At 39.8% G+C, this 72,089-nt stretch overlaps 2 protein-coding genes across 5 annotated transcripts; one reads left to right on the top strand and one right to left on the bottom strand.

The window, feature by feature from the left end:
* Positions 1-12,089: 12,089 nt before the first annotated feature.
* On the top strand, positions 12,090-21,672 carry eno4 (enolase 4). 4 transcript variants are annotated; one of them, XM_052146063.1, is made up of 13 exons: positions 12,090-12,308; positions 12,496-12,624; positions 13,905-14,101; positions 14,300-14,475; positions 14,819-14,988; positions 15,769-15,897; positions 16,100-16,171; positions 18,478-18,636; positions 19,738-19,863; positions 19,990-20,182; positions 20,915-20,970; positions 21,296-21,413; positions 21,545-21,672. In XM_052146063.1, exons 1-13 carry the CDS (start codon positions 12,126-12,128, stop codon positions 21,625-21,627), a joined length of 1,791 nt encoding a protein of 596 aa, XP_052002023.1. In that variant the 5' UTR covers positions 12,090-12,125; the 3' UTR covers positions 21,628-21,672. The 4 variants fall into 4 exon arrangements, with proteins under 4 accessions (XP_052002023.1, XP_052002024.1, XP_052002027.1 ...); XM_052146064.1 differs by lacking the exon at positions 18,478-18,636; XM_052146067.1 differs by lacking the exon at positions 20,915-20,970.
* A 1,291-nt stretch (positions 21,673-22,963) lies between these two features.
* On the bottom strand, positions 22,964-70,224 carry LOC127657331 (shootin-1-like). Its single transcript, XM_052146068.1, has 18 exons — positions 70,127-70,224; positions 66,744-66,796; positions 66,445-66,505; positions 59,299-59,393; positions 54,077-54,242; positions 53,303-53,400; positions 52,339-52,420; positions 49,130-49,224; positions 36,748-36,901; positions 36,009-36,126; positions 35,687-35,772; positions 31,533-31,629; positions 31,324-31,374; positions 30,822-30,891; positions 30,533-30,698; positions 30,276-30,402; positions 30,049-30,192; positions 22,964-23,098 (listed from the first exon to the last, which is right to left on the bottom strand). The coding sequence occupies exons 1-14, from the start codon at positions 70,182-70,184 to the stop codon at positions 30,867-30,869; spliced, it is 1,239 nt and encodes a 412-aa protein (XP_052002028.1). The 5' UTR covers positions 70,185-70,224; the 3' UTR covers positions 22,964-23,098; positions 30,049-30,192; positions 30,276-30,402; positions 30,533-30,698; positions 30,822-30,866.
* Between the last annotated feature and the right edge of the window lie 1,865 nt (positions 70,225-72,089).

The raw sequence follows: 72,089 nt of genomic DNA, 5'->3' as shown, positions 1-72,089 counted from the left end.
CTATTTCTTAAATAATCTCATTAAACTCTTAAATCTAAACATTTGTGTATAGCAATCCGCGTAACTTCACCTTTTACTAAAATAAATAACAGCTTAATTAATTTAATAAATAATAATTCACTCAATTTGTATTATTGGAAAACAATAATAATTACAATAAAGGAATGGAAAGTCAGTAATAAATGTCATGTAGAATTTGTAGAATGCAAGATTAAAAATGTAAATTCATAAAGAACCCCAAAGAGAATGTATGAAAATGAAATGAAATACAAATTAGTATGTTTTAATATAGCAAATCACATTTGCTATAGAGTTTGTTGTAGAGGATTTAGTTTGGTTGTCAAATGTTTGAATATTTTTTCTTTAGTTTAATTTCGTTTAAATTATCTAAAGCACAGAGACACATTTCAGCCTTCTCTTTACTAGTGTGAAATATTGCACTAAAAATATTCCTACATAACTTTAAAAATAAAATTAATTTAACTCAAGTTTCAGTTCTGCCATTTATATGCGCGGTGACAATTTACACATATGCTATTTAAAGGTTTATAATAAATAATTAAGCAAAACAACCAAGCATTAATGCCTGCTTTAACATATCACAAGCAATCCATACAAAAATATCCAAGACTCTGTTATATCAAATTAAACCCTTGGTTAACATTAAAGTGGTAATTAACGCGCGGCTAAAGGCCTATTCATTGCATTCTTGGGATTAACTAACAAATAATAAATATATTAAAATGTGAATAATTCTTGCATTTGGTAGAATAATTTACGCGGACTGATGAAACTGATCATTTTCTGTGCACATCTAATAGCCTGCAGTGGGTTACTGTGCTGCAGACGGAAAGCCGCAAGCGCGACAGAGTCACCCTTAATTACAGTAGTATAAACATTTAGACGACCAGTAATAATAATAATAATAATATCATAAGTAGTAGTAGTTTAATGTATTTAAAAAAAATATATATATTTTTTTTATTCTGCAGTCAATCGTTTTCTTTACCTACCTACATTTTCAATCAGATCGAAAATTGGAATCTATTGTATTTAAATCCCAAAGTCATTCCTAAATGCATTTTGTGTTTTGGTTGATTTATTTTTACCGCCTTCTACTGAGGGTTAATTAGGTCTACTATTTTATTTTTTGACATGTAGAACAATCTAATTCATGGTTTTCCACTGCAGTAAAATATGAAACTAACAGATCCATTTAATATAAACAGAAAAGGTGAAACAAAACGCCAAATACGTTTCACTGAATTCGAGTGGCAAATATTGTTACGTTGAAGTAACAAAGTGTTTCTTTGAAAACCATGTTAAATAAATAAATCTATAATGGCTATTTTTAATGTGACGAATAATAACGAATGGCTATACAGAGCCGGCCCGTGGGTTTGAGTGACGTTGTTAAATATTGTCATCCACAACATCCATAGAACCGTTGCAAACCTGATGAGTGTATACAAATAATAATAAATGAGAGAGAGAGAGAGAGAGAGAGAGAGAGAGAACACTGAAAAAATAAGCAATCTGAGATAACTATAACATGTCCAAAAACTTTTATTCCTCAACCTGAAGATGCTATGTTAAAATGTATAATGTATAAGTCAAAGTGTGTATCTGCGGTGCTGTGACCATTCAGCATTCCTTCACCATTTTAATCACCTGTTAAATTTTCAAGAAGTACAAATAAAATAGTGTCTCAATTGAAATGAGGTCATGGAAACTGCAAGTATAACTGTGAAACACATTACTCTAAGGTATTATTTGTAAACATTAGTTAATGCAGTATATAAAATGTATACAAAATATAATTTTACAGCATTTATTAATCTTGGTTAATGTAATTTAACTATAAAAATACAACTGTTAATTGTTTGGTTGGATCATATTGCATTTATTAATGTTAACTAACATATACAACTTTGTATGTTAAAAATGTATTCATTTTGAAATTTACATAGGCTAAGATTATTAAGTAAGTAATGTTCATTGTTAGTTCATGCTAATGGAGTTCATGTTAACAAATACAACTTTAAAGGGTTATCCATTACAATACAAAAAAAAAAAAAAAAAAAAATGCTGTTTAAAATAGTTTAAGGTGAAGAAAGAATGTCACCGCAGGACACTGCTGACCATGCTTGAAATATCATATCAACTACCCACAAAACTATGCGTAAATGTTTAATTAGTGCAACAAAATCAATGAAAAGAAAAAGTTGGCCAAAATTTGTGCAAAAGGGAATACAAGTTAAAACATCAGTAAAAAAACTAAAGCACTGTGGAGAAAAAATAATATATATGCCTACATAAAAAAAAAACATATCGAAAAAAATCTAAAAAATAAACTAATATAAATATATGTAAATTATAAACATATCTTTAGCGAGCAGATTTCGCTGATAGTTTTGTTATTTAGCAGATTAATTGCTCATATTTTCACTCTGTGTGGTTTTTGTGTCTTTATGTCAGCAGTGTTTTTACTTATTATTTTTGCTATCTGTTTGGTTCCTATCCCTAAAGCCCACCCCATTTTAGATTGTTATTGCTATCCCTAAAGGCCACACCCACACCTACCCTAACCGTGTCCCAAACTAGTGTATCAAAAATCGGCACGAGAATTTCAATGTGTTACAATTATCACATACATTTAAACAGGCTGTGTTCCTTCCCAAAAGCTCCGTTAGCGAACTATGGTCGCAAGTTTCATCATTACCAACACATTTCAACGCTTTGAGGTTTCCCGAAACCGTAGTTCCAACGAACATTCGCAAACATCGTCACAAAATTGTATAGTTAGAAGTTGTCGACCTGGGGTTAGAAGCATAGTTCCTTGTTAGTTTGTGTTGTCGACGTCATCGCCGCAGCTGGGGGGTGTTCTAATCAGACCATTTTTTTATTCTTGTAGCAAAATTTTATTTGCACAAGCACTGGTATCTTAGAAAGATACCTGGCTCACTGAGTTCTTGAAGTGGAGCACTTAGTTAAGTCTTTAATTTTGCTCACGAATAAGAAATATTCTTCTTCTTTTTTTTTTTTTAGATATTATGATTATTATTATTTTTGTGCCGTGAACCAGGACAATTTCATTAATTTTTTTAATCTATTATCAATGCCTTTTATGTATATATGCACTTACATTTATACAATTGTTAACCTTTTTTGCATTCCCAATAAAAAAGGAAAGGGAAAGAAAAGGTGTGGTGCTCAAAGTTATTTTAATTGGAAATTCAGTTTTAAAAGTCTTCCAGCATGACTAGCACAAATGTTCTCCGAAGGCATTATTTATGACGTTTGGAAGGAATGCAGGGTTGGCTTCATTTTCGTGTAGAAAGGTGTTATTTTATTATTTACAAGCAAATATCTTTGTTACAACATTCTCCAAAGAGAAATGTCACATATGGCTAAATAAAATACAATATGCACGTTAATGTTTTTTACTGATTTAAGAAGTAATTTGTACTCCAGAGTACATACAGTTTTGCCTATGCAACATATCTGCAGTAGGGTACTTTGAGTATAGTGTCAGAAAAGCACTATTTACGTGTCAAATTTACTTATTTGAAAATATTACTGTGACAGCGCGGAGGGCGTGGCCGGGTCCCGGCCCTTAATCAGGCTAATCAAGCCTCAGAGAGGGAGAGAGGGATAAAGGCCTACTGGAGACTGCAGTGGGACAGAGAGAGAGATTTACAGGCAGCTGTCTGACACCTTTGTGTGTTTGTGTCTTTTCGTTTAAGTTCTTTATTAAATATCATTTATATTGTCAAGCCGGTTCTCGCCCCCTCCTTTCCATAACTCCCTTTACACTGGTGCCGATACCCGGGAAGGAGGAGGGATGCGCTGTTGTAGAGTCCTCGCCACTACCATTCACCCCAATGGAGCAGCCGCGGCCATCTGCCAGAGGATGGAGGAGCCCAGCCACCTGAGAGCGGACGAATGGCTGCCGACCACAAAGGGAGAAGGGGCTCCTAACCGACCACCTGGAGTCAGTGCCGCTACCAGGGGCGGAGGAGTCCCCTACCAGCCGTTGAAACGTGGTGGGGTATGAGACCGCCGACCACGAGCGGGGAGGGGCTCCTGGCCGACCGCCTGGAGTGGGAGAAACGCTTTCAGGGGCGGGGAAGACACTTTCGGTTTCCTAAGAACGTGGCGGGGCGCTCCGATCCGTCCGGGGAGGCGTGTCTGTCATCCGTTGGAGGAGTGGCCGAGGTTCTCGCCCCCTCCTTTCCATAACTCCCTTTACAATTACACTTTCATATATGTAAAACATCCATCCATCCATCCATCCATCCATCCATCTTCAACCGCTTATCCGAAGTCGGGTCGCGGGGGCAGCTGCTCCAGCAGGGGGCCCCAAACTTCCCTATCCCGAGCCACATTAACCAACTCTGACTGGGGGACCCCGAGGCGTTCCCAGGCCAGTGTGGAGATGTAATCTCTCCACCTAGTCCTTGGTCTTCCCCGAGGCCTCCTCCCAGCTGGACGTGCCTGAAACACCTCCCTAGGGAGGCGGCCAGGGGGCATCCTTACCAGATGCCCAAACCACCTCAACTGACTCCTTTCAACGCAAAGGAGCAGCGGCTCTACTCCGAGCTCCTCACGGATGACTGAGCTCCTCACCCTATCTCTAAGGGAGAAGCCCGCCACCCTTCTGAGGAAGCCCATTTCGGCCGCTTGTACTCGCGAACCTAGTTCTTTCGGTCATGACCCAACCTTCATGACCATAGGTGAGGGTAGGAACAAAAATTGACCGGTAGATCGAGAGCTTTGCCTTTCGGCTCAGCTCTCTTTTCGTGACAACGGTGCTTTAGAGCGAGTGCAATACCGCCCCCGCTGCCCCGATTCTCCGGCCAACCTCCCGCTCCATTGTCCCCTCACTCGAGAACAAGACCCCGAGGTACTTGAACTCCTTCACTTGGGGCGAAACTTCATTCCCTACCTGGAGTACGCACTCCATCGGTTTCCTGCTGAGAACCATGGCCTCAGATTTAGAGGTGCTAATCCTCATCCCAGCTGCTTCACACTCGACTGCCAAGGGATCCAGTGAGAGCTGAAGGTCACGGACCGATGATGACATGAAGACAACATCATCTGCAAAAAGCAGCGATGAGATCCCCAGCCCACCGAACCGCACGCCTTCCCCACCCCGACTACGCCTCGATATCCTGTCCATGAATATCACAAACAGGATTGGTGACAAAGCGCAGCCTTGGCGGAGACCAACCCCCACATGGAATGAACTCGACTTCGTGCCGAGGACCCGGACACAGCTCTCGCTTTGGACGTACAGGGATTGGATCGCCCTAAGAAGGGACCCCCCCACCCCGTACTCCCGCAGCACCTCCCACAGTCTCTCCCGGGGGACCCGGTCATACGCCTTCTCCAGATCCACAAAACACATGTAGACCGGATGGGCATACTCCCAGGCCCCCTCCAGGATCCTTGCAAGAGTAAAGATCTGGTCCATCGTTCCACGGCCAGGACGAAAACCACATTGTTCCTCTTCAATCCGAGGTTCGACAATCGGCCGAACCCTCCTCTCCAGCACCTTGGAGTAAACTTTACCAGGGAGGCTGAGAAGTGTGATACCCCTGTAGTTGGCACACACTCTCTGATCCCCCTTTTTGAAGAGGGGAACCACCACCCCGTTCTGCCACTCCTTAGGCACTGTCCCAGATTTCCACGCAATGTTGAAGAGGCGTGTCATCCATGACACCCCTCCACATCCAAAGCTTTCAGCATTTCTGGTCGGATCTCATCAATCCCCGGGGCTTTGCCACTGCGGAGTTGTTTGACTACCTCAGTGACCTCCCCAGGGAAATAGAATCTGATCCCCCATCATCCTCCGGCTCTGCCTCTACCATAGAGGGCGTGTTTGGATTTAGGAGTTCTTCAAAGTGTTCCTTCCACCGCCCAATAACCTCCTCAGTTGAGGTCAACAGCGTCCCATCTTTGCTGTATACAGCTTGAATGGTTCCCCGTTTCCCCCTCCTAAGGTGGCGGACGGTTTTCCAGAAGCACTTTGGTGCGGACCGAAAGTCCTTCTCCATGGCTTCTCCGAACTTTTCCCACACCCACTGCTTTGCCTCCCTCACGGCCGAGGCCGCAGCCCTTCGGGCCTGTCGGTACCTTGCAACTGCCTCTGGAGACCTCCGGGACAACAAATCCCGGAAGGCCTCTTTCTTCAGTCGGACGGCTTCCCTGACCACCAGTGTCCACCACGGTGTTCGAGGGTTACCACCCCTTGCGGCACCTAAAACCTTGAGGCCGCAGCTCTCCACCGCGGCTTCGGCAATGGAAGCTTTGAACGTCGCCCACTCCGGTTCAATGTCCCCAACCTCCGCAGGGATGCCTGAAAAACTCCGCCGGAGGTGTGATTTGAAGATCTCGCGGACAGGGACCTCCTCCAAACGTTCCCAGTTCACCCGCACTACTCGCTTGGGCTTCCCAGGTCTGTCCAGAGTCTTTCCCCACCCCCTGACCCAGCTCACCACCAGATGGTGATCGGTTGACAGCTCTGCCCCTCTCTTTACCCGAGTGTCCAAAACATATGGCCTCAGATCCGATGACAAAATCGATCATCGACCTTCGGCCTAGGGTGCTCTGGTACCACGTACACTTATGAGCATCCTTATGTTCGAACATGGTGTTTGTTATAGATAATCCATGACTAGCACAGAAGTCTAATAACAAACATCCACTTGAGTTCAGATCAGGGAGGCCGTTCCTCCCAATCACGCCTTTCCAGGTGTCCCTGTCATTTCCCACGTGTGCGTTGAAGTCACCCAGCATCACTATGGAGTCCCCCAATGGGGCCCTATTCAGGACTCCATTCAGGGTCTCCAAGAAGGCCGAATACTCTGAACTGCTGTTCGGTGCATATGCACAGACAACAGTCAGAGTTTTCCCCCCCACAACCTGTAGGCGTAGGGAGGCGACCCTCTCGTCCACCGGGGTAAACTCCAACGTAGTGGCGCTCAGCCGGGGACTCGTGAGTATCCCCACACCCGCCCGTCGCCTCACACCCTGGGAAACTCCAGAGAAGAATAGAGTCCATCCCCTATCCAGGAGTACGGATCCAGAGCCAAAACTGTGCGTCGATGTAAGCCCCACCAGATCCAACTGGTAACGCTCCACCTCCCTCACTAGTTCCGGCTCCTTCCCCCCCAGTGAGGTGACATTCCACGTCCCCAGAGCAAGCCTTTGCTGCCCGGGTCTGGTCGGTCGAGGCCCACGGCCTTCACTGCCGCCCATATGGCAGCGCACCCAACTCCTGCGGTTCCTCCAATGGGTGGTGGGCCCAAGGGATGTAGAGGGGGGTTCCACGTCGCTTCTTCGGGCTGTGCCCGGCCGGGCTCCGTGACAAGCCCGGCCACCAGGCGCTTGCCGACGAGCCCTCCATCTGGGCCTGGCTCCAGACGGGGGCCCGGGCTTCCTCCGGGCAGGGTAACTCCTCCTCTTGCCGTTTTATTCATGAGTCATTGTGAACCATTCTTAGTCTGGCCCCTCACCTGAGACCACTTTGCCTTGGGAGACCCTACCAGGAGCACATGGCTCCAGACAACACAACCCTCAGGATCATAAGGGCACACAAACCTCTCCACCACGATAAGGTGCTGGTTCCCGGAGAGGTTTGTATATGTAAAACATAATTTCCCAAATCACAGTGTAATTTTATATAGCCAATATGCCCAAATAAATTAACAATAATTGTAGAAATATACATGTATGACCATATATCTGATTTCTGTTTGAAAGAACATGTCTGTGTTTATTGTGAGGTGTTCACAGACGTGGAATATAATGGAATATTGAATATTCTCATAAGGCTTTGTTATAGAAAACAAATGTATACCTCTTGTTTGCCAAAGTCTTTCGATTAATGTTTAATTTTCTGAATTAAATGCTCTCTGACTTCTGCTCCTGCAGGATGCATTCTGCCTTGATATGGGTTCAATGGATCATAATCAGTAGCTGCAGCCTCTTCATCATCATCAGCACCAGCATGAACCCCTCTTCCTCCTCAAGAAGTTGAACAATTTTCTATGACTGCAATGTATTGACTGGATTTTTTTAGGAGTTTTGGGGAAAGTCAACGTGGTGTTCATAAGCTACAACAGCAAAGGTGTTACTGCTTTCACAGCCTTGCTGACCTAAGACTTGCTGAGCTACTTGTCATCACCAACCACCACCATAAAACTTTCCACAGCACAATAATGCAGTGCAGCTAAGAACTGCACTGCTGAACGTAAGGCATAGTTTCTTCTTTTGGCCCTTTGAAGGTGTGGTTTCACAACCTGTAGCATTTCAAGGATCTTGGTCCTCGGAATCCAGAATTTTCTTATGATGTCTTCATCAGATAGAGAGTCAAGTGGGGAAAAATGTGTCCTTATGTAGGCATTTATATACACTACCTGGCTTCTGAGTCACCTTCTGTGCTCAAGCTGGATTCTTTGTAAAGCCGCCATTGTTGAGTGAATCCATATACACATAAATACTGTATTTGTAAGGAGAGTCCACCTGCTACTGATGCACCTGTCGAATGGATAGAAACACCTTGGTGGCTAATAATCATCTAAATTTATTAAACTAATTCATAAATTGTTTCATCACTGATTTGTGACAGTACTAGGGCACATCTTAATTTGATTACCAAATTATTGTATTCATCTATTAATGGGTTTTTGCTTATAAAATAGGCTGATTCCATGCTGGTTTTTTCAATTGTTTTCATGCTGTGGCTTGGGAAAAATGAGAAAGAAGGACCCTCTTTTGAATTGTCTTGGGATTTAAATAAAGGATGTGTTTTGTGTCATGTTTGGCCTATATTATCATGGCTATTATCTTGTGTATTGTGAAAATCTTTACATAGCCAGCTTTTGTTACTTGACTGTTGTAGTGTATGTGATGGTCTGTAACCACTGCAAAACAATAACAGTTTGTATTTCATTCCATACATAGGATTCTTAATCACACTTACAATATATAATTTATTAATGACATTATTCTGGTAGTTGAAAATTAAGTGTTGACATTGCGTGACATGATTCACACAATAATTGGAATTCCAAGGCTACTGTGATGCACCAAGTCACAAGTATCACCTATTATGTGCTCATTTCGACATGTTAAACTACTGGATGAATTCCCAGTGTATTAGTAAAGTAGTAACTCAAAACACATGTTAAAAAAATGACAGAGTATTTTTGGTTATCAAATTGGATATTCTATTTTGTATTTAAATTTAGATTTTGAAGAGTTTTGGCTTCTCTGTCACTGAGACACAAGTTGAAAATCGTATATGTTTATTGCCATACAGCACAACACAGCTTCACCAGAGCCCCATTTGACAGACCCAGTCTGTATCTTTCACTCCATATATATTTCATTCTTTATCTTTCATTGAGCAAAGAATAAAATTGCCGTTCTTACTGGTTTTTGAAGAGTGTGCATATGTTTTGTGCTCAAGTTTGGTAAGAGGGAAACCCCACTATTGCAGCTCAATGCTGTGAGAGGTCACGATGAAAACAAACACACGAGCAACAGAGGGGCATGTGAAAAAGCTAAACAATGGAGAACAGAAAATAACAGTAGTCCTCAGATGCCATGTTTGTTATTAACAGCAGCGTCACAGAGAAAGTACGCTGCTGGGGAGCTGGTTACTGATCAAACCACTTACTGTAGTAAAGAGTACGCCACAATTGCATATAAACGTAAATGTCTATTTTGTGTCTTAAGCTGTTTTTTCACAATAAACTACTTTCTGTCCATGTAAATGAGCTGTTATAGGTTGATATCCATTCGATCTCTGCAGAAGTTATAACTCCACCCCCTGAGTAACTTCATTAATGACAGCTCCACTTTATTGAACCAACGTTTTTTGAACGAGGGATTAGTTAGGTTTTCGGAAAAAACTCATGACTAGCTAGTTAGCTTATGGTAGTTCAGCAACAAGTTACATTGTGCGGAAAATGCAACGGTTGACAGGCAGAAAGCGTCATTGACAGAAGCCCGCTGACACATATTGTTTGCTGTTTATACAGTCTAGAGCTGTCACAGGGACAGGTGAGATGTCTTACGACACTTATTTCATAAATACCATTCAGGGAGTTTTAATTTTTTTCACATACATTTCCATGAAAGAACCTTGTGCTATAAGTGTCAATACTACATAAGTATTGTAGTTGCAGCAAATTATTGAGGCATAATGCCATTTTTATGCCATGTTGCTCATAACAGTTGTCAGTTGAGGGTGCTATTTGCTGTTGTTTTTGAAAACTGTTTCTGCTCTGTTGGTCTCAATAAACTCATTTGGTATCTTTGGAGTGCCACGTTTTGGAAATGGGGTGTGGCAAATCAAACAGCTCATCTTGTGGAAATTCTAGGATAGTTAAAATCACTTACAGCACCTTATGCATGTTGAGGTTAGGTACAAGAGTCAACATATTATTGTCAAGGTACTATTTATGACTATATTTATAGCAATAGGGTCCTGTAAGATTGGAGACTACATTTAATCATAAAAGAAAATAGATAAAATTAGGATTAGTTTTCAGTCAAAATGTAACTGAACTTGTTACAGTGAAATGCATTGTAGATCTCAAATGGTGTGTCTCAATCGGTTAGTTTAGTAGTCAGGGCACTGATCAGGGAGTCGGACATTTTAAGGGTTGTCTCATTCACAAAATCGTTCCAGGTCACTGAAACATTCACTCCCTAAAAAATTCCACAATGCAACATTAAATCCAGGGAGCATCATTACTCACTATGAATGTGTCTCGTTTTGAATGCTAGGTAGGAAAAGTCATTTGAAGGCTGCAATATACCGAGTGTCCTCCTTTAAACAAGCCTGGTTTAAACAAGACAGCCTTCGTAGGACAAACAACGGAACGTAACATGGTTGCTATGACAGCACGCCAAGTCCCTCTGGAAAGGAATGCATAAGATACATTTTAGGAGAGTTATAATGATGTAACGATAAAATAAAATTAATTTTACAGGTGTACTTTTAGTCTAATACTTTATTTTAATTATATATTAATATAATTATACTTATTATATACTCTGCACCCATGTAGGCTACTGAGGTACTTCAAATTGGAAATAAACATTCCTTGCGTCTGAACATCATATTTACGGGCAAATTGGCGTTATTTATTTTAGACACACCAGAGTTCCCTTACCGGAAATGTCGATCAATCTTCTAAAGGCTCTCAAGTCTCATGTCGTCTGTGATGACGCATTTCCGCCTTATTTAACAGCGTAAATCTTTTTATAACATAATTTGCTTATTTGCATAATTATGCTTATTGTTATATTAACCTGGAATTAGTAAAAAAAATAAAAAATTATTACGAATTACTACTGCGAGGGGATTTGTTCCAGAGTCACAGACAGTAGCCTACATTTGTGTATTAATTTTAATACTGTATTAATCCACCGATCTCTATTTTTTCCCCCATATTCTGGAAAGTTATTCAAATGTAATAGTGGATTTTTTGCATTTGGTCTTGGAGAAAATAATATTGGCTGTGATCTCTCATTCACAGCAGTCGAAGTTTACCCTGCAAAAGTTTGAAAGTGTGAAAAAGGTCTAGTGTATATATGTCAAAGCCTTATTTTCTCTTTAAAAGAGTTGTTTGTAATGTATTTCATTTATAATTACCATGACATCTTTTACATATTTGAGTTGTTAAAGGAAGGTTTAAAATACACTCCAATATATTTTAATTTCTTTATGCCATTTATCTGTTATAATAACACTGTACATTTGAATATGTTCAACGAAAATTAACAATATTGTCACTTATACACCGCAGAATTTGCTCATCTCGAACGAGCCTATTTATACAGCGACGGTGCTGATTAATGACAGCTGCGCTGGAATCTGCGAGCTCGTTTAGGTGTTGCAAGTGACTGTGTCATAAGTATCCCAGTGTTCAGTGGACCAGTGCCCGAATTCGTGTTGTTCACGATATACTGATTCACGATGTAGGGAGCTGACTGAAACACAGGGCAACTCTCGCGGTGTTACATTTGACGTTGCTAAGCAACAACGGTTCATCAACATAGGACGCGGACATACTGTAAACAAATGAAATACTGTGACACATCAAATGACCATGTCTTATAAAGGTTTCTTAAGCTGCCATAGCAGAGAATCGAAAGAGGACAAGGAGTTTTACGACTTAAAAAACAAAGCAGCTGAGTATTACAGGTCTAACGGAGTCCCGCAGAGGATCGAGGACGCCTTGAACGAAATGTTTTTTCAGAAGCCGGATGATATCTATGGTTATTTGGTAAGACCTGTAGACAGACTTATGCTTTCACACTTTAATTTTAGAGTTAATTAAGCTATGAGTTCCCACCAGTTTGCATTATAATGCCAGACTGAAGTATTGATGTAGTTTAGATATGAATCTGATCCCCATAATTACACACCAATATGATGAACTGAAATCAATAACACTCATTGATCTTTTTCAGGCAAACTATTTTTCTCGGTTCTCGTATACTCCTGTGATAAGCAGGATCACCGGAAAGGAAGTGTTTGATGGAAGAGGATTGCCAGCAGTTCAGATAGACGTGCACTGCATCATCAGAAATGAGGAAAAGGTATTCTGGCATCATCCAGACATTCTTTTGAAGGTTTGAATATTCAGGTAACTACGTTTTATTTTCAGGGCAGCTACCAATTTTTCATTTTGGGCTTAAAGTCTATCACACTGAGTAAGTTATGCCTATTTATAATGAAATTAACTCCAATGTTTTGTTAAGTGGTTTATGTGGAGAATAAAAGTTCTATGTGTGTCTGTTTTGATTGTTATAAAGAACTAAAAGCTGGTCGGTCTGTGACCCTTCACCTTGTGCCAATCGCACCATGCTGTAGAGTCAACAGGGAAATTTATAATGACACAATGATGAATTTAGGTCACAGCGTGGCAATTCACACATGCATGCACATACAGAACAATTAGAGTAGGAGTGTGTCTCCATTTGTTCTGTGGTGCTACTTGCCTCACTATCCAACCACTATGTGTGACTATCAGATCATTCTCCGTCTCTCTTTCTCTGTCTGTTTAGTTTTCTCTCTCTCTCTGTATTGGTTTGTGTAAGCACCATGCCTTCTGGCACAGTGGCCATATTTCTGTGAAGAGTGCTGCTGTTTTGGCATGTTTAGTGCTTGTAACGGTAATGCAGAAGGACAGGGGACAGCCCAGTTGTAAGCAGAAGCTGGGGTGAGGAGGGGCGGAGAGGTGAGTGGGGTTATGGATCAGAGTGGAAAGTAATGGGAACAGGAATAGACTGAGGATAAAGAAAGAGGTAAGGAAAACAGTACAGAAGGACAGGCATTCCTCTCCACTGCACACATTATGATCAATAAGAGTGTTTTGGGAGAGCTGGGAATGTGATGTGTTCTCTTTTGTTTAAACAACTTTCAGACCTCTGGTCTTGGGTCACTATCTTTTGGGTGAACTAACCCTTTAAAATCAACTAAACCCAAACACACTCATCTTTAGCTGATTGATGGCAGTGAACCCCTCCATTCCACAGAATGGGTAACATTACTCAGTCTAAACATTTTATGGGCATTTTATTTTCTTTACAAGGGCACGTTGTATGTAATCTGTTTGTCAAATACCCCTACTTTATTAAATGTATTACATTTAAATAGTTACAATAGTTATCTAGTCCTAGAATATAATTCGTGTATAATATATATATATATATATATATATATATATATATATATATATATATATATATATATATATACTATAGCTAAAATAAAAAACAGAAAAAATAATTACATGGAAATTTTGTGCTCTCACATTTTGAATTTTGGTGGCATTCTTGCCCCGAGCATTAATATCTGACTCTGGTGCTAATTGTAGATGGTGTGCAGTGCAGTGATGGGTGGCCCTTATGATGGCCTGACTGGGGGTGTAGCAGAGTCAGGGGAGACCATTTCTAACAGTGACCAACTAAAACTCTGTGTAACAACAGCTTTAAAATGGATCAGAGAGCATATCGGTCCAATGTTGCAAGGAATCAGCCCCAAAGAACAAACCAATATAGACAAACTGCTCAGGTGAGCAAGCATGCAACACAAAAAAAAATACACATTGCACCAGGCATAGATCATTCTGAAAGGTTCCACAGATCCTCCTAATTTAAAAATTTTTGTTATAGAAATGTCTATCAAAGTATGTTTTATTAGACAAATACATACTTCCTTAAACTCAAGGATTTACAGGACTGAGGGTGTGTTTGTGTGTATGTTTTGCAGTGATTTCTTAATGGCACGTTACTTGGAGGACAAGGACAGTCGTAACAGTGAGGAGGAGGAGGAGGAGGAGGAGGAGGAGGAGAAGAACAAGAACAAGACTGAAACTGTTTCTGATCCTCCACCCCAGGCTACACCGCCTTCTGCCTCCACCAAAGACAAGAAGGGAAGTGATAAAGGTAGTCTAATTTGATTTCTGTAGTTAGGGGCAACATCATTGTGTGTTGAAAACAGAACAAGCAAACACTCATTCAAATGCACTTTCACATATCTTGTCATATTAACAGGGCATTTGGTTACGTTGCTTAGAACAGCTATGATGCTACATCTTACTTTTGGTCAAAGAGTAAATATATTATAATTGTAGAGGGATGTCAGGGCCATGGCCTCGCGTTTAGTTCACATGCTCCTTTAAGATTCAGGTTATTTAATACTATAGAAGTGTGAACCCCCTAAACTTTAAACAGCTCATCCTTATGACTTCTAACAATTTCTCTTTGTCACTATGTTTTGTCACTCCAGGTAAAAAAGGAAATGGCACGGAGAAGCCCCTCCCTCCTGCTGAACCCCCAGTGCCCAGACTGACAGGGGCGATGGCAGTGGGTGTGGTTTCATTGGCTGTGGCTAAAACCGCTGCTAGACTTGGAGGATTACCCTTATACAAACATATACAATCAGTGAGAGATCAGCAGGTAAACAAGCACCAAAAAATAATGTACACAAACACACATACACATCATCAGAAGTCATCAACATGTTCGTACACAGACAAATGTGTCCATGGCAAAAATTTATTAGGATTAAGAGAAAACAATAAACAAATTTGTATAGGAAAATGTATATACATTTAAAATGATAATAACTGATAAAGTGCTTTCTGTCTGAATAATCACATTTAATGTTATCTGCAAAAGAGAATTTTAAGGTTTTACGATTTTGCATGCATTCTCAAGATATATAGACGAAGCTCTAATCAGCTGAGACATACATGTCCATTAAGCTGATCTAGCTAGCTAGGTGATACTCTCCAAAAAATTGACTTAAAATCTTCTGCTTTCAAGAGACGTTATTAAATAACACACTTTCATTTCCCACTTCCGTTCCGGTAATATCATTGAGAACATAAATTTAAGTGTCCATGATAAAAATTGCATTTTAACCCAAATGTCTATGCTGCCATGGTGGTGACCCCTGCACATCATAGTAGTTAAATCCATCATGCATCCATCAGACACACACACCGATACACACGAACATGTGGATGTGGGAGATTACAAGGGTGTGTATTCGAGAAGATGAATTCTGGAAGTAGACCATGCTTGTCCTGACACATTACATAGAAATATTCTGAACACAGATACAAACTCAAAAGGTCACACAGAGAATGGTGCATTCAAAGGAAGGCCATCATGAGGACAAGGATACTGATGTTAACCTTACCTCCTTTATATTCTTTTCCCTTCTCTCTTTAGGCTCAGAATGAGATTCACTTGCCTGTGTCCATGATAACAATACTTAGCTGTGGAAAAACTTCTGCGGGAAAACTCAACCTACTGGAGGAGGTCATCTTACTGCCCAGCTCGCCACAAAGAGCCAGACAAGTATGCGTGGGCTCAAGAATCTAACATTTTCACTCCAAAACACAAACAAACACAGTCTCTTAGCAAAGTAGGACTCTGTAATCCTGTTCTTTCCACCGTGTTCAGCACAGAGGTGTTAATGCTGTTCTGATTCTTTGACTAGAGCTTGCAATGTACATACTGCTCATCTTAAGTGTGTCTGTGTGTGTGTTTGGCCTTGCAGGTCATTGGAATGGGCCTTGAGCTGCAGTGTGAAATGCGTAGAGTTCTGAATGGATTGGCGTGTAAAGCTGGGGTAAGGATGCTCTCATAGGGCTTGACTCCTTGACAAAAGCATATAATGCTCCATACTCAGGCTCACACAAAAGCATCAAGCAGTACACAAATTACATGTGGATATTTTCATGCTTTGATGGGGTAATTATCTACACATCAGCATCTGAATGAAATAAACAGGCCACGTGCAGGGCTTGCAAAAAGCCGATTGCACCACTTAACAGCATGTCACACTATAAATATATATTTATGTTTGGATGGGAGGCTATTACGGGTGCACTGTGCATTGTGGGAACCTCACTGCACTAATGCTATAGTTTCTATTGCCTGTAAATACTTTAATTGCATTATTGGTAGGGGTGCTGAAATGTTTGGAATAGCATGCTACCATACTAGTCTAGTTTTTCTGCACTGTGTACTTACAGTAAATTACCTACTAAATTTGCCAAAATGTGCAGTATACAACAAAGCACACTACGTGGAATACCTTTTCACACCCATAATGGAATATGCTCAACCTGACCTTTCATTTCCATTGTGACGAACAGTGTTGGGTAAGTTATTCTAAAAAAGTAATTAATTACTAACTACTAATTACATCTTCTACAGTGCGACTAATGACTTTTTCTGAAAAGGAATTGCATTATTTATAACTAATTACTTTATAAAACCCTTATCAACATCGACCAGATGAAAAATACAAGGATAGACATGAAATTGTTCTTTTAATTCTTTCAAATAAATCATATAAAATTAAATAAATTATTCATGAACTTGACAAATAATTTAAGGGTGAAGCGTTAAATTACAAAACAAATATTTTAACATTAGATGTTAAATTTTGATTTTAAATTAACTAATGTTATATATAGCATTGTTCTATAGTCTATACAGTATTTAAAACAATTACATCAGAAGTAACTAATTAAAAGTATTGAAAAATTAAGAATAATCTCTTACTTTTCAATGAAAACTTAATTTTATTACAGTAATTAATTACTTAGTAATGCATTACACCCAACACTGGTGATGAATGTCTTGAAGTAATAAACCACAATTTGACTCAATATTTAATTAAAAAGCTATGAGTTACTAAATTTTTGTACAAAACTTGATTGCAATTGGATTAGCTGCAAAATAATAGGTTTTAGTTCCAATTCGCTGAAGTAAACATGCGATGTAATGAGGCCATGTAACAATGAGGTAATGAGGTCATGTGTAGTATATCACTGTTTGAATCCAATTTGGGCATTTGTTATAATGTCACACATGGAAGTTGTAAACAAAATACGGAAGAAGCCAAACTAAAACAAATACACAGTGAATGACGGCAAAAGGTATTTTCTATTGTACCAGTGGGTAAGCATAAATGAATACTCTTACTGCACTGTTACACAATCTATATGATTTATTAATACATGGTATATTGAAGGAATAGTTCATCCAAAAATGAAAATTATCTCATTTACTCGCACTCATGCCATCCCAGATGTGACTTTTTTTGTCTTCTACAGAACACAAATGAAGATTTTTGGAAGAATATCTCAGCTATGTTGGTACAGACAATACAATTGAATGATGAACAAAACTTTGAAGCTCCAAAAAACACAAAGTCAGCATAAAAGTAATTCATATGACTCCAGTGGTTTAATCAACGTTTTAAACAATCTAATTGATTATATGAAGGGTGCAATAATGCATACTGTTTCACATACTATTTAGAAAAAACACAAAACTATAGGCAGTATGTAGTACATACACTGCAGTGTGCAGTATGCTAGTTCTCCATTCTGAACATAATGAACCCAAAGACCTTCCCTGCATTCCAGGTGCTAAAATCAGCCTCCGAAGGGCACTTTGAAGTGAGAACAGTCTTGATTATCATGCTGTTAGATTGCTTCAAACATCATATCCAATAAAAATTACTCAAAAGATGAGTTCCGAAATAACGTTAGCCCCACATCTTTCAGCCTTCCAAAGCTCTTGCAGTGGATGGTACATTTTTCAGAGGGAATAGGGCATAGGTGATGAGCACATCTGAATGGAACACACCCTTGATTAGCTAGTTCATGTGGGATTGGTTATAAGTGGAACTACACTTTGTAAGAAGGTAATTTCCAGGTGCAGGATTGGCCACTTTTATAGTGATGCATAGTGGATTACCAATGGAAGAGTATTTCCCAGTAAACACACAAAAGAGTGTGATTTTCTTGCATAAGATAAGTAGCAAGGTATTAAGCGTATTGTCTGAAACCCTAACATGTAAACACCTTTTTTTCAGTTTTGATATTACAATATGAATCCCCTGCTCTTTCTCGTATTCAGCCTATACTTATATTAGAGGATGGAGCATTACAGGTGGGGTTTGAGCGTCCTGAACAGGCTCTTGATCTGGTCACAGAGGCGTGTGCTAATCTGGAGCTGCCTCTGGGCTCAGAGCTGCGTCTGGCTGTAAATTGCGCTGCTCACTGTCTCATGGACTATGTGAGTAAAGGGAGGAAAGAACGGGGTATATAATAAGGCTGACATTTACATCAAGAGAAAGGGATAGGTCACAGAAAAAAAATATTTCTGTCATTATTTACTCATGTGGTTCCAAACCTGTATGCTCTTATTTTACACTCACTGAGCACTTTTATAACACTATGGTCCTAATAAAGTTCTTGATGCTGTCTTCTGCTGTTGTAGCCCATCTGCCTCAAGGTTTGACGTGTTGTGCATTTTAAGATGTTATTCTGCTCACTACAATTGTACAGAGTGATTATATGAGTTACCGTAGCCTTTCTGTCAGCTTGAACCAGTCTGGCCATTCTCCATTGACCTCTCTCATAGATGTTTTTTGTTTTTGACACCATTTTGAGTAAACTGTAGAGACAGTTGTGTGTGAAAATCACAGGAGATCAGCAGTTACAGAAATACTCGAATCTGGCACCAACAATTATGCCACGGTCAAAATCACTGAGATTTATTTCACATTCTGATGGTTGATGTGAACATTAACTGAAGCTCCTGACCCGTATCTGAATGATTTTATGCATTGCACTGATGTCAAACGATTGGCTGATTAGATAATCTTATAAGTAGGTTTATGGGTGTTACTAATAAAGTGCTCAGTGTGTTTTTATAATAGAACTCCTTTATAATGGAGTGGTGGTGGCGTAGTGGGCTAAAGCACATAACTGTTAATCAGAAGGTCGCTGGTTTGTTCCCCACAGCCAACACCATTGTGTCCTTGAGCAAGGCACTTAACTCCAGGTTGCTCCGGGGTGATTGTCCCTGTAATAAGTGCACTGTAAGTCACTTTGGATAAAAGCATCTGCCAAATGCATAAATGTAAATGTAAATGTAAATCAGTCCGCCAAAAAAATTAACACCATAGGCAGTGAGTAAATAATGAAAGAATTTTGAATTTTTGCATGAAATATACCTTTGAAAAGAAAAGCTACTAAGTCATATGCAGCAGATGTTAATAATAAAGTAATTTAAGGAAGTCATAATAATATACCCACACTGTTATTGAATGACTCTGACTTTAATGACTATATACAGTAATATGATTTACATTTTTCTCTTGCTTTTGTCTAGTCACGTGGGAAGTATGAGGTGATGTCAGGCTGTCACAAATCCCCAGATGAGCTGGTTGACATGTATGAGGGTCTGATTAATAAATATCCTGCTATCTTAGCACTCATTGATCCTTTCAGAAAAGAGGCGAGTAAAACACTCAATTAAATCCTTATTTTTCTGTTTAAAACAATAAGTCACTTTACTAGTGTCATTTAGCTTGACTTGGCAAAATACGGAATTAGGGCTAACAGACAGTTTGTCTTTGTGTAGGATGTAGAGCAGTGGGAGAAACTGGCATCAGTCATTGGTCAGTCATGTCGCTTAATAGCAGATGCTTCGTCTAATCCCTGTTCTTGCTGGAGTGAAGCAAAGCCCCTCCCACCCGGGGTCACCAAGGCCATTATTAGGCACCACAGCGACATGACCATATGTGACCTCACACAAAGCATAGCAGAGCAGAGAGGTATTGTAATATCTTGCTCACACACTATCCGATAGATTTTTGGAGTACTATTACCAAAATGTGGTTTGTCTGAGATATTTGTTATTAATGATTATCCTGGTAAAGATTTGTTGAGACATTAAATGAATGTCCGGGGTTCAATGCAAGTTAAGCTCAATCGACAGCATTTTTGGCATAATGTTGATTACCACATGAAAATTATTTAGACAAAATATAAAATAAAGTTTACAGTGAGGCCAGTTTTTGGAGGGTTTCATGTCAGAAATGTGAAGATTATAATTTTTTAAATGCTCTTACATTAAGTCTTCTGCTAAAACTTGTATATTATTTGAGCTGATTTTTTTTTTTTAAATCATTGTTTTTATGGTCATTTTAGGGTTTACGTTGCAATTTAATCACACTAAAATCATGTTAACAAGCATATTGTTTATGTCTTGTGTCTATACTTGTAAAACAGTGAGTATATTAATGTTTGCGGATTTGCCCCATTCATTTCCATTGTAAGTGTCTCACTGTAACCTGTATTTTTGTAAAGAAAAGGAGGGACAAAACAAAATAAATTTTTGTGGTAATCAACATTATACCACTTGTGCTTTTGAATGAGCTTAACTTGTATTGCACCCGGAATATTCCCCTAATGTGCTCAAGGAAATTAAAAATATATACAATCCAAGTCTAAATATATTGACTAATAAGCACTTAACTTCTCTGTAAATTTGCCCTGAGATACAGATACGATGTTGGCTGCAGGCTCTGGCGAAACTGGTGATACATCAGTCGTTGACCTGGTGTGTTTTTGTCTGTGTGGTATATACAGTGTAACTATACACTAGCAGTCAACCTAATCATTCTTTATTATTATAATTTTCCACATTTTAAATAATAGTTGAGTAATTAAAACAATTAAATATCACCATTGAAGTATGCACATTATATAATTTTTTTAAATTAAAATATAGTCCAATCAAAATAATACAATTCATATATAGATACTATATGTGCCTATAAATATACTAAACCAATAATACAACTGATGCAGATAATGACATGGAGTATAAAGGGGAAAGTAAATGTGTTGGTCAACATAAACCAAATGTATGTTTGTGTTTTAAGGCATTAGGGCTGGGTGTATCCTTCCTCAAACTGGGCGGGTTGAGAGGAGGAGAGCGAATGGACAAATATAATCGTTTGATGGCGATAGAGGAAGAACTGGAACAGGAGGGGATTCTTAGTACGGCTCTCTCTTTTGCACATTCTCACACTAACACATAATGGCAACAGAGAACCTTAATTAAGAACACAATTCAGTCTATTTTCAGGAAACTGATGATTTATCAGTGTGGTAGTTTTGTGTCCCTACAGGTGCCAGAGAAATAAAACTGCCTTTTATAAATGACATCAGTCCTGGTGTGACATCATCTGCAGTCGGTGTAACATTATCATAATGGGATTTGTCTGAGCTGCTTGTATGACATAAAAAATAATAATAGAAAATAAGATATATGATTTATGCAAGATTTTATTATTTATTTATTGCTTGCACTGGAATTAATCACAAAGTAAGAAACACTTCGTCTCATCTCAGTAATCAAACCTTCATTCTCTGTGTGTGATGTTTTAGGGCTTATTTATTTATTTATTTATTTTTATTTCGAATTTATGCAAAAGAACATCTGACAAGAAAATAAAATCAAGCAAACAAATCAAAATAATTCCAATAACACAATAAAACAAATTAATTACAATGGTTACAGTCAAAGACTTTTTTTTTTCTTTTTCTTTTCTTACTCTTGTCAATGTCCATTACATATTCGAAAAGGAGTGGGAAGAAGAAAAAAAACTTATTTAATCCCACCCCCTATCCATAATTCAAAAGCTTACCATAAGTCGACCCACGTTCCATCATAAATCTACTTTATTATACCCCAAAGCAAAGAAAAATAATTCAAGAAAAAAAAAAATAAATAAATAATAAAAAAATATTAAATAATTTATCAATTATTTAAACAAGGAAAATAATAATTAAATAAACAATATAGAAGAATAACTTAGAAATATCAGTAGCTCAGAAAAAGAAATGACATAATAATAATAACACAAAGAAACGAAAAATAATTACTAGCCCCAAAACACTCATTGATTATTCACCCCATTCTTCATCCCTGTATCTCTTGAAGACAATATCTTTATACCTATTTTTAAACTGATTTATGTTTGGACATTGCTTTAGTTCATCATTGAGACTATTCCATAGTTTTACTCCAGAGCTGGAGATACAAAAACTTTTTCTAGTTGTCCGAATTCTGTTAACTTTGAAGTTATGTGTCCCCCTTAAATTATAACCTCCCTCTCTTACCCTGAATAATATTTGAATATTTCTTGGCAATATATTATTTTTAGCTTTAAACATTATTTGGGCTGATTGATACTTCACAAGATCTGTGAATTTTAATAATTTTGACTGTATGAATAATGCATGAGTGTGTTCCCTATACTCAGCATTGTGAATAATTCTTATTGCTCTTTTTTGGAGAACAGAAAGTGAATGTAATGAACTTTTGTAGTTGTGTCCCCAAATCTCAACACAGTAAATCAAATATGGTAAAACCAGTGAACAATACAACATGTGGAGTGATCTCCGGCTTATTGATGGTTTATGGTTTTTATAAATTAAGAAAGTGTACTTTATTGTAATATTATATAAAGAAAAACATCCACACCATTGTTAAAATACTTCAATATTTGTCACAGTAGTATCTATACGAAGAATTATATTTCACCATATAATAATTATTTCTATATGAAATGGCCATGCATTTTTCATTAAATCCTCATCCTGGTGTGTGTAAATTTGTATGCAAGATCAGTATTTTTTTCTTCCTTCCAACATTTCCATTCATTGTGCTCCAGATTTCCCTACAAAATAAAAAATACCAAAATTATTATATGCAAAATGATATTGGATAATTCTATACTTGGACTTATTCTAATAATGCTTGGAAATTCATCACTAAATAATTTTAAACACTACCTCTTCCCGCATGTGAAATATAACTTTCAACACTAACAATATTACTAATAACACTTAAAAGTTAAAAACATATTTTATGCATTTAAATTAATACATTTAATATTTACACATAATAAATCAAATGTATTACTCGTATTGCTTTTTTCCAATTATAAATAGCTTCTGGGATTTCAAACATACATGAACACACACACGCAGACACACACACACACCGGTTTTGAGAATTCAAAGCCATTCTTGAATTATAAAGAGGCATTAAACAACACATCACTTCCTTTTCCACATCCTCTCCTCGCTATGCAGACAACAAATACTGACACACAAATGCTTACACAGAGACACACACACACTGAATGAGGCCAATTATCCAGCCTGTTCAAAAGGGCAGCAGTGTCCGCTTCATACAAGTGTTTGTGTGTGTTTATGTGTGTGTGAAAGTTTGAATGGACTGTCTTGTAACAACAGTGAGAGAAAACACAAACCCACAGCTGTGATGCGAAACTACAGACCACTTTCCAAGAATCTGACGGGTTCAGCTCCCTAATCAACTAGCAACAAAAACCTTAAATTTGAAATGAATGTGCTTTATTTGGCAACATCTAAATGAACTGGTTTTATTAATTTAAAAAAATCTTATTTAATATGATTTAATCAACCTGACTGCATCAGGTTACACTAACAAAATATATATTTTTTCAGGGTCAGATCAAGAGTAACTAAAATAATTGTACATTTCTCACTTTTTACAGTGTAGCACTGTACATATAGTACAAATACATCTCTCCAAAGTGCACCAAACTTACATTTAGAGCAAGCTGCATTTTATGGGGGTACAATGGGTGAAATCTGTGAAAAAAAGAACTATTTCCACACTGCGGGAGTGGGTGGAGGTGCTGGGACCACAGAGAGGGATTTGAGACCAGCATTACAAGTTACTGTGGCTCCCCACCAGGCAATCATTCGGTTTGAAAAATAAACAAAATGACTAACAAAACAGGCTAAATACAGTGTTTTACACACACAAGCTGGGCTCCAAATTGGGGATCTGTCAGTAGAGGTTGTTTTGTGTTGCCTGACTATGGTTTTGAAATGACTTAAAGAGGAGAGTTACAAAACACTATAAAAAACAAAAGTAAGACAGAGGCAGTGACAGAGCAACAGCCCAGGGTGTTTCGTGATTGCAAACTTGTTAAGATTGACAGAATGTTTACAGCATGTCAATCAAAGAAACTCCAGGCAGGAGTAGAGAGAGAGAGAGAGAGAATATTTACTCATTTACCATTTACATTTGTTGAGAACGTCAGCACAATACCTTCTAGTAGCACAAGTTGATTATTCATTCTTTTTTGAGCACTGTGGGATTATGTAGTTGTGGGCAATTAAAACACGTTCTCAATCTGCTTTTCTGAATGTTTATCATCCTAATTTAGATCCTAAATCTATTGTAGCAATAGCAAAAATAACAAAGTAAGTCCTGGGCTTTTTTATGTATTATATTGTAAACAGTTTGTCGTAGACATGGCCTGGCTGGTAGTGCACATGCTCTGAGACATTGTAAATTTGCACGTGTTTGGGTGACCTGAGAATAAATAATTTCAAATAATTTCCAGATGCCACATCCACCTCTATGCTGCCCTTCCAAAAAAAAAAAAAAAAGTGGCAGAAAAGAAACTTGTTTTAATGTTACATCCAAATGTCCCATGATTAATTCATAGCATTCACTAAACTATCCCTGATATTGTCTCTGTCCAGCTTGTATAGGCTGTAGCAGAGCCTGTCCACTGCAAAACTGATTAACAGGGTTATTCCGTGACCATCCCAAAAACACACAGATACATTTAGGACAGAAAAAGCATAATAACATTTAGTACAAATACTGTAGGGGTTTCAGCACCTTTGATACTTGGAACCTTAAAGGGGACCTATTATGCAAAATTCACTTTTACATAGTGTTTGTACATAAATGTGAGTCGGCAGTGTGTGTACACAAGCACCCTACAATGTTAAACGTCCACCCACTCCTCTTTCTTATATTTCTATTAATCAAAAACAGTGTGTCAAAATTAACATTTGTGCTCTAAAGTGACATCATGTTAGAGCAGGCCTCGCCCACGACTGGTGACAGACTCCACCCTATTATCATAGATCCTCCCCTGAGTGATCTACACACAGTCTGCCATTTTTTTCCACGCTGTAGCAGATAAAGTGAGAAGAATATTGTCTCAGCTTCGTAAGCGCCATAAGTGTTCTGTTGTTGGCTGAACAATTGAAAATTGAACAAAGTCTTCACGTACTCCCGGCATCAGAGCCACTGAAGACGCAGTGGACAAATTTAGTTTTTGAAGGAAATGTGCCCTAAAACATACACAAATTAGTGTATGTTTGTGCAAATTATTTTACACTGGACTGCTTTGTGAATGAGTGTCAATATAAAGCAGGATATTCAAAAATGTGATCCTCAAGCATGGATCATTACCAACTGTTTGAGTTCCAGCTTTATATCCTGAAGATGTAAGTATCGCACTTTTATTTTGTGAATGTTTGCAAATCGCCTTTCCGAATGTGCTTGTTAGCTGATTCCATGGCTAATGCAGCTAAAGTTGTCTCTGATTGTATTCATGGAGACCAAAGCTATGTCGGGGCGGGGAGCAGCAGCTCATTTGCAATTAAAGAGACACACATGAAAACAGCATGTTTTTGAGTCCACCCAAAAAGAGGCATTTACAACATGGTATAATAAATTATCCATGGGGTATTTTGAGCTGAAAATTCAGACACATTCTGAGGACACCTGAGACTTATATTACATCTTGTAAAAAAAGGCATAATAGGTCTCCTTTAAAGATGCATTCCAGACTATTGCATACGTATGTACATTTCTGAAATCCAAAAACAATATAGGTATTGCACTAACTAAAGAGCCACTTGTCACTTATTCTTAAAGGAATATTCCGGGTACAATACACGTTAAGCTCAATCGACAGTATATATGGCATAATACTGATCCCACCAAACTGTATTTTGACATGCCCCTCCATTTCTTTAAAGCTTAATCGTCCGTCCTTTACTTTAAGAAAAGAAAAAGTCTGGATTACAGTGAGGCACTTGCAATGAAAGTAAATTTGTAAACATTAAAATACTCACTATTTTAAAAGTATAGCCACAAGACATAAACATAATTTGTGTTAAAATTATTTTTGTGTCATAAAATGACTTACTAACCTTTTCTGTGTAAAGTTATTTCTAATTTTATATCTACGTTGCCATGACAATGAAATGTCAACAAACACTAAAACCCTAAAAAGACCATTTAAACAACTTTTTATCTCAAATAGTACATGAGTTTTAACATAAAAATTAAAGTAAGTGCTTTTATAAAATTATAATCTTCCCATTTCTGCCTTTAAACCCTCCAAAAGTTGTCCCCATTCACTTCCATTGTAAGTGCATCACTGTAACCCAGACTTTTTCTTTTCGTAAAGGACGGACGATTAAGCTTGTTTTAAGGTCACATCCAAATGTCCCATGATTAATTAATTTATGTTTTGTTGGACTAGGAAATCTAGCTTCATACTGTGTGACCCACATTTGGTTTTCGACTATTGAAAATGGGTAAAATACAACAATTTACAGATGGAACTACACTGAGAGCCCCATATCTCTTGAATTTACACACACAGGGCCTTCAAAATGAAAATACTAGAAGGAAAGTTTATTCTGAACCAGAACCTAAAAGGATATTAAGATATCTTAAATACTTCTGGAGTTACAGACACCCATAACTTAGGAAAAACAACACAAAATAATAGTTATTTCCTATTATTGGACAGGCCAGGGTCAGGGTAGGAACAGAGTAAAAAGGAGAGAAAAGGGGAGAGAGCGCAAACCAGAAAGAGAAAGAGTGGAATAGAGTTTCATCTTGTGTCCGGGAAGATTTAACCCCATGAAGAGCTCTAAGCCGCACTGGAAATTGTGCCTAAGTGTAAGAAGGCGTCACTGAGCCCTGGCGCGAACACACACGCACCTCTCCGGTTCCACAGCACAACACACAGCAGCTGCAACTCACCGGAGGAAATGAAATCCTGCTGTGTAACGAAGTGTGACAAACAAAATACTATTGTGCTAATCAGATCTAGTGTGTGATTCCGGCAAAATAAACACTTCCCAATAGACACAGATAATAACGACAAAGGTCTAGATAAGCAACATCAAACCTAGAAATGAAAGTTACAATAAAAGATTAGTTTGATCTAATACAGATGAAAAGTCAAAAAAATGAAAATTCTACAATCGTTGTTCCAAACCTCTTTGACTGTCTTTCTTCTGAAAAACATCTACCATTCTGCAAACCCTTGAGTCTGCAGACATGCTTTAAATCTGTCCAGAATGATTTCACAACCTTGCAACGGTGCTATAAGTTAGACAGCCTTTGCAGCTTATCAAAAGACCTTTAGATCTCATCTTGTACATATTTATAATACATTCATATCAAAGGTTATTCGAGAATTGTTTGAGAATTGTGTAAGAGTGACCTTATATATTGAAATGTTTTAATTTGCTCAGATTTCCAGATGCTATTTTTTAAGCATACTTACATAATTCTGATTCCATGGCGCAGAAACATTTAAAGAGACCTACAGTTTTGAAGGGCGTTTTAAAAAGGTTTCGAAACGTTTTTTTGGGGCATGCGTTTCCAGTAGCTTTCACATTATTTAGATACAAAAAAAGTTATTTTGAATATGTGTATAAATTGTCCTTCAGCACTACTGTATGAAAAAAGAATGAAAACACTATTGAATGTGCCACCACTTGATTTAACTATATGAACACTTACAACTTCATGTGTCACATTGAAAAGGAAAATCAGAACTAGTTTCTTCCATTGACAATTCAAAGAAACGTCTTTGCCTGGAAGTCAGTGTGACAGCAGCAGGTATGTGCCTCATTCCTACATAAGCCAAGGCCTTCTGCTGTAAACCAACACCTCACGAAAATATTTAGAGTGGAACAGTGATCAACCTGCTCACACAATATCTCCATATTGCTGCAACAACTGAAACCCCCTCAGGCCTCATCATGTGATTATGGTGCAACAGTAAAGGACTTGCTCTCGTTTCGAGAAAATAAAGCTATACATGCTTTCAGAATAGACTTTAGCCACTTAAGACACCCATTTAAGCTAATCTGTTTAATATATTCTATTAAATAACAGTTTTACTGTCATGTTGGCATTTGAACAATTGGAGCAAAAGAATAAGACATTTTTTACAGCTCAGTCAATAACTGTATAAATAGCGTAAATTTGTTGTCTGTTATTTTCAAAATCTCTTCAATCTCTTCTAGTGGAATAAAAGTGTTGCATGATTGCTGACCCCCAATCATTTCTCTTTGGTATTGTCACAGAAAATAACAATTTCTGTGTGAAAGAGAACAATGCCGAAAGAGAAAAAAGAAAGAAATCTATCCTGGTTAGTGAAATAGTACAAAGAATTGTTAAAAGGGGATAAGTTCACCCCAGCACCTTGTAATTACCAAGTGGGACATTACAAGGTTAATGCTGGTCTAGACATGGCCATTCAAGGTTGGCAAATGTTCAAGGGTAGCTACCAACGCCCCTCTAGAAATGCTTCTTATACAAACAAAGCATGTGTCAATAACTTTGGCTGGACTGTCCTCTCTGTACCACTTCGGAGTTCTGAAAGACTTCGGGATGGGAGGATTTTGTTTCACTACTATTAAACTACCAAAGACACTCATGGTGAACAAAGTCCCTCAAAATGAAGAAAAAATCCCTAAATCAAACTATATACCAAAAATGTGAGTTTAAATGACATTTTATATAAACAAATGGAAAATGTATTGCCCGGAGGTTGTTATTTGGCAGCTGAGGGGACCTAATAGAGTTACCTTTCCATTTATAAGTTATCTCTCATTTAAGTATCAACTTTGTCTCAGATATTCCCTCTAAAATTCCCAAGATGTAAAAACAGACACAAATGGGACAATTATTGACATGCAGTAAGAGTACAGAGCTATATATTGAATGTTGAAAGCATTGTTTTGAGAAATATTTGAATGAAATCTCTAACTTTTCACAGACTTTGGCAGTTTTTGTTTGTGTATGTGAATTGTCAGGATTTCTTCATGAATCTTTTCTTGTATTAGTGGTATTTATAAAGTGTTGTTAATATGCATATGTACACTCACTAAGAACTTTATTAGGTACACCTGTACACCTACTTATTCATGCAGTTACCTAATTATACAATCATATGGTAGCAGTGCAATGCTTAAAATAATGCAGATATGGGTCAGGAGCTTCAGTTAATGTTTACATCAACCATCAGAATGGGGAAAAATGTGAACGCAGTGATTTTGACTGTGGCATGGTTGTTGGTGCCAGATGGGCTGGTTTGAGTATTTCTGTAAATGCTGATCTCCTGGGATTTTCACGCACAACAGTCTCTAGAGATTATTCAGAATGGTGCCAAAAACAAAAAATACATTCAGTGAGCGGCAGTTCTGCGGACGGAAATGCCTTGTTGATGAGAGAGGTCTATGGAGAATGGACAGACTGGTTTGATCTGACAGAAAGTCTATAACAACTCAGGTAACCACTCTGTACAATTGCTGTGAGCAGAACAGCATCTCAGAATGCACATGTCGAACCTTGAGGCGGATGGGCTACAACAGCAGAAGACCATGTTGGGCTCTTTAGTAGGACCATAGTGTTTCTACAAAAGTGCTCAGTGAGTGTAAATTATATGCAAATACAAAACGACACATTTTATTGGTCTGTTAATCTGTGGGTCTCCATAAAAGAGCTGATACTCACACAACCAATGCAATCCTTTGCGGTTTTGGGTTGGTCAGTGCAATTTGTGGTTGTTGAGCTGTGTGTCCTGGTCCCTTGTGCTCTGGCCTGTTTCTGGCTGGGTCTGATTAATCTGGGTCACATCCAAAAAACTATTGGGAGTCGCTGAAGGGGAAGGGTGGACAAATTATCAGATGAACTAGACATTGGACTGAGAATGAGTGGTGAAGTGTTTGAGTTTAACTGACTGTTATTCTGTGTAGTCTTTAACGCTTGCCTCCGTCTGTGCAGGGCTTTCTCTAGCTCTGACTTTGGTGATGCAGAAGGAGGCCCTGTCCCAGATGAGGGGGAGGGGCTGGGATGCTTTACAGAGTTCTAAATGGAAACATTCAGTTACCATATCAACAGCAAGCTGTTTCCTAACACACTCTTGAATTCTATTTTAAAATGTTTATTACATAATTTTTTTAAGTAATGCATTTTTAATAATAATTCACAAGCTCACTGGTTCATTTAGTTCTGGAGTGCATTACAGGGGTAGTTCACCTCTCCATCTTAGATGTGCATGACTTTCTTCTACTGAACACAAGTACAATGTACACAAATAAAGTTTTTTGGAAGAAGATCTCATCTCTGTAGGTCCATACAATACAAGTGAATGGTGGCCAGAACTTTGAAAGATAAAAAAGCACATGAAGTCAGCATAAAAGTAATCCATAAGACTCCATTTGTTAAATGTTCAAAAGCGATATGATAGGTGTAGGTGATAAACAGATCAATACTTAAATGCTTACCATAAAACTCAACTTTCACTTTCTTGTTCTTTTATTTTTGGGGATTCACATTCTTCGTGCATATCGCCACCTACAGGGGAGGAAGGAGAACTTCATTATTGATCTGTTTCTTACCCACACCTATCATATCGCTTCTGAAGATTTAACTGGAGTCTTATGGATTCATTTTATGCAGCATTTCTATGCTTTTTGGAGCTTCAAAGTTCTTGCCACCATTCACTTTTATTGTATGGACCTACAGAGCAGACATATTCTTCTTAAAATCTCAGTTTGTGTTCAACAGAAGAAAGTTAAGTCATACACATCTGGGATGGCATGAGTGTGAGTAAATGAGGGTATTTTAATTTTTAGGTGAACTATCCCTTTAAGCTAAATATATTTGGTATGCTGTCTATAACAATGGGGCATACTGTTAGAACTACACTTACACTTACATTTAGTAATCAAATAAAATATTAATAATTTATAATTAGAGAAGATAAATAAATAAAGTAATACTTACCAGGATTCCCTGAAGTTCTTGTATGGCAGAATTTGATGGTGTCTGTTCTTTCTGCAGGAAAATCCATTAGGGAAATAATTAAGTTACATGTCATGAAACAAAATAATTTTGACAGGTTGCAATGGTTAAAGTTACTCAAAGGTTCTATGCAAAGTTTATCCAGGCTGTGAGTGTTTTCAAGTTTGTATGAGGAAGGCCTAAATGTGTACCGGGCTCTGTTGGTTGTCTGGGAAACAGGCCGGAGTTGAACGCCTTTTTTGATTCGCAGCATCATCTCATCAACAGCCTGCTGTCTAACGTCCTTCTCTGTCAGGCACACATTCAAATAGGATTTCTATTAAAACACATTTATACACAGATTTACGCACATTCATTGCCTGAATATTACTTCGGTTATAGAATCCATAAAGACACTTTTAATAATATATTTCTGTGGATTTATGATCAACAGTATTTAAGCAGATTAACACACATTTGCTGTTAAAAGGCTTCTTTTCATTAGCTGTCATTTCAGATACAGAATAATATCAGACATGTGCAAACACAAGGTTATGAGGTTTTTTAGAATGCACAAACATCAAAACCAAAGTTTTCTTTATTTAGTGGCCTTGGCAAACACTGCCAAATACTGTGAATTTTACAGTATCTGCTTACCAGTCTGATGTTCCCCTTCTGTCACTCACTCGACGTTGTGTCGGGAAGTGACACTACGGGTCTCTCTTGAGAGCCTCAGTTGCCTCTGAGCTTTGAGAAAAGGCCAAAGAGAATTGGCAAACAGAATTTGCATGTCCCTCCCTTGGACAAACGGGTATAAAAGGAGGGAATCGTGCATCTGTTTAGTCAGAATATTTCTTCGGAGCCGAGTGGTTGTGTGTCCAGGGAGCTGGCATTCATGACTGTTTCAATCACCAATACAGAGCTTTTGCAGTTGGACCTGGCAGGCCATACAGTCTACGCCCCTGGGCACTTCGACAGTGCTTCTAAAAGGGCATAAATCCTCTAAAAGAGTATCATTTTCTCTAAAACAGTTACACATTTGGCGTCGAATGTCTTTTTAAAGACGCATATTTTTGGAGGTCGACCCAGATGGCGATGGAGGCGATTTGGGGAGCTCAGCGGGCACGGGTCCAAGATGAGACCGGCTCGCCCTGCAGCCAGTCTGATGTCTCCTTCAGACCCCCTGGGCTGGATAATGATGTGGCCTATTGGCGGGATCGTCCGACACTCCTCTCCAAGGCCTGCAGAAGACAGCCTACGGTGCCACTGGACAGGCCGCCTCCGCCCTGCATTCCATGGCCCTCCTGCAAGTTCACCAGGCCAAGGCGTTAAGAGATCTGCACTTAGTCCTGATCCGGATGTGCTGCAGGAACTGCACTCAGCAACTGACCTCGCCCTCTGGGCCACAAATGTCACAGCGTGGGCACTCGGACAGGCGATGGCCAACCTTGTGGTCCAGGAACGACATCTGTGGCTGAACATGGTTGAGATGTGTGACACTGACAAAGCACACTTTGTCAACGCACCCATCTCCCAGCTCGGCAGAAGATCTAAAGTGTCCTACCACCTGCTGTCGTAGGCACGATCAAACAAGCCAGAGCTCCCTCTACCAGGCAGCTCAATGCCCTAAAATGGCATCTGTTCGCAGATGACGTTCTTCCTGATCAGAAGACCAGCAGAAGTGCGCAGTCAGGTCAGTGCTCTCATTTCTGCACAGGAGGTTGGAGGGGCGGCTGTCCCCGTCCACCTTGAAGGTGTTGTAGCCTCTATACTGGCCCACTGCGATGCAGTGGACATTAAGCCCCTGAGGGAGCATGACCTGGTCATCATGTCCCTTAAGAGACGCCCGGAGGCTGAATCCTCCTAGGCCATGTCTGTTCCCCTCACGGGGTCTCTCTGCGCCCCCCGTGGGCCCTCAGGAGAACCCCCTTCGAGCCACTAGACTCTAGGTCGAGCTGTGTGCCCTCCTCTGAAGATGGCTCTCCAGATTTCGCTCGCTTCCATCAAGAGGGCCGTCTGCCAGCAAAAATTGCCTGGAGCCCGGTCCGGCAGATGCTCAACTCACCCTAGGACCCCGACCGGGCTGTGTGCCCAAGGTTCCTACGGCACCCCTTCAGGGCCAGACAGTGAAACGAGCAAGCGACTGCCCAAGGAGGAGGCAGACCCAGACTTATTGTTGCTGTGTCCCTTGCGGCTTCGAGCACACTCTATGAGGAGCGTGGAATTCTCGTGGGCACCGGCCACCGGCGCCTCTCTAGTAGACATGGGAAAAGCAGCGGGCTGGGCAACACCCAATACCTTTGTGAGATCAATAACCTCCGACGGTTGAGTCGGCCCTGGCCCGTGTTTCTAGGTCCGAGCACGTAGAACTCGGTAACATGGGACAGCTTCCCCTCTTCTGAGGTTAATCCATGCGTTTTACCCCCAGGTGAGTCCACAAAAGCTCACGCTACCTGGATGATTTTCCTCCATAGCCCTCTGGCTCGCAAATTCAGTGGAGGAATTCCCGACCAGATCCACTACGGGTACTAATTACTCTGTACTGGAATAGGTACTCCACAGGTATCAGTCATCACGATTACCCCCTGTGTTGTATTTTCCGTGGTAAGGTCCCGCGGTAAGGTTCCTCGGTGGACCCGCGTCTCCCTTGGGCAGCTCTCCCTGCCCCAGGTCGCTGTGTTTGTAGAGCTCCTCCCTCACCAGGTAGGACCTACCACCACCACTTCCATGTGTGTCTCGTAAGCCCATATGACGTATTTGCCACATGTGACCTCCCCAGCCTGGGCAGGATGTGGTCTCCGTAGGGTCTTTTCCCCCTGAAAGAATAGAAGTCGGAAAAGAACACCTTCCCCGATGCATGTTATAGCGTTAGATTGCCCCAGCCACTTCTAACAGCCCTATGGTGAACATAGAGATAGAAAAGGCTGTGGCTGGCACGGCCTGCTCCCATGCTTGGCACGTCACTTTGTCCCCCCCCCTCAAGAGAAGAGGAAGGCCGGGAACCTAAAAAGTGTATGACGTTTTTATGGGGTGTTGGGGAAGGTTATGTGCAGCCTGGCAAGGGCTGCTCCTTTGGCACGCAACAGCTTGTTTGCACCCGCATAAGCAGTTCATGAAACACGGTTCAGTGTTGTGCCATTATTGGATAGGGACCCCTAGTGTCACTTCACCAACACAACATCGAGTGAGTGACAGAAGGGGAACGTCATCTAGGTTACTGTCGTTACCCAGTTCCCTGATGGAGGGAACGAGACATTGTGTCCCTCTTGCCACAACACCGTACCAACCACTGTAACGGCCGAAAATTATTCTCGGCTCCTCAGTGCAAAACCTGACTAAAAAGATGTATGATTCCCTCCTTTTATACAGGTATTTTTTGGGGGAAGGACATGCAAATTCTGTTCCCCAATTCTCATTGGCCATTTCTCAAAGCTCAGAGGCAACTGAGGCTCTCAAGAGAGACCCCTAGTTTCACTTCACTGACACAACGTCTCGTTCCCTCCATCAGGGAAAGGGGGTTACGACAGTAATCTAGACGTTTTCCTGACATGACAAAAATGTCAATCTTTGTAAAAAATTCAACATGCATTTCAGAACTGCAATAACCTATTCCAATAACGGAAATAATCAAAAAGTGGTTCTACATTTACAAGAACACAATATTGTTCAATGAAGTATCTAAATTTTAGAAGCAGTTCTAATTATTATGACGTGAAATAATTTGAGTCAATCCATTCAAAAGACAACCATTCCTTGGAAATGTTTAAACTCAGTGAAAAAGAAGGTGAAAGTTCAACAGTGAGATTGTATAAACCAGAAAATTGTGCCGATAATTGAAGAATCGTCACATTTTTGTAAGCATAAATGGGTAATGAATTATCCAGACTCTGTACAAAAGTGTTTGTCCTTCAGCAAAAGACTGTAGTCATTTTCTATTATATCTCACTTTAAGGCTGGAAGAAATGGCTTAGGACAAACTTGAACTTGACCCAAGTCTTTCATTTTTATCGGCTGCTGCATGATGAGAAACTGAACTTATATGTAACAGTGTACATTAATTACATTCCCTCAAACTAAATAAAATGCAGCATTTTAATTGACACTTAACACTGATCAAAAAGGTCAACATAAATGCCTGAAATCTTTTTGTTTTTATACAGCTCGACGAGGAACTACAGGGCAGCCCCGAAACGAAACAATGACAAAACCTTGAAACATTAGCCACCACTGAATGTTTTAAATGACCAATCTATGTAATCTTTGCATGTATTCATTTTTTCTGAGGCACGTACATCTTTCCCTATGTAGCCTTACAATAAATGGCAAATAATCTCCTATAGGTCTATGCTGGATGTTTACTCTTTACCTGCGCTTTTGTCAGAGGAGTCCTTCTCTACTAATGGAATTTCAGTGTTGACATCTTTTTTCTTCCGGAGTAAAGACAATAATGAGCTGAAAGAGAATGAGAAAATAGAGAAAACATACATAAACATAGAGTTTAACCCTGTTGGCCAGCAAGCACCGCTCCATTCTCGAAGAACAGTGCGAAAATCATACTTGACCGTGTTTTCTCTGGAGACTGAAGCCGAGGTTGCTTATTCATTTAAAAAGCAGCCACTCAGTTTTGGGGACAGAGAGCTTGCTGTGCAATAATTACTGACACTTGAAATGCACAAACAGACACTCACCTGAGTGGGTTGCTTGAGGTAGCAGAAGGTGGAGGAGGTGGCGGTGGTGGAGGAGGTGGCACTGGGGCAGCTGATGGTGGGTCGGAGGCCTGCTGAAGTTTCTTCTTCAGTTCCTCCACTGTAAAACACACACACACACACACACACACACACACACACACACACACACACACACACACACACACACACACACACACAAATGTTGTGTTTCCATGTTTTATGGGGACTTTCCATAGACATAATGGTTTTTATACTGTACAAACTTTATATTCTATCCCCTAAACCTAACCCTACCCCTAAACCGAACCCTCACAGAAAACTTTCTGCATTTTTACATTTTCAAAAAACATAATTTAGTATGATTTATAAGCTGTTTTCCTCATGGGGACCGACAAAATGTCCCCACAAGGTCAAAAATTTCGGGTTTTACTATCCTTATGGGGACATTTGGTCCCCACAAAGTGATAAATACACGCTACACACACACACACACACACACACACACACACACACACACAAACAGTGTCTGAGTCCTCAGTGCAACAAACACCTGGATGGATTTGATCTGTTACACTGGGACAGGTGAACAGGTGTAGCCATATCCGCAAGAGTTTTAGATCAGAATACTGGTGTGATCCAGGCATCTGACTTACAACACAGCCGACACGGCCACTGGCTGCCATGAAACACAGTGAAATTAAACAGTTGTGTGGTTGTGTACCTGTGAATGTGTATGTACCTGAAAATCTGAGGTCTTTGTTCTCGGTTTCAGCTTTAGTGTATTTGTGCTGCCATTCTTTTCTCTCCTCCTCTAGCAGTTCGGTTTGTTTCTGTAAAGTTGTCAGCTGCTTCATTAACTCAATGCCATTTACCTGTACTTCCAGAGCCTTCACCTGGTATACAGAACACACACAGCCCAATAATAAACAACTTAAGCAAACAACAACAACAAAAATATACAAAGTAGATAAGATCATTTTTGCTCTGATGTTTCCGGACAAACTGAGAACAGCCATTTGGTGTTCATGCTGCTGTTTAGTGGGCCTGTCTCACTGAACACACACTCGACTGCCTGTTCCGCCTAGAGCCTGGAGTTTGTCTTGTGTAATTTAATTTCTTTGTGGCAGCTTGTGGATAAATATGCAAAGTTTTGGTGCTTATGCCTCCTGTGGCATGGAGTTTTTTCTTTTTTTTGTGCTGGTTCTGCTAGCGACTGGAGCTTGTTCTGTGGAGTAACAGACCTTCGAGACAGTTATGTGGATGAATCTACTCGTTTTTCTTTGTGTTTATTATGCTTGTTGACTGGAGTTTGTTTTATAGACAATGTTTTTGCTGTGTAATTCTGTTTTACAAAATCTGTATAGACACACTGAATTTGAGCAATCCAATGGCAAAGTTGTCGCGGGGACTCTCGTAGGCGTACATGGACTGTTTGAGTTTAGAGGGATGGACGCCGGTTGGCACTTTTGTGCACAGGGTTAATGCACGCATTTTCATTTTTTCTGTTTGTTTGGTTCAGGGGAAGTTTGGGGTTTAATTGTTACACTAATGTTGGAATGAGATCTTTATAATATTGTTTTTGCCATACATTTTTTCTAATATGTCAAATGTTAATATGAGTGGATTATCTCTCTCCACGTGAAATGTGAATGGGTTGGGGCACTCCATAAAAAGGTTATTTCTTTTCTTAAATGTAAGAAATATGATATAGTGTTTCTTCATGAAATGCATCTTTCCCCACAGGAAGCTGGAAAATTTGGGAAGATTTGGGGTGGACTTTTTTTCTTTAGTGCTGGCAAGTAAGAGCAGGGGAGTCATTATATTGATAAGTAAACATCTACAATTCAAATGTCTTCAACAGATTAAAGATAAATTAGGAAATGGTTGATTTTGACTAAATCTGCACACCTAACACTGATGACCAGGGCATTTTTATAGATCTTGAAGGGATGTTGCAAGCCACCGGCACCCCTCATAGTATAATATTGGGAGGAGACTTTAATCTTTTGATCGACTCAATCCTTGATCATAGTGAAGCAAAAGTGTGCAATCCCACCAGAGCAACATTGACGCTTCTCAGGATGTGTAAAAATCTTGGCCCTACAGATATTTGGAGACTTTTGAACCCATCTGGTAGGATTTTTTAAATGTTTTTCATCAGTCCATAAGATTTATTCTAGAATAGATTTTTTTGTATATCTAAATTCCTCATTTCATCTGTCACAGATCACACCCTGGTGAGTTTAGAGGTGTTGCCACATATGGAGAAAATAAATCATATAGTTTGTGCTTTAATATATCCCTTTTGTAAAATCCTGGATTTAAACAAATGTTAAAGGCTGAAATTAATTTTTATATGGAGACCAACTGGTCCACCTGTGGGCATGGCTTGGGAGGCACTTAAAGCGGTTCTTAGGGGTCGGATCGTACAGTATGCATCATTCACCAAAAAATCCAAAGCAAGAGAACTCATGGAGTTGGAAGGGAATATTAAAAGTGCCGAGGCAGAGCTGAAGCATAGACTGTTATCTGATGGCCTCAGAGAATTGACCTGTCTAAAATTTTTGGCTATTCAGGGCAAGACGGGAGACAAAGCAGGGAAGCTTTAGGCTAGATACATAAAGCAGAGAGTCTTTTTCTACCATTCCCTCAGTGAAATCTGCTGGTGGGGAAATATTTACCTTGGCCATTGATATTAATAATGGTTTTACATTTTTTTATCTTGATCTTTATAGTTCCACATCTTCGTCTACTGATGAAGTTATTAGGAACTTCATGGAACCATAAGAACTCCCTAAACTGACGACTGAGCAAAACATTCTCTTGATTCTGAGATAACCTTGGAAGAGCTTGACGAGGTAATTAAGGCCTTTCCTACAGGTAAGGCTCCGGGGCCAGATGGTTTTGAGATCTTATGCTACAGAATTGGCTCCACATTTGTTAGAAATGTATATGGAATCATTAAAGAACGGAAAGCTTCCGCCAACCATGACACAAGCCCGGATCAGTCTCATCCTTAAAAAGGACAAAGATCAAAGCGAATGTAAGAGTTACTGTCCAATTTCCCTGATCCTGCTAGACGTAAAAATATTTTTAATCAGCAAACCAATTAAGTAAAGTTATGACATCCCTTATAAATATAGATCAGGTGGGGTTTATTCGGGGCCGCAGCTCTTTTTTATCAATAAAAAAAGTTAATTACAAATAAATAGCTATATGGGGTGCAGCGTGATTGAAAAGAAGGCGTTTAAGTACACAAAACATTTTCTCCTTGGCTGAACTTGATTCAGTCGTGGACAGTGGTTTCACGTGTTTTGAAATGAGTTTTTGTAAAGCTGAAGTATGTGACTTTTTCAGTGCTTAAAAAAATTATTCTATCCCAGCTTAATATGCAGAGACAACTATTGTCACGATGTGGGTAATCAGGAGAAGGGAGACGGCAGATGCGGATCCAAACGCAGTTTTATTCATATATGTGTACACAGATGAAAAGGCACGGGAACAAAAGAACGTCCTCGAGGGGAAAATAAACTCAAAGTCAAAAGGGTGAACACAAGTTGACAAACATCCACGAAGGGGCACGAACACGAATTAACATCAGGGAGCAGGAACAGCAAAACGACTCGGTTACTTACGTAACCTCGGTTCCCTGAGAGGAGGGAACGAGTATTGTGTAAGTAGCTTACACTATGGGAAAACTCAGTTTCTCGAGAAATATTGAAGTCTTTATGTAAAACGCATTGCAGTTGCACAGCAGACAGCAATGAGCGAGGCAGCTCGGTCATTGGCTGTGCCGCGGCAACTGCTCGAACCAATGACGGGGCGACTCTGAACGCGCGACCAATGGGCGCATAATAAATCCTCTAAGTCGGTCAGAGACGGACCTTATAAGGGAGGAGGTGATGTCCAGCATACACACACTCTATTCCATTCTATAGTCAGGCTGATAGAATGTTGGAATGCAATGAGGGGACCTGTAGGTTATAAAACCTGATAAATGTCGAAGGCGAGGCCCAGCCTGCCGCCGCACAAATATCTTCAATGGGTATCCCACTCGACCACGCCCACGAGGAGGCCATGCTCCTCGTAGAGTGAGCTCTGATGCCTAAGGGGCATTGAAGGCCCTTGGCTTCATAAGCCAGTGCTATAGCATCCACTATCCAGCGTGATATTCTTTGCTTTGAGACAGCGAGACCCTTAGTTCGGCCGCCAAAGCATACGAATAATTGTTCCGTCTCTCTGAACAGGGCAGAACGTTCCAAATATACTCTGAGCGCCCTGACCAGGCAGAGTAATTTTGCGTTGCTTTCGTCTGCTGGGGACGATAGCGCTGCCAGAGATATCACCTGTGCTCTGAAGGGTGTAGAGAGCACTTTAGGAATATACCCATGCTTTGGCCTAAAGACAACTCTGCAGTCGTTAGGTCCAAATTCCAGGCAAGCAGCGCTTGATGACAGCGCGTGCAGGTCACCCACTCTTTTAACTGAAGCGAGCCAGCAAGCGCGGTTTTGGCGGAGCTGCTTAAGGTGCACGGTTCGGAGAGGTTCGAACGGGGCACCCTTGAGTGCGTCCAGGACCGTGGCCAGGTCCCAGATCGGCACCGAAGGTGGGCGAGGAGGGTTCATCCTCCTAGCGCCTCTTAGGAAACGAACGATCAGATCGTTTTTCCCTAATGAATGTCCTTTATCAGGATTGTGTGCGCCGCTATGGCAGCCACACAGACTTTGAGCGTGGAGGGTGTGCGGCCCGCCTCCAGTAGCTCCTGCAAAAAGGCGAGTACACTTGGTATCTCGCACGTTTTGGGGTTCAAACTCTTGGTATCACACCAGTCACTGAACACTTTCCACTTTCGGGCATACAAGCGCCTCGTAGAGGCGCTCGCGCCTCAGTAATGGTTCTCAAAACTCCACTGGGGAGGTTCTCGGGAACCCGTTGAGGGGCCATGCATGGAGGGCCCACAGATCGGGCGGGGATGAAGAATCATCCCGCTGGCCTGTCCGAGGAGGTCTTGCCTCAGCGGAATCGGCCATGGGGCAGATTGCATCATCTGTATCAGTTCTAGAAACCACGTCTGGTTTTTCCAGAGTGGGGCTACCAGGAGCACTGCACATTTCACCTCCCTGATCCGACTGATGACCTGAGGTAGCATCGCGATCGGGGAAAAGCATACAAGGGCGGCTCGGCCAAACTTGGGCGGCAGCGTCCATGCTTTTTGAGAAGAAGAGAGGGCAGTGCGCGTTTTCCTTGGAGGCGAAGAGGTCGACCTCTGCCTCGCCAAAGGTTTGCCATAACCACTGAACCGTCAGAGGGTGGAGAGACCATTCTCCTGGGAGAACCTTGTCTCTGGATAGCATGTCCGCTCCTTGGTTCAGGACACCTGGCACGTGCGCTGCCCTTATCAAAAAGTGGCCTGAGCGCCACGCGTGAGTGGGGACACGGCTCTTGAGCCAGCGCTGGAGAGGACGCATGTGCAACAATCCTAGCTGGAGTACAGCTGATGCTGAGGCCATGAGACCGAGCATTCTTTGAAATCGTTTGACGGGGGCGTGCACGCCCGTTCTGAACGATGTTGCAAAGCGTTGAATAGAGAGCGCACGCTCTGATGAGAGGCGTGCTGTCATCTGCACTGAGTCTAGCACTATTCCCAGAAAAGAGATATTCTGGCTGGGGGATAGCACGCTCTTTGCAAAATTGATTCTCAGACCCAGGCATTCTAGATGGCTGATAATCCAAGATCTGTGCGTCATTAACTGGTCCTCTGATTGTGCTATGATTAGCCAATCGTCGAGGTAATTCAGTATTCGCACTCCCCGCTGTCTCAGGGGGGAAAGTTTCGTGAATGTACGGGGGGCCAATGATAGGCCGAATGGTAGTACTGTGTACTGGTATGGCTGTCCCTCGAAAGCGAATCTCAGAAAGGGCCTGTGATGAGGCGCTATCGGAATGTGATAGAAATCCACTGATAGAAACCAATCCCCGGGGCGAACTTGCACGAGGATATGTTTGGTTGTTAACATTCTGAACGAGCGAATCATTAAAGCTTTGTTCAGATGTCTGAGATCCAGGATGGGGCGAAGGCCACCGTCCTTTTCGGACGAGAAAATAGCGGCTGTAAAAACCCGCCTCGCTCAAAGAGGGAGGAACAGTTTCTATAGCGCCCTTCTCTATCAGTTTGAGCACCTCGGTGCATAGAACATGTGACACATCTTTTCTCACTTTCGTCTCGACCACCGCTGAAAAGCGGGGTGGTCTGCGAGCGAACTGAAGTGAGTATCCGTGTTTTATTATGTTCAAAACCCATTTCGGCATGTCGGGGATTTTTTCCCAGGCTTCTGCTCGCACAGATATGGGCTGAATGCTGGCTGGGGGCGTGTCGCAGTGACGTATGGGCCCCACCGGCAAATCGCTTTGTGCTAACACAGAGTCTACGGCTCTCAGAGGCGCAGGTGCGCGCTGAGCAGCCGTATTGAGTGCCGAGTGCAGGGGTGCGTGTGAGAGTACAGGCACGTGCGCTATCTCCGAGATGCTCACAGCACGAGTCGGAGAGATGCTTGCAACTGTATGAATAGGTGTATGGGGTGCATACATCATAATAGGCACGTGCGCCACATTCATAAAGCTTTCCGCATTTAGCGGGGAGTTTCTTTGCTCGCGCATTGCATCTGTGATGCTTGCGACATGAAATAGAGAGCTGTTTGAAACTGTATGGGTAGCTGTGTGTAGAGGTGCGTGCAGTACAGCAGGCACGCGCGCTACACTTATAGTATTTCCCGTTTTTACTGGGGAAGTGTTTATAACTGTGGGAACAGTGCTTGTGTGTAGTGGTGCATACATGACAATAGGCACACGATCTACATTTTTGGGACATCCAGCCTGAACTGGGGAGGTATTTGGCACTGTTTGGACAGTATTGATATGTGGGAATGCGCACTTTAGTGTGGACATGTGAACCCTTAGTGACACAGGCAGAAAATGACTCTTTTCGTGATTTCTGTGTGTCGCCGTAAAAACGGCGTTTGACTGCAGGTGAGCGAGTTTTATGACTGGCCCATTGACTGCTGTATAGACATTTCCAGCCGCCTGTAAGGGGACTGGGTAATGTTTTAGATGTTTGAGAGAGAGCGGTCCGGCTTTTGCGAGACACGTACTCTCTCTTTTTCTTCCTGTTGCTAGGAAGACTTACGAGGCTCCGTGTTCAGAGTGATTCTGGGCCGAGGACGTCGTTGCTCGTGCGGCTTTCTTCGGCCAGCGGAACGCGGGCGGCGTCCAGCGTCCTTTTCAGGTCTGCTCTTCGTCTGGGAGACGGGCGGCTCTGCCCTGGCTCGCTGCTGCTGCGGTTTCTGAGATGAGCTGGAGCGCTTGGGCAGGAAGTGATGCATAGCTTGCGAATCCTTCCGAGCCTCAGTGAAGCGCTCAGTGAATTATCTCACCGCCGGTCCGAACAGGCCGCTTGGAGTGACAGGCGCGTCAAGAAATGGTGCCTTATCCGCGTCCTTCATCTCCGTTAGCCACAGATGGCGCTCAAGGACGGTCAAATTAGCCATGGCCCGGCCGATGGATTGGGCGGTGGCCTTTGTGGCTCGCAGGGCTACGTCCGTAGCGCTGCGCAGGTCCTTGAAAGCCTCGGGTTCAGGTCCAGACTCGTCCATGGTGTGGAGAAGTTTGGCCTGAAAAACTTGTAGGACCGCCATCGAATGCAGCGCTGACGCAGCTTGGCCGGCGGCGGTGTATGTGCGACCGGCGAGAGCTGAGGTGGTTCTGCAGGGCTTCGAGGGGTGAGAAGCTCTGGCCTTCCATCCAGCAGTGGAGGGTGGGCATAGATGGTTGGCCACGGTCTCCTCGAGGGGCGGAGTTGCCTCGTAGCCTCTTTCTCTCGCGCCGTCCACTGAGGAGAGCGAGGAAGAAAAAGAAGGCTTTAGGCGAGCAGAGTGCGGGGCTTTCCATGACTTTGTGAGCTCGTCGTGGACCACAGGGAAGAAAGGAGAGGGTCTCTGTCGGGGGCCTGCCGGCGCCTGCAAGAACCACTCGTCCAGCCGGCTGCTGGGCGGGTTCTTCGGGGAAGACCAGTCGAGCCCGAGGTCTTCCACGGCTTTTGACAGGATACGGACGATTTCCGAGTCCATGCTGGTGCCAGCGCTCGTGTCCGCTGATGTCGATGGCGCGGGGTCGAACAAGCCCGGCCAGTCGTCGGATGCAGCGTCAAGAGAGGGCTGTCATCCTTTCCATCGTTGTCCCCTGATGTGCCGAGCGAGGCGAGACCCACCGCTTTGTTGGAGGGTACAGGTCTGCTCTCGTGAAGTGGACTGGCGGCGGGGAGATTTCTGGTAGCGGTGATGTACGCGGGGACTGAGCGGCGTGGCGTCACCGAAGTCGGCGTGCTCTGGCAGCCTCTGTGAGCGGCGCTTTTCTTGCGTGGCTCGAGCGGAGGTGGCAGCACGGTGGAAGCCGGCTCGTTTGCGGTGAAAACGGCAAAGCGAGCGCGCAGCTCGCCGAGGCCCAAGGAGTCGCATTCGGGGCATCCGCCCTGAATGAGTGCAGCTTCTGCGTGGTCCAGACCCAGGCAGCGAGTGCAGATGATGTGCCGATCTCCGTCGTGAAGAGGGCCTCTGCACGAGGCGCAGGCTGAAGGCATTTGAAACAACGCTTTGGAAAATCACTCTTTTACTTTTAAAAGCGTCGCGGGGGCGAGCGCTTGCAGTAAAGGATATGCGATGCACGCCGGATGGCGTAGCAGAAGGCTTCGAAGGCGGCTGAAGGCGCCGGCGTCCTCTTAGCAGTCCCGCTGTAAGCTTGTCAACGGCGGCGAAAGACTCCAACAATCCGGAGGATCCAGCGAAGAGAAGGTCTTCGCTGAAGGAGATTAAATCTAAAGGAACGCGCATGACAGGGTGCCCATTATATAGCCTGCTATGCTAATTTCGGCAGGCTCTGAGCGCACGAACGTGAGGCGCGCGCCCATTGGTCGTGCGTTCAGAGTCGCCCCGTCATTGGTTCGAGCAGTTGCCGCGGCACAGCCAATGACCGAGCTGCCTCGCTCATCGCTGTCTGCTGTGCAGCTGCAATGCGTTTTACATAAAGACTTCAATATTTCTCGAGAAACAGAGTTTTCCCATAGCGTAAGCTACTTACGCAATAGGAGAGACCTCTCCATAGGGGACATGAAACGATCCATACACGAACACTCATCAACAAACAACGACCGACAGCGACTGAACAAACAGACAGGGTTAAATACATGGACATGGGAAAACAGGGGCCAATGAACAGACAGAACTCAAACAAGATGACAGGGTAATAAACAGAAACCAATGGCAAACTAACGAGGGACAGGTGAAAGCAATGACGGAAAACACGAACGCTAACAAACAGACTATGGCGTTACATAGGGACAAAAGTGAAAACTAAGAAATGCACAAAATGACAAAAATGGCAAACAAGAGGGAACAGTGAAACAAGACAGGGTAACTGTTACAACTATTAGTAAGCCATTCATATGTAAATGTTCTCAAAAACTGTAAAATTTGTATCTCTGTGGCGCTATAAAATTCCTGTGGTTATTTGAGCTACCTACTTAGACCCGCCCAACAACGCTACTCAACCAATGGCGAGAGTTGAGTCGGGACTATCTGACTGTACAACAGCAGATGAGGGTTTTATTTGAAAATGTGCTTTTGAAAACATTGTTTATTTTTGCCATTCCATTCAGTGGCACTAGTGTCGCAGAAATTACATCAGATTTACCTAGTTGAATTGGGTAAGCCCAACAAAATATAACATGTCAATGAAACTTAATTAAATCTCATATATTTCTTTATGTACTCACTAAAGTGAATTTTAGCATGCTAAATACATACTGGTTGGAGGCCCTACAGAGTGTAGTTAAGTTGCTATGCTATACTTAGCACTTCAATTGCTCAGTGAAGCAAGCAATGCATATTTTGTGACATCTACCTGTTCTTATCATTGGCTCAATCTCCACTCTTCACCATAATGGTAACCCCCAAAACTTAACCATAACAGAAACTCTTCTAAATCTCAACATAACAAAACATTAAACACTAACCAGTATCCCCCTTTATATTCGTCTGGCACAACCCCCCCCACAAAATAACACTTAATTTTAACATTTACTCTCCCTATTGCGTCCCACGCAAAGCATGCTGTCAAATTAAAATCCCTTGCCCAGTTTCATTAATGCTACATTAACGCCACAAAAAGTATCCATGTAGTCCCAATTTAAACGGATCAAGTAAACTTCCGTTTGACAAATTTAATTGGACAGAACACAATGAAATGAAGTTGTGACAAAATGTTCTACAATTGTGTTGTTTAGTTCATTTTAATTAATACAAGCAGCAAAATTACTTTTTTGTGTGTATTTACTTCCATACACCATTGCTAATATTAGATGAAACAAAAAAATATGTTTATCCCAGCCCCAGATTCACCTGATTCGCAGTTTCTTAAAAATGTGTCGCTCATGGCACAAAATGCGAAAAACCAGCTGGGCATGCCATAATGACCAAAAGTGTCTGTGTAGTGTATGTTTACATAGGCAATACAAAAAAAAAAAACAGCACCGGTGAAACACAAGAACGCTTCCTGTGTGAACGGCCCTATATTGAACAAACTATTCCATCCCTCACAGCGTCTTTTACTTTGTAGTCTGCAAAATAGTCTATAGTGGTGACAGACAAATACCCAGAAAGTGGGTCACTTTGATACGTAGGTCTGAACTCTCTTGAGTGCATATATAGTATGTGTGTGAGTGACAGCTGATAAGTAACTCTGGACAGTGTGTGCATGTGTAATTGCTTACAAACATGTCATAACTTAGCATGAGAGTGATACATTTGTGATAAGTAAGTGTGGATTGGCACCAGTCTTTTTCCATGATCCTTTAATGATATGTTGATGATTGTTTAAATGCAGAGTACTGCACACCTTTTATCCTTTTACATAAGTAAGCAACAAACCATGTGTATGTGTGTTTAAAACAGTTTGTGTGGGATACACTGGAAGGAACTGATGTTGTCCAGGCACTTTAAGGCATAATTCAATAGGTTTGTTGGTTATTATTCTGTTATTACTTTAATGACAGTTTTTATATTCTCAGGACAGTGTAGGGATTAATAATTCTAAATAATTAATAATTGAGCTGCCTCCATTTTGGAGATTTTAAGGCATCAGAGGTGCACTGCAGTTGCAAAGGCTGTTCCAAAAGGTAGGTGACAACATCAATACAAAGATACTTTGTTTTTCTATAGTACATGTAGCATAGTAACCACAAAATTGACCATGGTTTTACTACAGCAATCATATTTTAACCATGATATTCATGGTTAAACCATAGTGATAATTTAGGAAAATCAAAATTATATATAGTAATTAAAATCATAAATCATAAAAAAAATCAAGAAAAAATAAAACAAACAGTAGTAATGCCTTTTTTTAAAGAACCATAGTACTTATACCACAGATTATCCATGGTGTCTCTATAGTAAAACTGAATTAACCATGTTTTTTTGGCAGAATAATTATGATTTTTATTACCATAGTTTTGTTTTTCCTGTATTATTACTGTGGTTTCACTGTGAATATTGTGGTTAAAATATGGTTACTGTCATAAAACCATGGTACATTTTGTGGTTATGGTTTTACAACAAATACCAGAGTTTAACAATAATTAATGAAGTAAACCCTTGTACAATTTTGTGGTTATTATGAATTTACTACAAATACCATACTTGATCTATGATCTGTAGTAAAACCATGATTCAATTTCATAAGAGATGGATAAAGCTATAGTGAGGGAACGTCTTAAGTCTCCTGTGCAGAGTGCTATTTGTAGTTGCTGCTTATGTAGATTGTACCAAATCAGTAACCTATTGGGATCCATTTCAGTAAAGATGTTGCCTTAGAACCCAAATACATGTCGGCAATAGACAGCAGGGTAGCTCACTAGGCTTTGGAACAGAGCTAATATGTTTGTGTGTTTTACCTGCTGTTTATGCTCCAGTCTCTGGGTCTCTAGAGCAGCCTTTCTCAAACTTTTTTCAGTCAGGGCACCTTTCAAAAGTGCATAAAATCTCAAGGCACCCCAGTGTAAAATATAATTTAAAAACACTGCATAACCCAAATGTAAATGCAAATGTCCTGTTTATTTAGACAGAACAGTAATGAACAGAGCATAATACGAACTGTAAATAACAATATCAATAATAATAACAACTTTATAGCACCTTTAAAAACACAGGTTTGCAAAGTAATTCACAAAATAATTAATCAGAGACACAAATGCCATAAAACCGTAAGAGGTGGACCGCCCAATACAAGAACCCAACAACAAATCCAGACCAGGAGAACTAAAATGAAGTGCAGTATGCAGTTAAAATAAAATAAAAAGGGGCAGACATGAAAAAAAAATATATACAATACGATAAGAAAAAGATGCATGTTAAAAAATGCACCAGAGATACTAAAAGTGGCCTAAATTCACGTTTATTTTTACGTTTCTGTCAATCTGAGGTGTTGTTGCTATAACGCGTTGCTATGGGTTGCGTCACTTAGCGCCAAGTTGTGTGTGTGTCTTGCTTCGGTCTTGTGAGACGGATTTTTATGGTTAATTTTATATATATATATATATATATATATATATATATATATAAAATGAATTTACAATTTTATTAATACGTTCATATGTTTAAAAAGAAGAAGAATGTATTTATGTAAATTCAAATATATTTATATATGAAATGTCAGATTTAAAAAAAAAAAAAAATTATTTATTTTTTTAGCCTAAGTAATTTTTTGGCGGCACCCCTGACACAGTCAGGGGGCACCCCAGTGTGCCGCGGCACCCACTTTGAGAAAGGCTGCTCTAGAGTGTGTGTCAGTGTGTTGATCTCTGCTAGAGCTTTCTGCAGAGCTTCGGCTGGACACACATTCTGGACCAAAATCTGGCTCTGTCTTTTCAGCTTCTTCTGTTCTACTAGCATCTTCTCACACCACACACACACATCACATACAAGAGGGAGAGAGAGAGAGAGAGAGAGAGAGAGAGAGGATAAAACACATATTCACACCCCTTAATAAATAAAATAAGCCAGCCAAGCTGTTACCTCATGCGCAAACTTCTCTGCTTCAGAACGTAGGTCCTTCTCAAGCTTTAGACCCTCTTGCAAGGACTCAAACTCCACCAGAGCATACTGAGACACTACACAGACACACACAAACGCACACAAGTAAATATGAACACTTTAAGTGCTCCGGCATTTAGAAAGATTTTGGTTGGAACTCTAAATGTCAATGGCAGACATTCAAACACAAAAATGTATGCGTTCATGGCCTCAAGACTAGATTACTGTAATGCATTACTGGGAGGATATCATGCAGGTTCAGTAAATAAGCTTCAGTTAGTTCAAAATGCAGCAGATAGAGTGCTTTCTAGAACCAAGAAATATGTTCATATCAGCCACATTTTATCTTCGTTACATTAGCTGCATGTTAAGTTTTGTATTAAGTTTAAAATTCTGTTAACTACATACAAAGCTTTGAATGGGCTAGCTCCACAGTACTTAAGCGATTTTCTATCATGCTATAATCCATCACGTTCATTACAATCGCAAAACTCTGGCCTGTTAATAATTCTTAGAATATAAAAATCCACAAAAGGAGGTAGAACCTTTTCCTATTTGGCTCCTAAACTATGGAATTGTCTTCCTAGCTTTGTCCGGGACTCAGACACACTCACTCAGTTTAAGTTTAGACTAAAAACTCATCACTTCAGCCAGGCATACACCTACTTTATCCCTCAACTCATAGTTATGCTACATTAGTTAGGTCCCTCAGAACCGGAAACACTTCTCATATTCTACGATTCTGCTTTAAATTGAATGGCATATGCTAACATTATTCTATTAGTTTTCCTGTCTCATCCTTGGGATACAAATCCAGATCCAGCCACGGTCCTGCCCGATGTCCCACTTCCGCTGCTTTTTGTCCCTGAGTGATAACTACTAACTGGAGTCTGTGCCAGACAGACAGTGAGGGGCACTTCGATGATCACTGCCTGCATCACTTCAGTCTACCATGATGACATCATAGAGGATGAACTACTTCCAAGACCAACCATAGGACATGGGATACTTCTCTTGACACTGCCTGAACCTCTGACCTTGGATGGACCAAAATTAACTGCCACAAGCTTCCAGCCGGACTACGACGCACCTCACTGACCTCTGCCTGCATCATCTTGGTGATAGGATGGACTACATTCTCTTTAAATGAAATACATAGACAATACAGTAATGACAACTAAAGCCTTCATGAGCCAAATAACAAAGGACAATGCATCTGTGTGTACTTCTGCAGTTAATTCTGGATGGACTTCAAAGACACTTAGTCTTTAATCTTACAGTTCATACAAAATTATTTTAAACATTGGCCACCAACATCTACTCAGTTAACTAATTAAAACCATGACTTGTATTAAACATATATAACTAATATTAGCATTACATTCATGCTGTTTAGCCAGAGGGGAACTGGCTCCCCCGGTGAGCCTAGTTTTCTTCCAAAGTTATATTTCTCCATTAACCAACAGTTTTGTGTTCCTTGCTCACTGTGGACCAAAAGACCAAATAATTTATTAAGGCATTATCTAATATCATGTTATTCAATTAAACAACACAATGAGGACTTTAATATATTACAGACGTTACAATTTAATTCTCTGTTACAGCATGGTTTCCTGTAAAGCTGCTTTGAAACAATGTGTGTTGTGAAGAGCGCTATACAAATAACATTTTATTTGAAAATATTTTAAATGTGTATGGCACAATGCCTATTCATGATTTTACAAGTATTTACAAGAATTTGCTTGTTAAACAACTCAAAAAACAAGTAATGGGACATTCACAGAATGTTTTCTTGTGTTAAAAACAACTAGACAACTACTGTGCAGCACAGCAGAATTTAATATAACAAATGGCTTTCAAGACACAGTTTACAAAAACTAACTACTTTTAAATTGACACAGTATCTTAAAAATGTGGTGTTCATGGGACGAGACGCTGAAAAAACAGTGAGATGTAATGGCAAAAGATGACAAGTCTAACATGTTTACACAGACTGACTAAATAATTGCGAAAATTATTCTGTGCAAACAGCCCCAAATTGGTGTGTAAAATTATTATTCTAATTTGTGATATTTTGATGATCTTTTATAAGTCTAAATGCCTTAATAACTGTATTAGCAGACAGGATTGGGGAGTAATGGAATACACGTAAAGCGATTACGTATTTAAAATACAAAATAGAAGTAACTGTATTCCACTACAGTTACAATTTACATAATTGTTAATTAGAATAAAATTACATTCAAATAGTATTTTGATTACTGAAGAGATTACTTTGCATTTTATTGTCATTTATTTCATTTAATATTTAGTTTTTTCAGATGGAAAACATTTATACAAATAAATGATGCGATGCAAAGTGCATTTGAACAGCGGTGAAACACTTTCTTATGATGTGTTACATTTATATGAGCAGACAAAGTAACTTTGAACTTTGAAACAGAAATAAACCTTGTTTAATTTTTCAGCTTTACGCTAAGCTAAAATGCTATTTCTAGCCATTTTACCAGACACGATCATATTTTTTTAGCAAGAAAATTCATTTTAGATCAGAATTATTTTTTTCTAGTAAGAGCTTTGATATTAAGGCAAAAATAATTTTCTTGATAATAATTTTTTTATTGTTTTCCTGTAAAAATATCTAAAAATTATTGATCTTGTTTTAGAAACAACACTGCATAAGATATTTAAGTTTTTCAGAGAATGTATTTTTATCACGTGTATTTTGTCTTACAGAGTTTTTATAGTCAAAACAAGTGAAAAAATCTACCAGTGCTGAAGAAGTAATCCAAAGTATTTAGAATAATTTACTGACCTTGAGTACTCTAACGGAATACATTACAAATTACACTTTACAGCATGTATTCTGTAATCTGTAGTGGAATGCATTTAAAAAATAACCCTCCCAGCCCTATTAGCAGCAGAATGTTTCAAAAACCACTCAGATTTGTAAAATAAAAAAAAATCTAGCATCACTTATGTTCATTGTGTGGAAAAGTCCACACTGAGCTGCTGGTGTCATTATTGCAATGAATCACCAGTGTGTGTGTGTATTGCCTCAGAGTACAGTGGTTAGGATCAATACATGTGTGAATACATGTAAAAGTAGTGGTGAGGGAGAAAGACAGATAGATAGAGCAAGAGAGAGTTTAATGTAAGGGGATATAGTAGAAAAAAGGAGCACAACTGACCTCTGTTGTATTTTCCCAACAGCTTCTTTTGTTGGAACGTTTCAGCAATCAAAACAGTATTATCATGTTTCTCTTTCAGCAGCTTAGGAAGAGGAAGAGAGGGAGAGTCAGAGAGCCTTAATTTATTTGGCTCATTTGAAACACTGAAGAACAGTTTAAGGCGTGAAGATAGTATTCTCTTTTCTATTTTCCATTGCCATTTATTTTTGAGTGAAAGCAACTGTGAAACATTGTTTTGCCCTGATCAAGGGATTTACTACCCTCACCGTCATGAAGAAAGTGAATGATTTAAGAGTGCATTCTTTAGATCTATTTAAATGTAGAGCATCCCTTAAGCTCTTTGTATTTGTTCATTATTTTTCCCAAGGCAAAATAAGACTGGTAATATCTTTAGGAAGAACAACATAATAAATTCCTCTAGTAAATGTGGAAAAGTCATCATAATAGTACAAAAATCGTAAGAAATCGTACAACTTTAGTACCATAGAGAAAAATAAATGAACCAACGACCAATTTTATAATGATTTTTCCAAACCTAAATCTACTGTAACTATGAAGTGTAACACTTTACCCAAACCCTAAACCTAACCATGATTTTAATAGGAAAATAACTTTAGTGTACTATGGAAGAAAGAACATAACGGTTTGAAACAAGAAAAGGGAAGCGTGTTCCATGTTATTGACATACATTAGTCATTTTCTTGCATAAGTAAATATGCAATGAGTTACAAAAATGTGTTCACTGTCATGAACTAAAATTTGATGCCTGTATTGTATCAATTTGAAATTCTGTTTGCTGATTGGTTGGTCTCTATAGGAATAAAAGTCATACCTTTTAGTATGAGTTGTACAATAGAATATGATTTTGCGATCTTTTATGTATTATTACAAGTTGTCACGAGACTGTGTTGGTCTTTGTGAATCAATGTAGTAAAATACAAGATTAAGAGCCTTTCTCACATACTTCCTGTCTAGTCTGGCAAAGCTGTTCTCTTGTCTTCTCCAGATCAATCGCTATGTGCTTCTTCTCTGCCAGGATCACCTCTTGTTTATCCCTCAGCTCTATAGCAATTAAATAAATAACTATTAATGACACACCTCCAAAATGCTGAATTCAATTTAGTATACATTAAATAAGAAAATAAAATGCATTCATTTTAAGTCTATCAATCAATATTAACATCAAAGACTAAAACTAGATATACCCCAAAGCGAAGTGCATATTTCTGTACAACTAGGGGCACCAAACTGTATTGCAAAAATAATGAGCTTTTAAAGAATTTTCAAATGATTCCCCTTTGCTACTTTTTTAAATGATTATTATTATTTGATCCCCTCTACTCCTCAATTGTCAATCCACGCATCTTATCACGTGGCTCGCTGTGCATATCACCGCAGAGACTCACAGCATATGGAGACTCATGCTATTCTCTGCAATCCGCGCACAACTTACCACGTGCCTCATTGAGGGCGAGAACCCCTAATCGCGACCACAAGGAGGTTACCCCATGTGATTCTGCCATGATTTTGCCTACCTTTGTGAAGATAAAAAGGCAGTCCTGCCCCAAATTTTCACCATTGATTGTGCCAATATTGTTATGTTTGGCCCAACAGATAGCAATTTCATTTGGTGCCACTAGTGGCACATAACTGATGCACTTCACCTTCAAAATGTATTAGTAAAACAAACCCTTACATTTTCCATAGCAATGCATTGTGAAATTGTGTGGTGACACACCTGTGATGATGAGCTGACAGTGGGAGGAGCTACAGAGACCTAATTCCTCCTCCTGTGGATCTTCATCTTCTTCATCATCAAGATTTATCTCAGCAACAACATTGGCATTAAGACTGGATATATAGAGCATACTTTTCCTCTTCAGAGAGCGGTTCTGTCTGTTCAACTTAGAGAATGCATGAGATAAGAAAGAGATAATATTTTATTACACTGAAAAACTACTGAAACATTGATTTGCCAAGTACCGACCTCAACTGGATTGAGATGATTTGGCTTGACCTTAAGACAGCAAAATATTTGACCCCGTTCTGACAAAACAGTGACCCTCTTTCCCCTTTAAATGCATTGCTGTTTGGACAGTGCACATTTATAGGAATAATCAGCCATAAAAATGTAACACAACAAATCATATAAAACCCAAGCCTGTGATTTTCTGTTTGCCATGGAGGGAAAAGATATGAGAAATAAAATCAGTACATCATCAGCATATAAACAAACCTGCCCACTGGAACCCCTGCAGGCACCCATGCAATTCCCCTCAATCACACACTGAAAACACACACAGCACGAACGCTCTCAAAAAGAGCAATAATCAAGGGCAAAATAATAGACATTTCATTACACATATGCAGTAGCAGCACCAGACAATTCTGTTTTCATAAATAATTACAGTATTCTATCAGGCACGGTAACGTACCCCCCCTGTCTTTCTAAATGTACATACCTGCATCAGAGAAATGTTACCTTTTGGAACATCCAATTTAAGTAATTTAAGACTGGTCATTCACACTTCTAATGGGGAGGCCACTTAATGGATCCACGAGAGCCAATGGGGGTGACGGTATGTAAATTAGCCCCAGATGACATTCCGGTCAGAGAGGGAAAAAGCGTGAGGCAGGGATAAAATGCCCCCTCTTTAACGAGCCTTTATTAATGACATCCAAGTGAGGACGCACAGCATGTGAATCCATTTCCTGTTGAATGCATCTTTTAAAAACGTAATCAACAACATATAATACGAGGGATGAACACACATACATACACACTTGCTCGGCATTAATCATCCAGCATTGATGAGAGCGCAGAGGCGAAATAACACAGTGGCAGAAATCAGACGTGCATCCAGAGGTGGACAGGCCCCTCATCTCTTCTGATCACACATCAAAACAAAATGTCATGTGTTTGGATTGCACTCTGATTTGACTGCCACCACCCACAAACCCTCATCCATTTCTGCTTTTTAATTCAAAATGTCCCATATTTTAAGAAATTGATTATGATTTTCATTTTTTCAGGACTGCCAGCTTTGGGGTCTCTTGGCAGACAAAATTACAGCCATCATAGACAATAAATCAAACAGCTAAAATAAAGAGTCAATTCCATTCCCCATCCTCCAATCACACTTACCAAATTTTTTGGACTAATTTAAATGTAAATTTGGGATGAGTCAATGCTGTAATTTTCAAAAAGAGATAAAATGTTCCCCCCCCCCCGACCTGTGGGCTGAAATGCAAATCAAATACAGGTAAAACTCATACAGTGTGGCAAACTCGTAGAAGAGGAGTTTATATCAGTTTGTTTCATCAAATGTTTTAATGTAATTTTATGAACAAATATACAACATTGGCAAAATTTGTTTCCATTAACAATTCAACATTTCCAAATAAACATATCTGCATTGATATTATAATAAGCGCAGGACACATTCAGGGATAATCAGCACGAAGTGATCATCTGTGTTCCGCAACTGCTTTCGGGTCCTTCAATAACGTATAACGTGTGAGTAAGGGCAGCCGGTGGACTTTCTGGAGCCCTTCTACGGTAAAATGGTGCCCCCCTAGGGAGTTGGTGCCCTACACAGACTGCGTAGTCTGCTTATAGGGGGCGGCGGTACTGATAATAATCATTAAACAGCTCTCTACAATGCTTAATTCTGATTGTTAATCCACAAATCCACAATGGTTTAATCAACTTTATAGCTCAAATAATACACAAGTTTTAAAATTAATTCTTTATAAAATTATAAGATTTACATTTCTGCCTTAAACCCTCCAAAAATGGCCCCCATTCACTTCCAATGCAAGTGTCATGCTGTCATTTCTGGGTTTTAAAAAGAAAAGGGGGGGACGAGTCAATTTTCTTTTGGTTTTCAACATTATGCCACAAGTTGATTGAACCCAGAATATTCCTTTAACTTAAATCATATTTCATAATGTCTGCCATGCAATAAGCAGGGTAACAACATTATCACAAAATAAGCTCTGATTACCCGTATTTCGTAAAAAATCCACGAATACCATAGAATTGCTTTTGTTTATTTATGAAATGTACAGTTATTTCAGAAATTAACACATTTTTGTCCCGTTAAAATAGCACTTTGGTGGCTGTGTTCTCACAAAATGACACAGACACACCAACACAGAACTGTAAATGCAAACCAACGCATTAAATGTGTTTTGCGAGTTGACCAGTGACTACGAACACAACTTCATCCTTAACCCGTTAGGAGGCCTAACAATAACTTGGTGTGACAGATGGAAGAAGTGCAAACCTGTGGACACTAAATCCTACTGGACCCTCCTGCTGTTAGTTCACAGTTCAGCAGACTTGAGGGGCTGGGGGGGGGGGGGTGTTCAAGGAGCAACCAGGACAAAGGGCATCTGAACCGGTTTTCATGCGCAGTGGCCGCCAGCAAACACAGAACAAGCTAGGCTGTGCATTTAAGGAAGAGAAACCATTGATTGGTTAAATCACGCTTTTATCCAACAGATAATACTGAGGCACAAAACGGCCCAGCTGCAGGTCTATTTCCTCTGTACAAATGAAATACTCTGCAGTCTTTCTCAATTGGAGCTCTAAGAAACATCTGTGATGGCTTCACATGTATGCTCCAAGGAAAACATGTATATCTCAAGAGAATAGCCTAGAACTACATTAGAAATCTAGCAAGCAATTTTTAAGAAAAAGTTTAAAATTCCTCTCTGAATCGCCATGTTAAATAACCAAAAGTCAACAGGGTTTTGAAACCTCAAAAAAATGTATGTCAATATAAAATAAGTTTTAAATGAATAGACAAGTGTCCTCCTTTCACGGACATCATAAAACATCCCCTGACACCTCGCCCGCATCTCAATCATAGCAGAACAGTGTCCTTTTTCAATATAAAGACTATTTTCTCCCTGTCTTTATCTCTTTTATATTTGTCTTTATTCTTTTTACAGCTACTGTTCTCATTTCTCTCTCTGTGTGTGGTGATCAGCACTCATCACTGACAGACAGTAGAAAAAAGTTGATTCATCCATCAAAGAGACGGCAATGAGCCAGTAATTGTTCATGCTAATCTGACTCACACATGGGCTTTCAGAGATCCATTTACCTGCTGAGCACTCAGCGTAGATGCAACTTAATTTTCCAGAGCCAACTGAGCAGGAACAACAGAACCGAAACCCAACTAACAAGGTGCTGAGCTGTGACTAATGGCAAACTGAATACTTCTGTAATGAACAGGTTCAGTGAGGTGGGTAGGCAGTAAACATGAAGATGCAAGTATACAGGAGTGAGATCTTAAAATTGAGAGTCTTAAAATGTACTCTTGAATGAATCTAATGGAGTGATTGTCCATGCGGAGTACATTTGTTTGTACTTTGCTCAGGATGGAGGTGGATATAAACAGATAGATGATGGACCTCAACCCATTTAGCATGAAAGCATTAGTAAAAATACAGTATATGATGCTAAAGGAATTGTTTCTATAGATAGCAGACCAGAACTAAAGGAAAAAGAACAAAACAGAGGAAATTAGAACAGAACAAAACACAACAGAACAGAACAGAACAGATATGATCAGAAGAGAATTGAACCTAACACAACAGAACACAATACATAGAAACTGAAAATAGAATAAAATAGATCTGAACTAAATGGCACAGAATGATCTGAATTGAACAGAACAGAACAGAATAGATCTGAACAGAATGGAACAGAATAGAATGAATAAGAAATTAATAGAACAACAGAACATTATCATATGAAACTGAACAGAATAGAACAGAATAAAATTCAGCAGAACTGAACAGAATATAAAAGAATATAATGGATCTGTTAGAATCAAATTCAGCAGAACAGAACAGAATAGAATAGAATGGAACTGATTAAAAACAGAACAGAATAGAATCAAATGAAACTGGGCAGAATAGATGAGAACAGAATCAATTAAGCTAAATAGAATAAAATTGAATGGATATGATAGGAACAAAACAACAGAACAGAATAAAATTAAACTGAACAGAATAGAATAGAACAGAACAAAAATAAGTAGAATGGAATAAATCTGATTGGAACAGAACAACAGAACAGAATCAAATGAAACTGAACAGAATAGAACATAACAGAATAAAAATATGTAGAATGGAATAGATCTGATTGGAACAGAACAACAGAACAGAATCAAATGAAACTGGACAGAATAGAACAGAATCAAATTAAGCGGAACAGATAATTTTAGAATAGAATGGATCTGATAGAAACAGAACAACAGAACAAAATCAAATGTAACTGAACAGAACAAGAACAGAATAAATTAAGCTGAATAGTATCAAATTAAATGGATCTGATAGGAACAAAACAACAGAACAGAATCAAATGAAACTGAACAGAATAGAACAGACCAGATTCAATTAAGCTGAATAGTATCAAATTAAATGGATCTGATAGGAACAAAACAACAGAACAGAATCAAATGAAACTGAACAGAATAGAACAGACCAGATTCAATTAAGCTGAATAGTATCAAATTAAATGGATCTGATAGGAACAAAACAACACAAAATAATCAAATTAGGAAGAATAGAATAGAACAGAATAGATCTGATAGGAATAGAACAACAGCACATAATCAAATAAATCATAACAAGAAGAACAGAAAAGAACAGAATCAGATTAAGTAGAATATAATAAAATATATCTGATAGGAACAGAACAACAGAACAGAATCAAATGAAACTGAACAAAATAGAACATAGTCAAATTCAGCAGAAGAGAATAGAATAGAATGGGTCTGATACAAACAGAATAACAGAACAGAATCAAATGAAACTAAACAGAATAGAACTGAATCAAATTAAGCAGAATTAAAAAGAATAGAATAGAAGAGAATGGATCTGAACAGACTAAAACAGAAACAGGAACTAATAGACAATCACAACCTCAGTATAGACACTCACATTGGAGGCCAAAGCCTCTACACTCTGTCTGCATGTCTTTTCGATCTCTAGATTCTCCTGAATGTTGTTCACCTCCTCGATCACCCTGTGAGACACTGAAGACAAACACTACATCAAAACATGTTTTCTACAATGCAAACACAGTACAATGTACACAACACAGAAAACTACAGTAAACAACAAACACAGAAAACTACACAAATCAAACTATCAAAACAATCTGTCAGTGCAATAAAACATCATTCAGTTCACAGACAAGTTCTCAATGTTATACTCATTATAATTACTTTGTCCAGTGCACTGAAACTTAAAACAGCTCTTTATCAGCTATTATGCTCTCTGGTCTCCAATTTTGAACAGAAAAACTGTTAACTTTTAGCATATAAAATAGGGATGGGCATTTCAGGTCATTTTGTAGTAGAGTACTGTAACACTGTGGCAAGGAGGAAGGCGAGGAACCCTAATCAGGCTAATCAAGCAGACAGGAGGCATAAAGGTGGCCGGAGGCGGCAATTCGGGAGAGAGAGAGAGAGAGAGAGAGAGGGAGAGCTATAGGCAGCTGCCCTGTATGCGTTTGTGTTTTGTCTTTATGGTTTAATTTATCATTAAACATTACTTTGATGCTTCGTCCAGTTCTTGCCCCCTTCTTTCGCTTTTACCCTGTTACATTGGTGTCGAAAACCCAAAGGAGGAGGGATAAGACATAATGGAGTCCTCACCACTACCATCCACCCCATAGGAGCAGCTGCGGCCATCCACCTGGGGACTGAGTAGCCCGGCCGCCTGAAAGCGGAGGGATGGCCGCCGACCACGTGGGGAGGAGGGGCCGCTGCCAGGGGCGGAGTAGACACCTAACGGCCGCTAAAACGTGGCATGGTCAAAGATAAGACTGCCATTTGTGAGCAGGAAAGGGCTCACTACCGATCGCCTAGAGCGGGAGAACCATCCACCAAAACGCGGCAGGGCGTTCCATCCACCAGGGGCCGGAGGACTGCCTCCGATCCACCCGAGGAGGAGTGGCTGTCATCCACTAGAGGGTGGAGGAGTGACCGAGGACCAGGCTTCGGTGTATCAGAGAACCGGCAAGTAAGTTTTTTCTCTCTCTCTCTCTCTCTCTCTCTCTCTCCCGCTGTTGCTCCGTGTTGGCCTTTCCCTCTCTTTTTATTTTTATTTTTTTTTCCCTCCCCTTGTCTCTCTCCCAGATCCGAGAAGGCGGAGATGACCTGGCGGCGGGGCTCCCCGTCCTGAAGCAAAAGAGAGAGGAATGTGGCAAGGAGGAGGGCGGGGCCGGGCCGTGATGACGCACGCCTGGCCCCTAATCAGGCTAATCAAACTGACGAAAGGGATAAAGGCGGCCAGAAGTGGCAGTTACGGAGAGAGAGAGCTACAGTCTGCTGCCCTGTATGCATTTGTGTTTATGTTTAGTCTTTATTGTTTAATTTATCATTAAACATTTCTTTGATGCTTCGTCCGGTTCTCGCCTCCTCCTTTCTCTTTTACCCTGTTACAAACACATAAAAAAATTAGTAATCGATTACTTGAAATTTAGAATTTAAGTTCAACCTACAACTTTTTGTAACCTGTGTATTCTTATGAAAACATTAGCACTATGTATTAACAACAAGATCTAGTTTCAAAAATGAACAAAAGAAAACAAAAACTTTTGCATTCATACTTTCCAAGTCTTCTGAAGTGATATAATCACTTTAAATAATGGCAGAAATGTCTTTTTGGGAGAACTAACGGCAAGATTTAGGTAAGAGAAGAAGTTTCAATGTTGCCCTTGGCATGTAAAGGCAAAAAGGAAAATCAAATTGCAATATTCGAGTAGTGTTTTACTAGTCAAATATTTAAAGCTGAATGGGTACTCGATTAATTGATTAATTGTGCAAATCCCTAGTATAAAACAGTTGTAACTGAACGTGGTGGACACGACACTTGCTAACACAAGATAAGCAAGGATTTGTACTGTTTGACATTTATCTAATTTATCATTATTATAGATTAAAGTTTTTATGAAATAATATTAATTAACAGACTGATGCAAACAGTAATATAAACTTTACCTTATACATACATTTTCACTAAAGTGAAAAGTGATGTGTTTTATTCAGAATTTTTCAAATCAAATAAATGATTTCCATTACAAATTATATTATCAGCATAACAAATTTAATGAATAGTTCATTTGAAAACTGTACACGAATGTTTGTATTTGGCATACTGCATGCATTCAGCTGGTATTGACTACATAGGTTTGTGCAAAACTTGATGATCCATGTTTTAAAGAAGCATATTGTGTGCTTCAATGGAAGCAATGAAAGATTTTCAATGTGGACTTCTACTTTTAATCCCCACTGTATACAGTATATAAATGTAAACCTAAAATCTTTGTGTTAAAAAAAGTTAGTGTCCATTTATTTGTCAACCCATTTGCTTCTCTCCGTCTCTCTCCTGGTAGACAAACTCACTACCTCAACCTTCAAACTGCTAGAGGCAGTGTTGTCTATTGTACTGTATAGGTCTGTTCAATCAGTGCTGCCCTTCGTTACTGATCCTATAGACGAGATCTGTGCTGTTTGAGGCAGGCCTGTCTAGTTGAGCTCATTGTTAGTGTTAATTGAATATATATGCTTTCACTGATGAATGCAAAAACCTTCAAAAGGTACATTTTCTTATTTTTCTGCTGTCATGGAATTTTAACATCCATTCATTTGAAAACAAATAAGACAAAGTGGAAAAACTTTGTTTGTTGAACAAAAACATGTATATGCTTCTGGCATTCATAATGCAGTCGGTCTGATGAGGACCCACAGTCTATCAAGTTTGAAAGTGGCAGAGAGCGATGGTGGCAGATAAAACTCTGAAAGACGCTCTTAATGACTGGAGCTCTTACTTTATTTGTGTCCATAATCACCAGAGACTGGCCACAGACCAGCTCACAGCCTCTTAACTAATTACACATTGTAACTAATTACACATGTTATACATTGTGGTTAAGAGGCAAAAACAGGAATTAGCACCATCACGGCCAGCGGCTGCCTCCCAATGACACCTAATTAAAACTTGATGAACGCCCGTGTCTGCGATATCGAAGTCTCTGCAGTAAGCCTTTCCCTGTCACTCATTAAACAGTACTTAGCTGCCAATTGGTCCCCCTCCACCCCATCTTTTACATCTCTCTCTCACTGGTAGTACTAGCACACTAAGTGACAGGTTAATTGTAATAGCTGCTACACATAAACTAGGCTAAGTGTGAGGTGGTTTTGGAGCAGGAGGGGGGATTTCACACGTCAGGGTTGGCAGCTTTAATTGTAAGTTTTGGCCTCCCTATCAACGTTACATATTCAAATCTCTTTCTTCTTTCACTGTTCGTCCTATTTTTCTCGGCTCCTTGTGTGTTTGTCCTCTCAGAGACAGACAGTGATTACGTGTGCGAAGACGTGGAGTATAATGCTATCAGGCCTGCGTGTTGGAGAAGTGAATTAGAGCCTCCAATGCTGTTTCTACAGCGTGGAGCTTGATGAGGGGGAAGAAGCCTTTGTGGTCTTATCATTAGAACACAATGGTCATGTTGTCATCAACCTTGCCATCTTCAATTGAAAAGACATGATTGTGTGTTGGGGGCTTTTTCTCTCTCTCTCTCCCTCCCCAACACCTCCCAACCTCCCCCTCGGTCGCTCTGTGCTGAATAGAAGCAATTTTCCGAGAGCTATGAAATCACGTAATAGCTCCTAATATGCAGCTGCTCTGCTACAAGCTGCAGCCACTATTTAAGTGGAAGTCATACACAATACGTGTTTATGGCTGAGGAAACATGAGCAAAGGCCAAGATTATTCACAAAAAACACACTCTCTTCACAATCAAATAATGACCTATTTCATGCATTAAAATGAGAGTGTAATGGATTTTTTCTCCGCAACACTGGCAGCCATTTGTTGTGCTTTTTCAAATTTCTGCAATTTGATTCATGTATTTGAATTTCATGTTTTGCCAGAAAAAAAGAGAGTGACATTTGTATAGATGTGTGAGAGGGGTGAAGTGCAGTGATTTGGTGGGCCGTGCCCATTCACGAGGGAATGCACAAAGACCCGTTTGAGACTGAAACCTGTCGCTTCCCTTCACTTCCCCTCTCTCAGGTGTGTGTGATTCATATAAATCCAACCTTTAGCTCCTAACATCCAAACTAGTCGTTAGCGCCACACATGTCTGCAATGGCATAAAGAAATAGCTTATATATTTACTGCATTCAACGAAACATCAGAGTGCCAACATTACATTCCCATTTGGGCACAGTTAACATATAATGAAAAACAAGGTTTTGTTTAAAGAAAGAAGATGTGATACAGATTTATTTTGACTAGTCTTTTTGATTTAGAGCAGTTTAAATAACACACATCAAAGATCCTTTCTTGGTTGGAGGACTTGCTGGAAAACAGGGAAAAGATTTCTTATGGAAGAGTTTGGATGTGTCTATATGAAACTGCATCAAGGTCTTTAAAGTGCTCACAAGATTCTGGGTTACAAAGTCCAAAACAGCAGAGCCAACAGTTCTCTAATAAAGGTAATAACTGTCTTTAGTAAACCAACAGCAGAACAAAAGCTGTAGATGTCCGCACCAAATACTGAAAGGCTTAAATTTCCAAGTAGCTTTGGTGCATGAGCTCAAAAAATTATACTACTGTCCAAAAGAGAGGGGAAGCTTGCACACAGTGTGTAGAAAAAATCTTACAAAGATTAAATAGCGTTATTTAGAAATAACTTGAAACATAGAGAGTCTCCAAAGATTATTGATATGAGGGACAATAATAATCTGTCCTTAACTGTAGAAGCATGTTCACTTGATGCCGTTTGTTTTTAGGCAAAGCAATTATATTATAAGAGTAATAAATAACTTTAGAAATTATCTCAAATGCAGACATTTTCCAGAATTAAATGATATTTCAAATGCTAGCTAGAGAACTACTGAATGCCCCTTTAATATTCTTTTTTTTTTTAGATATAACAGTCTTTGACATTCCATTAAAAACAATTGACCATAGTTTAACCATGATATTAATAGTAAAAACAGGGGCGTTGGGCAGCAGGTAATGATGAACCTGAGTAACAGGGCCCACAGAAAGTCTTCATTGATATTCCATAATATTATAATTTGTTATATGGTAATAACATGCTATTGGTTGGTAGAAACGCTGCAAGACTCTTTTACGTTTTCTACCAGTAAAAATTGGGAGTTCCTCTATAATCTGCATGTATCTACAGGAATGAATCCAAATTGGACATTCAAAAGAAAAAGGAGTGGAGAAAGAGCAGGAGGTAGCAGACAATTTATGAGTTATTTACAGAAGAAAAGTGAGCCATACATGTCAGCGTAGCAATTTAGGTGAATATTTGTTTGATATTCATGTATGGTCCAAAATGAACACCTGCACACGCCAAATGCGAGAAAATGCAAAAAATAAAAATGCTTTTGGCAAGAAAATAAATGGAAATATTCACCAGGTGGTAGGTAACATTAATAGCAACTGCATCATTACATGCTTTTCATTAAACAGTGAACAAAAATCAGATGCTTGCTTAACATGACGTGCACAATTCTAATCAAACTGTCAACATCTGCCACTACTCATGCATCTACTGTATAAACATATTTTACTTCAGTGCAAAATCTATAATGCCGAACTTTTATTTTTTCCAGAACTCCATGAGATACATGTGAAATTTTCCTCACATTAAGCCGCCAAAAGAATATGAGAGGAACAAAATCACCTGTCATTGCGCTCAGATGCCGTTGTCTATTTAAAGAGATATTACCGCTTTAGCATGTGTTCTGAGTACTATTGTACCTTCAAGGGTTACCTAGAAGGTTAGAAGTTCCCTTCATAATTAACAGCATGAGATGAGAAATAATTTATTTTATATTTGAAAATAAAAATTTGTGAATTTTTATACTGGATATTACCCCCACCACAAACCTAAATTGGTCAGGGAGCCCTAAAATTGTTCTGTGCCAGGGGTCCAAAATTTGGTGCTAAGCGCCTGAGTAAAACCATAGCGTGGCAGGGCAGGGCCGGGTCGTGATGCTGCACACCCAGCCCCTAATCAGGCTGACAAGCCCGAAAGGGATAAAGGCGACCGGATCGAGAGAGAGAGAGAACTACAGGCTGCCCTGTATGTGTTTGTCTTTTTGTTTATGTTAACCATTAAATATAATTCATATTGTCAAGCCGGTTCTCGCCTCCTCCTTTCCAATGAACTCTTTTACACTGGTGCCGAAAACCCAGAAAGTAGGAGGGATGCGCCGTAGTAGAGTCCTCGCCACTATCATCCTCCCCTTTCAGGCAGCCGAGCTCCTCCGTCCCCGTTGGGGTGGATGGTAGTGGCGAGGACTCTACTATGGCGAATCCCTCCTCCTTCCCGGGTTTTCGGCACCAGTGTAACAAAGTTCAATGGAAAGGAAGAGGTGAGAACCGGCTTGACAATATAAATAAGCTCTTAATAAAACAAAAAGATATAAACATAAACACATGCAGGACAGCTGCCTGCAACTATCTCTCTCTCGAACTGCCGCCTCCGGTTGCCTTTATCCCTCTCGAGGGCTTGATTAGCCTGATTAGGGGCCGGGTGTGCAACATCACAACCCGGGCCCGCCCTCCTCCCTGCCACACATAATAACCGCAAAATTAAACATGGTTACAACAGTCATGGTTAATACAATACTACTATAGTAAAATCATGCCAAATTTTCACGAGGGTTAAACAAATAAGGTGACAACTTTAAATTGTCTTACACTACACTATACTTACACTAATAAACTCGAAAATGCCCTATTTTCTACAAATGAATTGAAATACAGTGATAAACTGAAGCAAAACACAAAATTCTTGCTTCAAAAAAGAAGGAAAATTCCATTTAAGGCTGTGCAATGCTCAAGTGAATCATTTATGTGAACAAGTTCCTTCACATGTACCACACGAAAGAACAGACTCACTAAAATCAATCAGAGTTCCAGATGCGAAATAAAAGAGAATAATTAACTTTTAGTTAACTACTACCCAACGCTGATGCACAAGGTCTGATATCGACTACATTTAGGCAAACTGGATTATTTAATTAGATAAATCTGAGATTTTTTAAAACCAACCTTGTTTAAATTCCTTTAGATTCTGTAAGGCCTCATCTCTTTCCTCTTGTATTTGTTTACACTGAAACAAACAAAACTACATTAAATATACATTAGCAAGTGTGGCTCAAGTGTTCATAGTAATGGCAAAGTATAGCAGCCAATTGATAGAACGGCTTTTTGATGTGAAAGAGAACATCCGTTATATGTTATGAAGGGCAAACCATACAGTACCAACCTTAACACCACACAGAAGTACAACAAATAAGAATACAACAATGACAAAAGAAAATACAGCATGACAACAAAACTTGTCTTACCTCCTTTTTGATTTTCTCATGTTCTTTTTGGAGGCTTTCGTACTGAAGAAGTACTGCAGAAATACATGGACGCCAGTTAAACATGTCTTTACAAAGAACTACAAAATCAGTTTTTGCAATCAGTATAAACATAAGAGGAAACTTCAATCACAACCCACAACTCATGTCCAGCATGATGATTGCTCATGGAAACAAACACTAATTTCCACCCTGAAATTCAACACAAAAGTATTTTTAACGGTGGAATGCAAAAATGTACAATTACAAATAGAGGAAAAAATTTGAATTGTCTTTTAGGAGAAGAAGCACATGTTATTTGAACAAGACAACGACTGCTCTTCTACTGTATCTATCTATATAGCCTGTGGTATGAATCAGACCTCTACTGGTCTAAGACATGATCTGATTGCGACATAATGTTTAACAAACCACACAGTGTCTGGGTTATTAATGTCACAGTGAGACAGAGTACCAAGGAAAAGACCCTTTTCGAACATTAACTTAAGTTTAACTTGGTCAAGTTGCCCCTTCCACAGTACAACATAATGTGAATAATCTTAATGTTCTGTGCCTCTATTTATGAGGTCTGAAATGTGTTATCTACAAGGGACAATGTGAACATTACCTTAAAGCGATAGTTCACCCAAAAATGAAAATTCTGTCATCATTTACTCACCTTCATGCAAACCCAAATGTGTATGACTTTCTTCTGCTGAACACAATTGAAGATTTTTTTGAAAAATATCTAAGCTCTGTATGTCCATTCAATGCAAGCGAATAGTGGACAGAACTTTGAAGCTCCAAAAAGCATATAAACGGAGCATAATATTAATCCATACGACTCCAGTTGTTAAATCCATTGCTGTGTCTGAATATTCATATTTCTCTACTATATACAGTAGTATACAAAAAATTGTATGTCAATGGGGTAGTATGTCAGAATCGACAGTATTCATGATGCAGTAAGCAAGAAACACCCGGATGACCTAGTGGATCGTTTGGATCGACTGGACAATTAAATATCCCATAATATCCCTCGGGAGCTGAAACGATGTCACGTTCAACACGTGTTCAATTAAACGAATGGTGGTGAATCGTGAGGCGGACGGCTATTCTCAACTGTAAGTGCTAAATATACCAAGATAATTGTTGCTTAAATGGTGTTTGTTTAACAAAACCAGAGCAAATGATTTTCACAGCTGTTTTTATTACATCATATTTTCGGGTCACAAGACGATGCCAACGTCCCCAGATTAATCTATTCATACTAATCGCATACATACCTAAAAGAATGTACTGTTTTGCCGGCAGATAAGTGTGTCCTTCATCAAATACAATACACACTGTGATAGTATGCAGTTTCGGATGGAGCACATGTCTTCAGAAGTCATATGATAGGTGTGGGTGAGAAACAGATCAATATTAATGTCCTTTTATACTATAAACCTACACTTTCACCAGATCTCCTATGCAATTTCACGAGAGGACGAGTTCTTCTTCTGTTTTTTTGGTGAATCACATTCTTCGTGCATATCGCCACCTACTGGGCCGGGATAAGAAAGAAAAAGGGAACTACTTTTGTTTTTCGCACCATTCTCAGTAAACTCTAGAGCAGGGGTCGGCAACCTATGGCACAGCCATAGAACATACGGATCTCTATGTCAAAAAGGTTGCAGATCCCTGCTCTAGAGACCGTTGTTCATGAAAATCTCAGGAGATCAGCAGTCACAAAAATACTCAAACAAGCGTCTGGCACCAACAATCATGCAACAAATCACTGAGATCATATTTTTTCCACCATTCTGATGGTTTATGTGAACATTAACTGAAGCTCCTGATCCATATCGGCATGATTTTATAAATGTTTTATACATGCACTGCTGCCACAAGATGATTAGATAATTGCATGAATAAGTAGATAATAAAGTGGCCGCTGAGAGTAGATTTAAGTCGTATGGGATTACTTTTATGCTGCCTTCATATGCTTTTTGGAGCTTTACATTTCTGGCCATTCACTTTCACTGAATGGACCAAACAGTGCTGAAATATTTTTCTAAAATCTTTGTTTGTATTCAGTAGAAAAAAGAAAGTCATATACATCTGGGATGGCATGAGGGCGAGTAAATGATTTGAAGATTTTCATTTTTGGGTGAACTATTCCTTTAAGATACCTGTGAGAGAGATGTTTACTGACTTAATTATAGAAGGAAATTATACAGCAGTGAGGAACATGAATAAAATGTGTATCTGTTAAGATAAGATTGTCATTTCATGCGCTTTCATATTTGAATGAAACACAAAAGAACCTGAGAGTCCAACCAGGATGTTCACCAAAAATGTAGGTGCATGTCCACACAAGCCTCTGAAAGTGGAATGTTTATTGTAATTATGTAGAATTTTCCTCTGCATGCAAGAGGGATCAAAGTGCAAGGAAGGAGAATGCAGCAATCTCTGTTCCACTTCAGTGTATGTTGGTTGGTTTATTATTATGTCAGTTTATTTGTTCTCCAAACATGTTTAAGAACTAAGTTTATGGATTTTTCTTTCTGGAAACAAGGTTAAATGACCAAATCGACATCGAGACGAGTATTGTAACATGAAATGGCAACATCATGTTTTATAATACATGTGTAAACCGTTCAATTACTTCCTAGATGCACCGAGATTCCTGTGCATACCAAGTGCGCACAAGAGCGTTTTGTTTGCGCACCCGCCCTCTTCTTGCATTTGACACTGTGACACGCATAGACATAATAAATACATAGACGCCCTATTGGCCGCTGGAGCGTACGTCAACGGGCCGCCATATTGCGGAGGGCAACATTCCCATTTCTCTCATAACGGGAGTTGAGGAAAAATGCCTTCCTCATGTGCTGCTTGGGGCTGTACAAATCGCCGCACTATTGAAAACAGGTCTCGGGGAATTACTTTTCACAAGTAAGACTGAACATTTGTTTTTGGTTGTATTTGGTCGTTATATAATTAGTAATAGTAACGTTAGTTGGCCACCGGAGTTAGTCAGACTAAAATAGCTTGCTTGCGAGCTGTGAAAGTTGAGACATGAGTTGACATGATTTATAGTATAGTTTTATCTTATATTTTATATTATAAAGTAAATTTCCTGAAAATCTAAATATTTTCTTAAAACCGACTTTTATGACAAGTACTCGTTACACCATGTACGAACCACTGAAATCGGTTGATAAATGTAAACGTTATTTTTGTTTTTATCCAGAAAAACCGCAACTCACCCGTTTACTTGCATTTGATTACAGCGCAGTCTTGCCCTCCGCAAAATGGCGGACGCGTTGACGTATCGCAGCAACGTTCCAAAGCGGCCAATAGGGCGTCTATGTATTTATTATGTCTATGGTGACACGTACCTTGGTTGGACAGATTTGAAATCATCTTTACTTCTTTCTTCCCTTCTGTAGACGCCATTGAGAATTCCTGTGGTCACCGATTCAAAACTCCGGTAAACCACAGCGCGAACGATACAGGAAATGACATTTGTACACACCACGCGCACTCTATCAGAGCTCGCTTCTTTACCCGTACTAGTAATTTAATGTCCAAGTGGTTGATTTTATTTTACCAAAACTAAGAGATTTAAAAGTGTTCTATTTGTATATACCTTTCAAGAGCCTTTTATGTGATTTTATTTTAAACTTGTCCCAGACCCAGATATTCAATATTAAAATATGAAAAACAATGTTTATAACGGTGACATAAGCCATTTGAATATTAATTGTGTGAAAAAGATTTCTATTAATTTCTCATACATTTCGACTGTCCCACATTGTGGCGTCATTTCCATCACATCAAACAATTTTGTTTTTTTCTATTCAAAAGTTAGTGTACTTCTTGTTTAGTCATTGACAAAGTGTAAGTGAAGAGCTTGATCGATGGGACAAGTGCGATGTTTGAAGAAAACAAAGAAAAATCAAGGTAAACATCTGCGAGAATGATTTTATTGGCCATCACTTTCAACCAAACTATAAATTTGCCAAAAGGGTAAAAATTTCCATGTCCATGTTACCTATGAAATTAGCCTTAGCAAGACAACGGCGTTGGCAATTTTACTCCAAAAACTTTAAACATGTAATTTCCTTTTTGAGATTTGTTGGAAATGACACTGCTGTTGAAATGTTCATGACTTTCAGGAAATAATATAAATCTCCTGTGATAAATGTACATACACTGCTGGACATTGTATGTAGACAAATTAAATAAACTAGTGAGGGTGTGAAGACTTTTAAGTGACTTCTCAGTGCTAAAAGTGCCCGAAGTTGAACAAACACTCATTAAAAACGTACCGTATTATTAGACATCCTTAATTACAATAAGAAATTACAAGGACAGGTTTAAGAGCGTCTTACAGATTTTGCACTTTAATAAATGATGCATGTTTGATCAAGACTGTGAATATATTTGGGGCCTGGGTAGCTCAGCGAGTATTGACACTGACTACCTCCCCTGCAGTCACGAGTTCAAATCCAGGGTGTGCTGAGTAACTCCAGCCAGGTCTCCTAAGCAACCAAATTGGTCCGGTAGCTAAGGAGGGTAGAGTTACATGGGTAACCTCCTCGTGGTCGCAATTTACAGGTTCTCGCTCTCAATGGGGCATGTGGAAATTTGTGCATGGATTGTGGAGAGTAGCATGAGCCTCCACATGCTGTGAGTCACTGCGGTGTCATGCAAAATGAGCCATCTGATGAGAAGTGCGGATTGACTGTCTAAGAAGCAGAGGCAACTGAGACTCGTCTTCTGCCACACGGATTAAAATGAGCAACCGCGCCACCACTAGATGAAACTAAGTTGTGGGAATTGGACATTCCAAATTGTGAGGAAAGTGATATATATATATATATATATATATATAGAGAGAGAGAGAGAGAGAGAGAGAGAGAGAGAGAGAGAGAGATTTTTCACAAAGTGAGTACACCTCTCACATTTTTGTAAATATTTGATTATATCTTTTCATGTGACAACACTGAAGAAATGACACTTTGCTACAATGTATAGTAGTGAATGTAGAGCTTGTGTAACAGTGTAAATTTGCTGTCCCCTCAAAATAAGTCAACACACAGCCATTCATGTCTAAACCGCTGGCAACAAAAGTGAGTACACCCCTAAGTGTCCAAATTGGGCCCAAAGTGTCAAGATTTTGTGTGGCACCATTATTTTCCAGCACTGCTTTAACCCTGTGGGCATGGAGTTCACGAGAGCTTCACAGTTTGCCACTGGAGTCCTCTTCCACACATCCATGACGACATCACAGAGCTGGTGGATGTTAGATACATTGTGCGCCTCCACCTTCCATTTGAGGATGCCCCACAGATGCTC

Source organism: Xyrauchen texanus, chromosome 16, assembly GCF_025860055.1.
Source record: "Xyrauchen texanus isolate HMW12.3.18 chromosome 16, RBS_HiC_50CHRs, whole genome shotgun sequence".
Taxonomy (NCBI): Eukaryota; Metazoa; Chordata; class Actinopteri; order Cypriniformes; family Catostomidae; genus Xyrauchen; species Xyrauchen texanus.
The sequence above is the reverse complement of the archived record's forward strand: the minus strand, read 5'-3'. Positions and strand labels throughout refer to the sequence as shown.

What these genes read in the sequence shown, in the direction of transcription:
- eno4 (XM_052146063.1), top strand. Translation starts at nt 12,126, where the DNA reads ATGACCATGTCTTATAAAGGTTTCTTAAGCTGCCATAGCAGAGAATCG. An exon ending in GATTGGCGTGTAAAGCTGGG is followed by an intron (nt 16,172 to 18,477) that starts GTAAGGATGCTC and finishes TCTCGTATTCAG; the next exon opens with CCTATACTTATATTAGAGGA. An exon ending in GGAACAGGAGGGGATTCTTA is followed by an intron (nt 21,414 to 21,544) that starts GTACGGCTCTCT and finishes GTGTCCCTACAG; the next exon opens with GTGCCAGAGAAATAAAACTG.
- LOC127657331 (XM_052146068.1), bottom strand. Translation starts at nt 70,184, where the DNA reads ATGGCGTCTACAGAAGGGAAGAAAGAAGTAAAGATGATTTCAAATCTG. An exon ending in CAGAGAAGTTTGCGCATGAG is followed by an intron (nt 36,902 to 49,129) that starts GTAACAGCTTGG and finishes TCTGTATACCAG; the next exon opens with GTGAAGGCTCTGGAAGTACA. An exon ending in CAAAGACCTCAGATTTTCAG is followed by an intron (nt 36,127 to 36,747) that starts GTACATACACAT and finishes TGTGTTTTACAG; the next exon opens with TGGAGGAACTGAAGAAGAAA.